The sequence below is a fragment of the Delphinapterus leucas genome, chromosome X (assembly GCF_059928025.1).
Source record: "Delphinapterus leucas isolate spDelLeu-1000000601 "Yukka" chromosome X, BTC_Dleu_Yukka2, whole genome shotgun sequence".
Classification (NCBI taxonomy): Eukaryota; Metazoa; Chordata; class Mammalia; order Artiodactyla; family Monodontidae; genus Delphinapterus; species Delphinapterus leucas.
This window is the reverse complement of record NC_143150.1, coordinates 88,694,745-88,766,833: the sequence shown is the minus strand read 5'-3', so window position 1 is coordinate 88,766,833 and position 72,089 is coordinate 88,694,745.

The window sequence follows — 72,089 nt, the reverse complement described above, 5'->3', positions numbered from 1 at the left end:
AAGAAATTAAAGATGATACAAACAGATGGAGAATTATAACATGTTCTGGGTTTGGAAGAATCAGTATTGTGAAAATGGCTATACTACCCAAGCAATCTACAGATTCAATGCAATCCCTATCAAATTACCAATGACATTTTTTACAGAACTAGAAAAAAATCTTAAAATTTGTATGGAGACAAAAAAGACACCGAATAGCCAAAGCAGTCTTGAGGGAAAAAAACGGAGCTGGAGGAATCAGACTCCCTGACTTCAGACTATACTACAAAGGTACAGTAATCAAGACAATGTGGTACTTGTACAAAAACAGACATATAGATCAATGGAACAGGATAGAAAGCCTAGAGATAAACCCATGCACCTATGGTCAACTAATCTATGACAAAGGAGGCAAGAATATACAATGGAGAAAAGACAGTCTCTTCAATAAGTGATGCTGGGAAAACTGGACAGCTACATGTAAAAGAATGAAATTAGAACACTCCCTAACACCATACACATAAATAAACTCAAAATGGATTAGAAACCTAAATGTAAGACTGGACACTGTAAAACTCTTAGAGGAATATATAGGAAGAACACTCCCTGACATAAATTACAGCAAGATCTTTTTTAATGGAAATTAAAACAAATATAAACAAATGGGACCTAATGAAACTTAAAAGCTTTTGCAAAGCAAAGGAAACTACAAAGAAGACTAAAAGATAACCCTCAGAATGGGAGAAAATATTTGCAAATGAATCAATGGAGAGAGGATTAATCTCCAAAATATATACACAGCTCATGCAGCTCAATATTAAACAAACGAGCAACCCAATCAAAAATGGGCAGAAGACCTAAATAGACATTTCTCCAAAGAAGACATACAGATGGTCACGAAGCACACGAAAATCTGCTCAATATCACTAATTATTAGAGAAATGAAAATCAAAACTACAATGCTGTATCACCTCACACCAGTTAGAATGGGCATCATCAGAAAATCTACAAACAACAAATGCTGGAGAGGGTGTGGAGAAAAGGGAACCCTCTTGCACTGTTGGTGGGAATGTAAATTGATACAGCCACTATTGATAACAGTATGGATGTTCCTTAAAATACTAAAAATAGAATTACCATATGACCCAGCACTCCCACTACTGGGCATATACCCAGAGAAAACCATAATTCAAAAAGACACATGCACCTCAATGTTCATTGAAGCACTATTTACAATACCCAGCTCATGGAAGCAACCTATATGCCCATCAACAGATGAATGGGTAAAGAAGATGTGGTACATATATACAATGGAATATTACTCAGCCATAAAAAGGAATGAAATTGGGTTATTTGTAGAGACATGCATGGATCTAGAGACTGTCATACAGAGTGAAGTAAGTCAGAAAGAGAAAAACTAATATCATATATTAATGCATATATGTGGAACCTAGAAAAATAGATCAACTGGTTTGCAGGGCAGAAATAGAGACACAGATATAAAGAACAAACGTATGGACACCAAGGGGGAAAATTGGCAGTGGGGGGTGGTGGTGTGATGAATTGGGAAGTTGGGATTGACATATATACACTAATATATATATAAAATGGATAACTAATAAGAACCTGCTGTATAAAATAAATAAATAAAAGTCTAAAATTCAAACAAAATTAGGCAATCCGAACAGAGAGAAAAAAGAGTGAAAAACAATTGAAGAGGGATTCAGATAAATATGGGACTTCATTAACTTATCAATATATGCATAGTGGGAATACCAGAAGGAAAGGAGAGAGATAAATGAACAGGAAAGTATTTACAGAAATATTGTCTGAAATTTTCACAGAATGATGAAAAATATTAATCTACACATGCAAGAAGATCAATAAACTCCAAGAAGAATAAATTCAATGAGAGCCACATACAGACATATCATAGTTAAAATGTTGAAAGGCAAAGAGAGAATCTTAAAATCAGTGAGAGAAAAATGGCTCATTATATGCAAGGACGACACTATGAGTGAATAGCTTCTCATGAGAAACAATGGAGGCCAGGAAGCAGTGACATGACATCTTAAAACAGGTTAAAAAAAATCCTGTCAAGCAATAATCTTATACAGTTGACCTTTCAACGGAATGATTTTGAACTGCACTGGTGCACCTATATGTAATTGTTTTCAGTAGTCAATACTGTAGTACTACACAATCCATGGTTGGTTGAACCCAAGGATCCAAATATATGGTTCCTCTGTATCCAAGGTTCCCCTGTATCCGCAGATACAGAAGAATCACATATACAGAAGGCTGACTTTACTTTATATGCAGATTTTTGACTGCAATGAGGGTTGGTGTCCCTAACTCCTGCATTGTTCAAGGATCAACTGTACTCAGTAAAACTATCTTTCAGAAAGGAAGGGGAAATAAAGACGTTCTAAGATCAGCAAAACCTGAGAGAATTTGTTGTTAGCAGATGTGATTTAGTGTTCATGTTGTTAGCAAGAATACTAAAGAAAATTCTTCAGGCTGAAAGAACGTGACAGCAGATAGTAATTAAAATCCACAAGAGAAACAATTAACACTGATAAAGGTAATTATGTAAGAAATTATAACAGTATAGCTGATTTAAAAAGCAATTTTTCCAATAGATATGCAAAGTCTTAAACATCAGCTTGCAACCACATATCCCACCCCAGAGCTCTGGTAAGATCATACACAAATCCAGTGGCAAATCAAGGACTAAATAAATTACAAGGAAGAGGCCTAAAGTGACCTAAAGCTCTCTCAATGACATGAGAAACATACAGACTGCATTCAAATCAGCTGTGGGACACTGCACATATGAAATTGTCATGGGCCCATGAGATTTCCAGGTAGTACTCCAGTGATTTTCTTTCACCATTAGAAGATACTTGAATGTCAAGGACTCTCCTTCCATCCTAAGCTCCTTTTCAGCAGGAGTCAAGACTGCCAGACCAAGGTAAGGCACTGTTCCAATACTTCTGTTCTACCTGGGGAACTGATGTTACCTAAAGCAAGTCCAAAGGGAGAACTGCCTGGCAGCAATGAAGCCTGGTGCTGACAACTTCCTGAACCTCCTACAGTCAGTAAGGTGTGCTGGAATGTCCTTGAGATACATTCTCCTCACTGTAAGTCAGTCCCACATGTGCAGGAGAGACCTGAGGACAGCAAGTCACAACCCCATCAAAAGTACCTCATAAAAAAGGGAATTTAATTCCTCCACAAACACAGGCACCACTTATGATGATAAAAATAAGCAGATATTCTCCATCTTTACCTTAGAGAAGATAGTAGTAACCCTATGGTATCCACAGCAGGTTGAATGTAGGGTTTTTTTTTTAATGAATTCTGGAAGAATTACATGGAGAAGGAGGTCAAATAACCGCAGGACCAAGAAATAGCTGAGCTCACACTCATTGTAGGATCCTTGAGACTATTACTTTGCTTAACTTTGTACTTTGCTCACCACAAAGACCTTTCTTTTTGAACAGTCTTTTGTAGTGAAGTGGACAGTGTCTTTTGTTCCTTGTGGATATTGTTCCTCATTAATCTCCACTGCCATCTAATATTTATGTACACATAGCCTGAGAATCTTCCCTGAAATCCCTCTCACTGTAGATCTGCTGCTTTTTGGGTGTAAGACATAAGACATATGATCTTACAGGAATTTTTCTTATCCCAGCATTTTTTAGTACACAGGAATTGTCCAATAAAGCTTATGTGCTGGTTAGTTGATATTAAAACAAGCAATCATATAATCATATTTTAGGCCTATGACATATAGAATGTGATCCATTTGATAATAAAAGGACAAAGGATGCAGGTAGGAAAAAAGGTGGTTCAGAGTGAGAAAATGACACCAGATGGTAACTTGAATACACAGGAAGAAACAAAGAGAAAAAAATGGTTAATTAAGAAGGCTATTATAATAAACTGTATAAAATATACTTGCTGTTCTTTCTTCCCTCAGCTTCTTTCAAATATATAAATTTATATAATGTAATAATTAAAACAATCTATATTGGTTTTTATTTTATATATATATATATAACATATATAACAATAATAGCACAAAACAGGGGAAGATATAGTTTTATAGGAATAGAGTTTCTACAGCATACTGGAATTATACTAATTCTAATATAGATTCTGACAAGTTAAGTTGTATATGGAAATCCCTAGAGAAACCAGTAAGAATATAACTAAGAACATATAGTGAAAAAATAATTAATGGTACTAAAATGTTTCACTAAGAATATTCACTTAATGCAAATAAAGCATTAAAGGAGGAACAGCAAACACACGAGACATAGAAAACCAAAAGAAAAATGATAGACACAAATCCAGTCTCTCAATAATAATATTCAACGTTAATGGATTTAAAAATTCAATCAAAAAAGAGAGATTATCAAATTGTATAAAAACACAAGCCCACTTAAAGAATGACATCGAATCATATATTTTCCTTCCCCTCACACCTAACCACAACATCAACAGTGTTCCTTTATAATAACAGTGGAATACAGCTGAAAGAACAGTGGACTACCTAGGAAGGAGCTTCTAGGCAAACTCAAAGACAACAGGGGAGACAAAAATGAGGACACTACAGGAAATTGAAGTTTTCTGCAGAAAACATTAAAGGCAGCATAACTCCTAGCCAGATAAACATAAAATCTCACACTAAAGGCATATTTACCTCAGTTCCTATTACCTGATACATCATGTCTAGTTTTCAACAAAAATTTACAAGGAGTGGTAAAAGGCAAAACAAAACCAAACTAAAACAATATGAGGAGACACAGCAAGCATCAGAATGAGACTCATATATGGCAGAACGTGTCTCAATAGAAACTTCCAAAACTGAAATGCAAAGAGAAAAAAGAATGAACAAGACATAATAGAATATCTAAAAGCTAGGGACAATTAGAAAATGGGTAACATTTGTGTAATGGGAATACCAGAAGGAAAATAGAAAAAGGAGCAGAAGAAATATATACAGTAATAATGGCTGAGAATTTTCCAAAATTAATGACAGACACCAAACCACAGATCACAGAAGCTCAGAGAACACGATGATGGATAAATATCAAACAATCTGCACCAAGGCAATTCATATTCAAACTGCAGAAAATCAAAGACAGAGAGGAAATTTTGAAAGAATCCAGAGAAAAATAAAACAATCAATCTTCTCTTCAGAAATAATACAAGCACAAAAAGAGTAGAGAGAAATATTTAAAGTTTAGAAAGAGAAAACCTTCCTACCCACCTAGAGTTCTTTGTCCTTCAAAAATGAAGTAGGTCGTTTCCTCTATGTCCACATTGTGGAGAGTTTTTATCATAAATGGGTATTGAATTTTGTCAAAAGCTTTTTCTGCATCTATTGAGATGATCATATGGTTTTTATTCTTTAATTTATTAATATGGTGTATCACATTGATTGATTTGCATATATTGAAGAATCCTTGCATCCCTGGGATAAATCCCACTTGATCATGGTGTGTGATCTTTTTAATGTGTTGTTGGATTCTGTTTGCTAGTATTTTGTTGAGGAGTTTTACATATATATTCATCAGTGATATTGGTCTGTAATTTTCATTTTTTGTGATATCTTTGTCTGGTTTTGGTATCAGGGTGATAGTGGTCTCGTAGAATGAGTTTGGGAGTGTTCCTCCCTCTGTAATTTTTTGGAAGAGTTAGAGAAAGATAGGTGTTAACTCTTCTCTAAATGTTTGATAGAATTCAGCTGTGAAGCCATCTGGTCCTGGACTGTTGTTTGTTGGAAGATTTTTAATTGCAGTTTCAATTTCATTACTTGTGATTGGTCTGTTTATATTTTCTAATTCTTCCTGGTTCATTCTTGGAAAGTTGTCCCTTTCCAAGAATTTGTCCATTTCTTCCAGGTTGTCCATTTAATTGGCATATAATTGCTTGTAGGATACTTTTATGATCCTTTGTATTTCTTCAGTGCCATTTGTAATTTCTCTTTTTTCATTTCTAAATTTATTGATTTGAGTGCTCTCCCTTTTTTCCTTGATGAGTCTGGTTAAAGGTTTATCAATTTTGTTTATCTTCTTAAAGAACAAAATTTTTAGTTTTACTGATCTTTGCTATTATTTTATTTGTTTCAATTTCATTTATTTCTACTCTGATATTTATGATTTCTTTCCTTCTACTAACTTGGGGTTTTCTTTGTTCTTCTTTTTCTAGTTCCTTTAGGTGTAAGATTAGATTTTTTTATTTTAGATTTTTCTTGTTTCTTGAGGTGAGCTTGAATTGCTATAAACTACTCTCTTAGAACTGCTTTTGCTGTGTCCCATAGGTTTTAGATTGTCATGTTTTAATTGTCATTTGTTTCTAGGTGTTTTTCACTTCTTCATTGATTTCTTCAGTGATCTCTTGGTTATTTAGCATTGCACTGTTTAGCCTCCAAGTGTTTGTGGTTTTTTACAGTTTTTCTTTCCTGTAATTGATTTCGAATCTCATAGCATTGTGGTCAGAAAAGATGCTTGATACAATCTCAGTTTTCTTAAATTTTCCAAGGCTTGATTTGTGACCCAAGATGTGATCTATCCTGGAGAACTTTCTGTGTTCACTTGAGAATAAAGTATATTCTTCTTCTTTTGGGTGGAATGTCCTATAAATATCAATTAAGTCAATCTGCTCCATTGTGTCATTTAAAGCTTTTTTTACTTATTTATTATCTGTCTGGATGATTCATCCATTGGTGTAAGTGAGGGTGTTAAAGTCTCCCGCTATTATTGTGTTACTGTTGATTTCCCCTTTCATGGCTGTTAGCATTTGTCTTATGTATTGATGTGCTCCTATGTTGGGTGCATAAATATCTATAATTGTTATGTTTTCTTCTTGGTGAAAACTGAAAGCATTTCCTCTAAGATCAGGAACAAGACAAGGATGTCCACACTTGCCACTATTGTTCAACAGAGTATTAGAAGTCCTGGTCATGACAATCAGAGAAGAAAAAGAAATAAAAGGAATACAAATTGGAAAAGAACAAGTAAAACTGTCACTGTTTGCAGGTGACATGATACTATACACAGAAAATCCTAAAGATGCCACCAGAAAACTACTAGAACTAACCAATGAATTTGGTAGGGTTGCAGGGTACAAAATTAATACACAGAAATCTCTTGCATTCCTAGGCAGTAACAACAAAAGATCAGAAAGAGAAATTAAAGCAACAATCCCATTCACCATTGCAAAAGAATAATTAAAAACCTAGGAATAAACCTACCTGAGGAAGCAAAACACCTGTACTCAGAAAACTAAAAAACACTGATGAAAGAAATCAAATATAACACAAACAGATGAAGAGATATACCATGCTCCTGGATTGGAAGAATCAGTATTATGAAAATGACTATACTACCCAAAGCAATCTACAGGTTCAGTGCAATCCCTATCAAATTACCAATGACATTTTGCACAGAATTAGAAAAAAACTGTTACAATTTGTATGAAAACACAAAAGACCCCAAATAGCCAAAGAAATCTTGGGAAAGAAAAATGGAGCTGGAGGAATCAGACTCCCTGACTTCACACTATACTACAAAGCTACAGTAATCAAGACAGTATGGTACTGGCACAAAAACAGAAATATAGATCAATGGAACAAGATAGAAAGCCCAGCAATAAACCCACACACTTATGGTCAACTAATCTATGACAAAGGAGGCAAGGATATACAATGGTAAAAAGACACCCTCTTCAATAAATGGTGCTAAGAAAACTGGACAACTGCATGTAAAAGTATGAAATTAGAACACTCCCTAACACCAAACAAAAAAATAAACTCAAAATGAATTAAAGACCTAAATGTAAGATCAGACACTATAAAACTCTTAGAGGAAAACATAGGAAAAACGCTCTTTGATATAAATCACAGCAAGACCTTTTATGACCCACCTCCTAGAGTAATGAAAATAAAAACAAAAATAAGCAAATGGGACCTAATTAAACTTAAAAATCTTTTGCACAGCAAAGGAAACCATAAACAATACAAAAATACAACACAGAATAGGAGAAAATATTTGCAAATGAATCAAAAGACAAAGGATTATCTCTAAAATATACAAACACCTCATGCAGCTAGATATAAAAAAAAAACAATCAAAAAATGGGTGGAAGTACTAAATAGACATTTTACCAAAAAAGACATACAGATGGTGTAGAGGCACATGATTCTCAACATCACTAATTATTAGAGAAATGCAAATCAAAACCACAATGAGGTATCCCCTCACACCAGTCAGAATGGCCATCCTCAAAAAGTCTACAAACTATAAATGCTGGAGATAGTGCAGAGGAAAGGGAACCCTCTTGCATTGTGGGTGGAAATGTAAAGTGATACAGCCACTGTGCAGAACAGTACAGAGGTTCCTTAAAAACAAAAAATAGAACTACCATATGACCCAGCAATCCCACGACTGGGCATATACCCTTAGAAAACCATATTTCAAAAAATGTATGTACCCCAATGTTCATTGCAGCACTATTTACAATAGACAGGACATGGAAACAACCTAAATGGACATAGACAGATGAATGGATAAAGAAGATGTGGTACAGACCTACTGGAGAATGGACTTGAGGATATGGGGAGGGGGAAGGGGAAGCTGTGACAAAGTGAGAGAGTGGAATGGACATATATACACTACCAAACATAAAATAGATAGCTAGTGGAAAGCAGCCACATAGCACAGGGAGCTCAGCTCGGTGCTCTGTGATGACCTAGATGGGTGGGATGAGGGGGGAGGGAGGTCCAAGTGAGAGGGGATATGTGTATACATATAGCTGATTCACTTCACAGCAAAGACTAACACAACATTGTAAAGCAGTTATACTCCATTAAAAACAAAAGAAAACAAACAAACAAACAAAAGTGAAGGAGAGGTAAAAGTTGTTCCTCAGACCAACTGAAAGTGTAGCAATTTGTCACTAGTAAACCTTCCTTGCGAGAAAGGTTAAAAGAAGTTCTTAAGAGAGAAGGAAAATGACATAGGTCAGAAACTCAGATTTAGATAATGGAAGAATGTTAGAAAAGCAACATATGAAAGTAAAATAAAATATTGAATATTTCTTATTCCTAGTTGATCTGACAGATAACAGTTTATTTAAAATAATAATAGTAACAATGTATTTAGTGATTGTAGCTTGTGGATAAATGAAATGAATGATTGCTATGTTATGAGGTATTGAGAGGGAGGAATTGGGAATACTTTGTTATAAAGTGTCCATACTTCTTGTGAATCAATAGTATTTTATTTTACAATATTTTAAAGGGACTTATATTAATTGTAAATGTATATTGTAAACTCTAGGGAAACTACTAAAATATAAAAGAAGTATTATTGATATGCTAAGAAAGCAAAGAAAATGAAATCATACAAAATGCTCAATTAAAATCAGAGAAAGTAGAAAAAAGAAGATAAAATAAGAAACAAAGAACAAGTTCAATAAATGTCAAAGCATTAGAGACATGGTAAAGATGAATCTAACTATATCAATAATCACTTTAAGTGTGTATAATATAACTACATCAATTAAGAGACAAGCACTGTCAGAGGAGATAAAAAATAAGACCCAACTATATGTTGTCTAAAAGTAATATAAATATAAAGAAACAAATATATTAAAAGTAAAGAATGGAGAAAGATATACCAAGATTCTAATCAAAAGAAAGCTGGAGTAGCTATATTAATTTCAGACAAAACAGGCTTCAGAGCAAGGAAATTTATCAGGGATAAAGAAGGGCATTACATAATGATAAAGGGGTCAATCGTCTAAGAAGATATAACAATCATGAAAAAGTATGCACTAATACACAGTGCATCAATATATGTGAGGCAAAAAGTGATAGACCTACAAGGAGAAATAGAGAAATTCATTATTAAGTTGGAGACTTCAACACCCTTCTATTGACAGATCCAGCTGGCAGAAAATCTGTAAAGATATATGTGAACTCAACAGCAACATCAATCAACTAGATCTAATTGACATTTACAGAATATTTCATCCAACAACAGCAGAATACACATTATTCTCAATCTCACATGGAATAACACCAAGATAGACCACATTCTGGGCCATAAATACATCTTAAAAATTTTAAAGAATATAAATCATACAAAATATGCTTTCAGACTAAATTGGAATCAAACTAGAAGTCAATAATAGAAAGATAACTGGAAAATTCCAAAATATTTAGAGATTGAGTAACACACTTCTAAATAACAAATGGGTCAAAGAAGAAATACTACAAGAAATCTTAAAATCTTTTGAACTAAATGAAGATGAAATACAACATCAAAATGTGTGAGATGCAGCAAAATCAGTGTTTAGAGGGAACTTTATAGCATTGAATTAATATTTTAGAAAAGATAAATATAAAAACAATAATCATAGTTTCCACTTTAGGAAACTAGAAAAAGAAAAGCAATATAAGCCAAAAAGAAGCAGAAAAAAAAAGAAATAATAAAAACTAAATTAGGGGCTTCCCTGGTGGCGCAGTGGTTGAGAGTCCTCCTGTCGATGCAGGGGACACGGGTTCGTGCCCCAGTCCGGGAGGATCCCACATGCTGCGGAGCAGCTGGGCCTGTGAGCCATGGCCGCTGAGCCTGCGCGTCTGGAGCCTGTGCTCCGCAACGGGAGAGGACACAGCAGTGAGAGGCCGCGTACCGCAAAAAAAAAAACTAAATTAGGACCTTGTTGTTTGCCTATGTTCTATATAGTAGTATGTATCTGTTCTTCCCAAGTTCCTAAATTATCCCTCCCCCCTTTCCATTTTGGTTAACATATAGCACAGGGAACTGTATTCAATGTTTTTTTTAAGTTTGTTTCTTTGTTTTTTTCATCTTTATTGGAGTACAATTGCTTTACAATGGTGTGTTAGTTTCTGATTTATAACAAAGTGAATCAGTTATACATATACATATGTTTCCATATCTCTTCCCTCTTGCGTCTCCCTCCCTCCCACCCTCCCTATACCACCCCTCTAGGTGGTCACAAAGCACCGAGCTGATCTCCCTGTGCTATGCAGCTGCTTCCCACTAGCGATCTATTTTAAGGTTGGTAGTGTATATATGTCCATGCCATTCTCTCACTTTGTCACAGCTTCCCCTTCCCCCTCCCCATATCCTCAAATCCATTCCCTAGTAGGTCTGTGTCTTTATTCCTGTCTTACCCCTAGGTTCTTCATGACATTTTTTCCCCTTAGATTCCATATATATGTGTTAGCATACTGTATTTGTCTGTCTCTTTCCGACTTACTTCACTCTGTATGACAGACTCTAGGTCCATCCACCTCACTACAAATAACTCAATTTCGTTTCTTTTTATGGCTGAGTAATATTCCATTGTATATTTGTGCTGCACCTTCTTTATCCATTCACCTGATGATGGGCACTTAGGTTGCTTCCATCACCTGGCTACTGTAAATAGAGCTGCAATGAACATTTTGGTACATGACACTTTTTGAATTATGGTTTTCTCAGGGTATAAGTCCAGTAGTGGGATTGCTGAGTCATATGGTAGTTCTATTTGTAGTTTTTTAATGAACCCCCATACTGTTCTCCACAGTGGCTGTACCAATTCACATTCCCACCAGCAGAGCAACAGTGTTCCCTTTTCTCCACACCCTCTCCAGCATTTATTCTTTCTAGATTTTTTGACGATGGCCATTCTGACTAGTGTGAGATGATATCTCATTGGAGTTTTCATTTGCATTTCTCTAATGATTAATGACGTTGAGCATTCTTTCATGTGTTTGTTGGCAGTCTTTATATCTTCTCTGGAGAAGTGTCTATTTAGGTCTTCTGCCCATTTTTGGATTGGGTTGTTTGTTTTTTTGTTATTTAGCTACATGAGGTGCTTGTAAATTTTGAAGATTAATCCTTTGTCAGTGGCTTCATTTGAAAATATTTTCTCCCATTCTGAGGGTTGTCTTTTGGTCTTCTTTATGGTTTCCTTTGCTGTGAAAAAGCTTTTAAGTTTCATTAGGTCCGATTTGTTTGTTTTTATTTCCATTTCTCTAGGAGGTGGGTCAAAAAGGATCTAAAGGATCTTGCTGTGATTTATGTCATAGAGTGCTCTGCCTATCTTTTCCTCTAAGACTTTGATAGTTTCTGGCCTTACATTAAGTCTTTAATCCATTTTGAGCTTATTTTTGAGTATTGTGTTAGGGAGTGATCTAATCTCATACTTTTACATGTACCTGTCCAGATTTCCCCAGCACCATTTGTTGAAGAGGCTGTCTTTTACCACTGTACATTCCTGCCCCCTTTATCAAAGATAAGGTGACCATATGTGCGTGGGATTATCTCTGGGCTTTCTATCCGGTTCCATTGATCTATCTTTCTGTTTCTGTGCCAGTACCATGCTGTCTTGATTACTGTAGCTTTGTCGTATAGTCTGAAGTCAGGGAGTCTGATTCCTCCAGCTCCGTTTTTCGTTCTCAAGATTGCTTTGGCTATTTGGGGTCTTTTGTGTTTACATACAAATTGTGAAATTTTTTGTTCTAGTTCTGTGAAAAATGCCAGTGGTAGTTTGATAGGGATTGCATTGAATCTGTACATTGCTTTGGGTAGTAGAGTCATTTTCACAATGTTGATTCTTCTAATCCAAGAACAAGGTATATCTCTCCATCTATTTGTACCATCTTTAATTTCTTTCATCAGTATCTTATAATTTTCTGCATACAGGTCTTTTGTCTCCTTAGGTAGGTTTATTCCTAGATATTTTATTCTTTTTGTTGCAGTGGTAAATGGGAGTGGTTTCTTGATTTCAATTTCAGATTTTTCATCATTAGTGTATAGGAATGCCAGAGATTTCTGTGCATTAATTTTGTATCCTGCTACTTTACCAAATTCATTGATTAGCTCTAGTAGTTTTCTGGTAGCATCTTTAGGATTCTCTATGTATAGTATCATGTCACCTGCAAACAGTGACAGCTTTTCTTCTTCTTTTCTGATTTGGATTCCTTTTATTTCCTTTACTTCTTTTATTGTTGTGGCTAAAACTTCCAAAACTATGTTGAATAAGAGTGGTTAGAGTGGGCAACCTTGTCTTGTTCCTGATCTTAGTGGAAATGCTTTCAGTTTTTCACCATTGTGGAAGATGTTGGCTGTGTGTTTATCATATATGGCCTTTATTATGTTGAGGAAAGTTCCTTCTATGCCTACTTTCTGCAGGGTTTGTATCATAAATGGGTGTTGAATTTTGTCAAAAGCTTTCCCTGCATCTATTGAGATGATCATATGGTTTTTCTCCTTCAATTTGTTAATATGGTGTATCACGTTGTTTGACTTGCATATATTGAAGAATCCTTGCATTCCTGGAATGAACCCCACTTGATCATGGGGTATGATCCTTTTAATGTGCTGTTGGATTCTGTTTGCTAGTATTTTGTTTAGGATTTTTGCATCCGAGTTCAGCAGTGATATTGCCCTGTAGTTTTCTTTCTTTGTGACATCCTTGTCTGGTTTTGGTGTCAGGGTGATGGTGGCCTCATAGAATGAGTTTGGGAGTGTTCCTCCCTCTGCTATATTTTGGAAGATTTTGAGAAGGATAGGTGTTAGCTCTTCTCCAAATGTTTGATAGAATTCACCTGTGAAGCCATCTGGTCCTGGGCTTTTGTTTGTTGGAAGATTTTTAATCACAGTTTCAATTTCAGTGCTTGTGATTGGTCTGTTAATATTTTCTGTTCCTTCCTGATTCGGTCTTGGCAGGTTGTGTATTTGTAAGAAATTGTCCATTTCTTTCAGGTTGTCCATTTTATTGGCATAGAGTTGCTTGTAGTAATCTCTCATGATCCTTTGTATTTCTACAGTGTCAGTTGTTACTTCTCCTTTTTCATTTCTAATTCTATTGATTTGAGTCTCTCCCTTTTCTTCTTGGTGAGTCTGGCTAATGGTTTATCAACACTGTTTATCTTCTCAAAGAACCAGCTTTTAATTTTATCGATCTTTGCTATCATTTCCTTCATTTATTTTTCATTTATTTCTGATCTGATCTTTATGATTTCTGTCCTTCTGCTAACTTTGGGGTTTTTTTCTTCTTCTTTCTCTAATTGCTTTAGGTGTAAGGTTACGTTGTTTATTCGAGATGTTTCTGTTTCTTAAGTTAGGATTGTATAGCTATAATCTTCACTCTTAGAACTGCTTTTGCTATATCCCATAGGTTTTGGGTCGTCGTGTCTCCATTGTCATTTGTTTCTAGGTGTTTTGATTTCCTCTTTGATTTCTTCAGTGATCACTTCATTATTCAGTAGTGTATTTTTAGCCTCCATGTGTTTGTATTTTTTACAGATCTTTTCCTGTAATTGATATCGAGTCTCATAGCACTGTGGTCGGAAAAGATACTTGATACAATTTCAATTTTCTTAAATTTTTTGACCCAAGATATGATCTATCCTGGAGGATGTTCCATGAGCACTTGAGAAAAATTTGTATTCTGTTATTTTTGGATGGAATGTCCTATAAATATCAATTAAGTCCATCTTGTTTAATGTATCATTTAAAGCTTGTGTTTCCTTATGTATTTTTATTTTGGATGCTCTGTCCATTTGTGAAAGTGGGGTGTTAATGTCCCCTACTATGAGTGTGTTACTGTCGATTTCCCCTTTTATGGCTGTTAGTATTTGCCTTATGCTCCTATGTTGGGTTCATAAATATTTACAATTGTTGTATCTTCTTCTTGGATTGATCCAAGGAGATGGTCATTATGTAGTGTCCTTCTTTGTCTCTTGTAATAGTCTTTATTTTAAAGTCTGTTTTGTCTGATATGAGAATTGCTACTCTAGCTTTCTTTTGGTTTCCATTTGCATGGAATATCATTTTCCATCCCCTCACTTTCAGTCTGTATGTGTCCCGAGGTCTGAAGTGGGTCTCTGGTAGACAGCACATATATGGGTCCTGTTTTTGTATCCATTCCGCCAGTTTGTGTGTTTTGGTGGGAGCATTTAATCCATTTACATTTAAGATAATTATCGATATGTATGCTCCTATTCCCATTTTCTTAATTGTTTTGGGTTTGTTATTATAGGTTTTTTTCCTTCTCTTGTGTTTCTTGCCTAGAGAAGTTTCTTTAGCATTTGTTGTAAAGCTGGTTTGGTGGTGCTGAACTCTCTCAGCTTTTGCTTGTCTGTAAAGGTTTTAATTTCTCCATCAATTCTTAATGAGATGCTTGTTGGATAGAGTAATCTTGGTTGTAGGTTTTTCTCCTTCATCATTTTAAATATGTCCTGCCAGTCCCTTCTGGCTTGCAGTGTTTCTGCTTAACGATCAGCTGTTAACCGTATGGGGATTACCTTATGTGTTATTTGTTGTTTTTCCCTTACTGCTTTTTCTATTTTTTCTTTCTTTTTTTTGCTGTATGCGGGCCTCTCACTGTTGTGGCCTCTCCTGTTGTGGAGCACAGGCTCATCGGCCATAGGTCATGGGCCCAGCTGCTCCGAGGCATGTGGGATCTTCTGGGACTGGGGCATGAACCCGTGTCCCCTGCATTGGCAGGCAGACTCTCAACCACTGCGCCACCAGAGAAGCCCCCTTGTTGCTTTTAATATGTTTTCTTTGTATTTAATTTTTCATAGTTTGATTAATATGTGTCTTGGTGTGTTTCTCCTTGGATTTGTCTTGTATGGGACTTTCTGTGCTTCCTGGACTTGGTTAACTATTTCCTTTCCCATATTAGGGAAGTTTTCAACTATAATCTCTTCAAATATTTTCTCAGTCCCTTTCTTTTTCTCTTCTTCTCTTGTAACCCCTATAATTCGAATGTTGTTGCGTTTAATATTGTCCCAGAGGTCTCTGAGACTGTCCTCAGCTCTTTTCATTCTTTTTCCTTATTCTGTTCTGCAGAAGTTATTTCCACTATTTTATCTTCCAGGTCACTTACCCGTTCTTCTACCTCGGTTATTCTGCTATTGATCCCTTCTAGAGTATTTTTAATTTCATTTATTGTGTTGTTCATCATTACTTGTTTGCTCTTTTGTTCTTCTAGGTCCTTGTTAAATGTTTCTTGAATTTTCTCTATTCTATTTCCAAGATTTTGGATCATGTTAACTATCATTATTCTGAATTCTTTTTCAGTTAGACTGCCTATTTCCTCCTCATTTGTTAGGTCTGGTGGGTTTTTATCTTGCTCCTTCATCTGCTGTGTGTTTTTCTGTCTTCTCATTTTGCTTATCCTACTGTGTTTGGGCTCTCCTTTTTGAAGGCTGCAGGTTCATAGCTCCCTTTGTTTTTGGTGTCTGTCCCCAGTGGCTAAATTTGGTTCAGTGGGTTGTGTAGGCTTCCTGGTGGAGGGGACTGGTGCCTGTGTTCTGGTGGATGAGGCTGGATCTTGTTTTTCTAGTGGGCAGGTCCACGTCTGGTGGTGTGTTTTGGGGTATCTGTGACCTTATTATTATTTTAAGCAGCCTCTCTGCTAATGGGTGGGATTGTGCTCCTATCTTGCTAGTTGTTTGGCATAGGGTGTCAAGCACTGTAGCTTGCTTGTTGTTGAGTGAAGCTGGGTGTTGGTGTTGAGATGGAGATCTCTGGGAGATTTTCGCCATTTGATATAATGTGGAGCTGGGAGGTCTCTTGTGGACCAGTGTCCTGAAGTTGGCTCTCCCACCTCAGAGGCACAGCACTGACCCCTGGCTGTAGAACCAAGAGCCTATTATCCACACGGCTCAGAATAAAAGGGAGAAAATGTAGAAAGTAAGAAAGAAAGAAAGATGATAAAATAAAATAAAATAAGGTAAAATAAAATAAAGTTATTAAAATAAAAAAATAATTATTAAGAAAAAAATTTTTAATGTAAAAAGAAAAAAAAAAGGACGGACAGAACCCTAGGACAAATGGTGAAAGCAAAGCTATACAGACAAAATGTCACACAGAAACATACATATACAGACTCACAAAAAGAGGAAAAGGGGAAAAAATAATAAATTTTGCTCTCAAAGTCCACCTCCTCAATTTGGGATGATTCGTTGTCTATTCAGGTATTCCACAGATGCAGGGTACATCAAGTTGATTATGGACATTTAATCCGCTGCTCCTGAGGCTGCTGGGGAAAATTTCCCTTTCTCTTCGTTGTCTGCACAGAACCCTGGGCTCAGCTTTGGATTTGGCCTGGCCGCTGCGTGTAGTTTGCGGGAGGGCGTCTGTTCTTCGCTCAGACAGGACAGGGTTAAAGGAGCCGCTGATTCGGGGTCTCTGGCTCACTCAGGCCGGGGGGAAGGAGGGATACGGAGGGCAGCAAGAGACTGTGGTGGCAGAGGCCGGCGTGACGTTGCTGTGCGTTCTCCCAGGGAAGTTGTCTCTGGATCCTGGGACCCTGGCAATGGCGGGCTGCACAGGCTCCCAGGAGGGGAGGTGTGCTTGCCCACAGGCTTCTTGGTGGCTGCAGCACCAGCCGTAGCATCTCATGCCCATCTCTCTGGTCTGCACTGATAGCCGCGGCTCGCGCCCGTCTCTGGTGCTCCTTTAAGCAGCGTTCTTAATCACCTCTCCTCGTGCACCAGAAAACAAAGAGGGAAGAAAAAGTCTCTTGCCTCTTTGGCAGGTCCAGACTTTTTCCCGGACTCCGTCCTGGCTAGCCGTGGTGCACTAATCCCTTCAGTCTGTATTCATGCCACCAGTCCTCTCCCTGCGATCCGACCGAAGCCTGAGCCTCAGCTCCCAGCCCCCACCGACCCCAGCAGGTGAGCAGACAAGCCTCTCGGCTGGTGAGTGTTGGTCAGCACCGATCCTCTGTTCAGGAATCTCTCCACTTTGCCCTCCACACCCCTGCTGCTGCGCTTTCATCCATGGCTCCGAAGCTTCCCCTCTCCACCACCCACAGTCTCCGCCCACGAAGGGGCTTCCTAGTGTGTGGAAACCTTTCCTCCTTCACAGCTCCCTCCCAATGGTGCAGGTCCCGTCCCTATTCTTTGTCTCTGTTTATTCTTTTTACTTTTGCCCTTCCCAGGTACGTGGGGAGTTTCTTGCCTTTTGGGAAGTCTGAGGTCTTCTGCCAGCATTCAGTGGGTGTTCTGTAGGAGTTGTTCCACGTGTAGATCTGTATTCAGTATCTTCTGATAACATATAATGGAAAAGAGTCTGAAAAAGAAAAAAAATATATATATATATCTGAATCACTTTGTTATACACCAGAAAGTAACAAAATTTTATAAATCAACTGTACTTCAATTTTTAAAAAGAACTAGATTAGAAATCAGTGAAAATGAAAACAAAATCCACAGAAAAAATTAACAAAATTAAAAGTTGATTATTTGAAAAATTGACAAAATTAATGAACTAGTAACCAGGCTAACCATGAAAAAAAGAGAGAAGACATGAATTACTAATATCAGAAATGAAAGAGAGGTTATCACTGCTGATCTCATGGGCATTAAAAGGGTAATAAAGGAATATGAACAACTCTATGTCTACAACTTTGATAACCTAGATAAGAGGGACCAATCCTTGAAAGACAGAAACTACAAAAACTCACACAATATGAGAAACAGATAATCTGAATAGGCATATATCCATTACATAAATTGAGTCAATAATTAACAACTTTCCAAAACAGAAAGCACTAGGCCCAGGTGGTTTCACTGGAGAATCTACCAAACATTACAGAAAGAAATGATATCAATTCCCCATAATCTCTTCTAGAAAATAGAAGCGGAAGTGAGAATTTCCTAACTGATTCTATGAAGACAGCATTAGCCTAGTACCAAAACCATATAAAGACATTAACATAAAGGAAAACTTCAGACCAATATCTCTTATGAATATATATGCAAAAAATCTTCAACAAGATGTTGACAAATCAAATTCAACACTATATAAAGAGAATTACATGCCATGACAAAATGCGATTTATTCAAAGTATGCAAGATTGCTTCAATGTTCAAAAATCAACTAATGTAACTATTGCATGGGCAAGCTAAAAAATAAAAAGCATATGATTATATCGATAGGTGCAAAAACAGCATTTGACAAAATCTGACGCCAATTCATGATAAAAACTCTCAGCAAACTAGAAATAGAGAGGAACTCCCTCATCTTGATTTTTAAAAATCTACAAAAACCTTCAGCTAACATCATACTTAAAGATGAGAAACTGTATCCTTTCCTTCTAAGACTGGTAGAAAGGCAAGGATGCCCCGCTCATCACTCCTAATGAGCATTGTACTGGAGGTCCTACTTAATGCATTAAGAAAAGAAAAACATGTACAAGGTATACAAATTGGGAAGAATGAAATAAAACTCTCTTTGTGTGCAGATAGACATGGTTTTCTACATGAATAATCCCAAAGAATAGCCAAATATTCTAGGAACTAATAAATAATTATAGGAAAGCCACAGGATAGAAAGTTAACATACAAAAGTCAATATCTTGCCTATATAACAGCAATGAACTATTGAATCTGAAATTGAAAAAAAACAGTCCCGTTTACATCAGTACCCCAAAAAAGAAACTTTAGGCATAAAGACAACAAAATATACACAGGATTATATAGGAGGAAAACTATAAAATTCTGATGCAGGAAATCAAAGAAGAGGAGGAGCTTCAAGATGGCAGAAGAGTAAGACGCGGAGATCAGCTTCCTCCCCACAAATACATCAGAAATACATCTACATGTGGAACAACTCCTACAGAACATCTACTGAATGCTGGCAGAAGACCTCAGAACTCCCAAAAGGCAAGAAACTCCCCACGTACCTGGGTAGGGCAAAAGAAAAAACAGAGACAAAAGAATAGGGACGGGACCTGCACCATTGGGAGGGTGCTGTGAAGGAGGAAAGGTTTCCACACACTAGGAAGGCCCTTCACAGGTGGAGACTGTGGGTGGTGGAGCGGGGAAGCTTCGGAGCCACGGAGGAGAGCGCAGCAACAGGGGTGCGGAGGGCAAAGCAGAGAGATTCCTGCGCAGAGGATCAGTGCCGACCAGCACTCAGCAGCCAGAGGGGCTTGTCTGCTCACCCGCTGGGTCAGGCGGGGCTGGGAGCTGAGGCTCAGGCTTCGGTCCGAGCGCAGGGAGAGGACTGTGGTTGGCTGCGTGAACACAGCCTGAAGGGGGCTAGTGCACCACAGCTAGCCATGAGGGAGTCCGGGGAAAAGTCTGGACCTGCCTAAGAGGCAAGAGACAATTTCTTTCCTCTGTTTCCTGGTGCGTGAGGAGAGGGGATTAAGAACGCTGCTTAAAGGAGCTCCAGAGACGGGCGCGAGCCGCGGCTATCAGCATGGACCACAGAGACGGGCATGAGACGCTAAGCCTGGTGCTGCTGCCACCAAGAAGCCTGTGTGCGAGCACAGGTCACTGTCCACACCTCCCTTCCGGGGAGCCTGTGCAGCACGCCACTGCCAGGGTCCCAGGATCCAGGGACAACTTCCCCGGGAGAACGTACGGTGCGCCTCAGGCTGGTGCAACGTCACGCTGGCCTCTGCTGCGGCAGGCTTGCCCTGCATCCATACCCCTCCCTACCCCCGACCTGAGTGAGCCAGAGCCCCGAATCAGCTGCTCCTTGAACCCTGTCCTGAGTGAAGAACAGATGCCCTCAGGTGACCTACACGCAGAGGCAGGTCCAAATCCAAAGCTGAACTCTGGGAGCTTTGCAAACAAAGAAGAGAAAGGGAAATTTATCCCAGCAAAGGAAATTTGTCCCAGTAGCCTCAGGACCAGAGGATTAAATCTCCACAATCAACTTGATGTACCCTGCATCTGTGGAATACCTGAATAGACAACGAATCATCCCAAATTGAGGAGGTGGACTTTGAGAGCAATGATATATATATATATATTTCCCCTTTTTCTCTTTTTGTGAGAGCGTATGTGTATGCTTCTGTGTGTGATTTTGTCTGTATAGCTTTGCTTTTACCATTTGTCCTAGGGTTCTGTCTGACCATTTTTTTTATTACTTAAAAAATATTTTTCTTAATAATTATTTTTTACTTTAATAACTTTATTTTATTTTATCTTCCTCTTTCTTTTTTTCCTTCTTCCTTTATTTTCTCCATTTTATACTGAGCTGTGTGGAGGACAGGCTCTTGGTACTCCAGCCAGGTGTCATGGCTGTGCCACTGAGTTGGGAGAGCCAAGTTCAGGTACACAAGAGACCTCCCAGCTCCATGTAATATCAAGCTGCAAAAATCACCCAGAGAACTCCATCTCAATGCCAAGGCCCAGCATCACCCCACGACCAGCAAGCTACAGTGCAGGACACCCTATGCCAAATAACTAGCAAGACAGGAACATAACCCCATCCATTAGAACAGAAGCTGCCTAAATCATAAGGCCACAGACACCCCAAAACACATCAGCAGACATGAACATGCCCACCAGAAAGACAAGATCCAGCCTCATCCACCAGAACACAGGCACAAGTCCCCTCCACCAGGAAGCCTAAACAAGTCACTAAACCAAACTTAGCCACTGGGGACAGATACCCAAAACAACGGAAACTACGAACCTGCAGCCTGCGAAAAGGAGACACCGAACACAGTAAGTTAAGCAAAATGAGAAGACAGAGAAGCACACAGCAGATGAAGGAGCAAGGAACAAACCCACAAGACCTAGCAAATGAAGAGGAAATAGGCAGTCTACCTGAAAAAGAATTCAGAATAATATAGTAAAGATGATCCAAACTCTTGGAAATAGAATGGAGAAAATACAAGAAATATTTTACAAAGACCTAGAAGAATTAAAGAGCAAACAAAGAGTGATGAGCAACCAATAAATGAAATTAAACATTCTATAGAAGGGATCAATAGCAGAATAACTGAGGCAGAAGAACGGATAAGTGACCTGGAAGATAAAAGAGTGGAAATAATTACTGCTGAGCAGAATAAAGAAAAAAAGAATGAAAAGATTTGAGGACAGTCTCAGAGACCTCTGGGAAAATATTAAATGCACCAACACTCGAATTATAGGGGTCCCAGAAGAAGAAGAGAAAAAGAAAGGGATTGAGAAAATATTTGAAGAGTTTATAGTTGAAAACTTCCCTAATATGGGAAAGGAAATAGTTTATCAAGTCCAAGAAGCACACAGAGTCCCATACATGATAAATCCCAGGAGAAACACGCCAAGACACATATTAATCAAGTTATCAAAAATTAAATACAAAGAACAAATATTAAAAGCAGCAAGAGAAAACAACAAATAACACATAAGGGAATCCCCATAGGTTAACAGCTGATCTTTCAGCAGAAACTCTGCAAGCCAGAAGGGAGTAGCAGGACACAGTTAAAGTGATGAAGGAGAAAAACCTACCACCAAGATAACTCTACCCAGCAAGGATCGCATTCATATTTGACCAAGAAATTAAAGGCTTTACAGACAAGCAAAATCTAAGAGAATTCAGCACCACGAAACCAGCTTTACAACAAATGCTAAAGGAACTTCTCTAGGCAGGAAACACAAGAGAAGGAAATGACCTACAATAATAAACCCAAAACAATTAAAAAATGGTAATAGGAACACGCATATCTATAATTACTTTAAATGTAAATGGATTAAATGCTCCAACAGAAAGAAATAGACTGGCTGAATAGATACAAAAACAAGACACGTACATATGCTGTCTACAAGAGACCCACTTCAGACCTAGGGACACATACAGACTGAAAGTGAGGGGATGGAAAAAGATATTCCATCCAAATGGAAATCAAAAGAAGGCTGGAGTAGCAATTCTCATATCAGACAAAATAGACCTTAAAATAAGGACTGTACCAAGAGACAAAGAAGGACACTATATAATGATCAAGGGATCTATCCAAGAAGGTATAGCAATTGTAAATATTTATGCACTCACATAGGAGCAACTCACTACATAAGGCAAACACAAACAGCCATAAAAGGGGAAATCGACAGTAACACAATCATAGTAGGGGACTTTAACAGCCCACTCTCACCAATGGACAGATCATCCAAAATGAATATAAAGAAGGAAACACAAGCTTTAAATGACACATCAAACAAGATGGATTTAATTGATATTTATAGAACATTCAATCCAAAAACAACAGAATACACATTCTTCTCAAGTGCTCATGGAACATTCTCCAGGATAGATCATATCTTGGGTCACAAATCAAGCCTTGGTAAATTTAAGAAAATTGAAATCATATCAAGTATCTTTTCTGACCACAATGCTATGAGACTAGATACCAATTACAGGAAAGAATCTGTAAAAATTATAAACACATGGAGGCTAAACAATACACTACGAAATAACCAATAGATCATGGAAGACATGAAAGAAGAAATCAAAAAATACCTAGAAACAAGTGACAATGAAAACGCGATGACCCCAAACCTATGGGATGCAGCAAAAGCAGTTCTGAGGGGGAAGTTTATACCAATAAAATCCTACCTCCAGAAACAAGGAACATCTGAAATAAACAACCTAACCACACACCTAAAGCAATTAGGGAAAGAAGAACAAAAAATCCCCAAAGTTAGCAGAAAGAAAGAAATCATAAAGATCAGATCAGAGATAAATGAAAAAGAAATGATAGCAAAGATCAATAAAACTAAAAGCTGGTTCTTTAAGAAGATAAACAAAATTGATAAACCACTGGCCAGACTCATCAAGATAAAAAGGGAGAAGACTCAAATCAATAGAATTAGAAATGAAAAAGGAGAAGTAACAACTGACACTGCAGAAATACAAAGGATCATGAAAGATTACTACAAGCAACTCTATGCCAATAAAATGGACAACCTGGAATAAATGGACAAATTTTTAGAAATGCACTACGTGCCAACTCTGAATCAGGAAGAAATAGAAAATATTAACAGACCAATCAAAAACACTGAAATTGAAACTGTGATTAAAAATCTTCCAACAAACAAAAGCCCAGGACCAGATGGCTTCACAGGCGAATTCTATCAAACATTTTGAGGAGAGCTAACACCTATCCTTCTCAAAGTTTCCAAAATATAGCAGAGGGAGGAAAACTTTCAAACTCATTCTACGAGGCCACCATCACCTTGATACCAAAACCAGACAAGGAGGTCACAAAGAAAGAAAACTACAGGCCGATATCACTGATGAACATGGATGCAAAATTCCTCAACAAAATACTAGCATACAGAGTCCAACAGCACATTAAAATGATCATACACCATCATCAAGTGGGGATTATTCCAGGAATGCAAGGATTCTTCAACATACACAAATCAAACAACGTGATACACCATATTAATAAATTGAAGGAGAAAAACCATATGATCATCTCAGTAGATGCAGACAAAGCTTTCGACAAAATTCGACACCCATTTATGATACAAACCCTGCAGAAAGTAGGCATAGAGGGAAGTTTCCTCAACATAATAAAGACCATATATGACAAACACACAGCCAACATCATCCTCAATGTTGAAAAACTGAAACCATTTACACTAAGATCAAGAGCAAGACAAGGTTGCCCACTCTCACCACTCTTATTCAACATAGTTTTGGAAGTCTTAGCCACAACAATCAGAGAAGAAAAGGAAATAAAAGGAATCCAAATCGGAAAAGAAGAAGTAAAGCTGTCACTGTTTGCAGGTGACATGATACTATACATAGAAAATCCTAAAGATGCTACCAGAAAACTACTAGAGCTAATCAATGAATTTGGTAAAGTAGCAGGATACAAAAATTATGCACAGAAATCTCTGGCATTCCTATACACTAATGATGAAAAATCTGAAAGTGAAATCAAGAAAACACTCCCATTTACCATTGCAACAAAAAGAATAAAATATCTAGGAATAAACCTACCTACAGAGAGAAAAGACCTGTATGCAGAAAATTATAAGACACTGATGAAAGAAATTAAAGATGATACAAATAGATGGAGAGATATACCATGTTCTTGGATGGGAAGAATCAACATTGTGAAAATGACTCTACTACCCAAAGCAATCTACAGATTCAATGCAATCCCTATCAAACTACCACTGGCATTTTTCACAGAGCTAGAACCAATAATTTCACAATTTGTATGTAAACACAAAAGACCCAGAATAGCCAAAGCAATCTTGAGAACGAAAAACGGAGCTGGAGGAATCAGGCTCCCTGACTTCAGACTATACGACAAAGCTACAGTAATCAAGACAGTATGGTACTGGCACAGAAACAGAAATATAAATCAATGGAACAGAATAGAAAGCCCAGAGTTAAACCCACGCACATATGGTCACCTTATCTTTGATAAATGAGGCAGGAATATACATTGGAGAAAGGACAGCCTCTTCAATAAGTGGTGCTGGGAAAACTGGACAGGTAAATGTAAAAGCATGAGATTAGATCACTCCCTAACACCATACACAAAAATAAGCTCAAAATGGATTAAAGACCTAAATGTAAGGCCAGAAACTATCAAAGTCTTAGAGGAAAAGATATGCAGAACATTCTATGACATAATTCACAGCAAGATCCTTTTTGACCCACCTCCTAGAGAAATGGAAATAAAAACATAAATAAACAAATGGGACCTAATGAAACTTAAAAGATTTTGCACAGCAAAGGAATCCATAAACAAGACCAAAAGACAACTCTCAGAATGGGAGAAAATATTTTCAAATGAGGCAACTGACAAGGGATTAATCTTCAAAATTTACAAGCAGCTCATGCAGCTGAATAACAGAAAAACAAACAACCCAATCCATAAATGGGCATAAGACCTAAATAGACATCTCTCCAGAGAAGATATAAAGACTGCCAACAAACACATGAAAGAATGCTCAACATCATTAATCATCAGAGAAATGCAAATCAAAACTACAATGAGATATCATCTCACACCAGTCAAGATGGCCATCAATAAAATTCTAGAAAGAATAAATGCTGGAGAGGGTGTGGAGAAAAGGGAACACTCTTGCACTGCTGGTGGGAATGTGAATTGGTACAGCCACTATGGAGAACAGTATGGAGGTTCCTTAAAAAACTACAAATAGATCTACCATATGACCCAGCAATCCCACTACTGGGCCATACCCTGAGAAAACCATAATTCAAAAAGAGTCATGTACCAAAATGTTCATTGCAGCTCTATTTACAATAGCCAGGAGATGGAAACAACCTAAGTGTCCATCATCGGATGAATGGATAAAGAAGATGTGGCACATATATACAATGGAATATTACTCAACCATAAAAAGAAACGAAATTGAGCTATTTGAAATGAGGTGGATGGACATAGAGTCTGTCATACAGAGTGAAGTAAGGCAGAAAGAGAAAGACAAATACCATATGCCAACACATATATATGGAATTTAAGAAAAAAAATGTCATGAAGGACCTAGGGGTAAGACAGGAATTAAGACCCAGACCTACTAGAGAATGGACTTGAGGATATGGGGAGTGGGAAGGGTAAGCTGTGACAAAGTGAGAGAGTGCATGGACATGTATACAGTGGCAAACGTAAAATAGATAGCTAGTGGGAAGCAGCTGCATAGCACAGGGAGATTAGCTTGGTGCTTTGTGACCACCTAGAGGGGTGGGATAGGGAGGGTGGGAAAGAGGGAGATGCAAGAGGGAAGAGATACGGGAACATATGTATATGTATAACTGATTCACTTTGTTATAAAGCAGAAACTAACACACCACTGTAAAGCAATTATACTCCAATGAAGATATAAAGAAAGAAAGAAGATGTGACACATGTATTCAATGGAATATTGCTCAGCCATAAAAAGAAACGAAATTGAGTTATTTTCAGTGAGGTGGATGGACTTAGAGACTGTCATACAGAGTGAAGCAAGTCAGAAAGAGACAAACAAATACCATATGTTAACACATATATATGGAATCCAAAAAATTAAATAAATAAAAATGTTCTGAAGAACCTAGGAGCAGGACAGGAATAAAGATGCAGACAGAGAGAATGGACTTGAGGACACGGGGAGGGGGAAGGGTAAGCTGTGGCAAAGTGAGAGAGTGGCATTGACATATATACACTACCAAACGTAAAATAGATAGCTAGTGGGAAGCAGCAGCATAGTACAGGGAGATCTACTCCGTGGTCTGTGACCACCTAGAGACGTGGGATAGGGAAAGTGGGAGGGAGGTACAAGAGGGAGGGTATATGGAGATATATATATATATATACATATTACTGACTCACTTTATTATACAGCAGAAACTAATACAACATTGTAAAGCAATTATACTGCAATAGAGATGTTAAAAAAAAATAAGTGCAGACTTCCCTGGTGCCACAGTGGTTAAGAATCCGCCTGCAAATGCAGAGGACATGGGTTTGAGCCCTGGTCTGGGAAGATCCCACATGCAGTGGAGCACCTAATTCCGTGTGCCACAACCACTGAGCCTGCACTCTAGAACTTGCGAGCCAGAACTACTGAGCCCATGTGCCAAAACTACTGAAGCCTGTGCACCTAGAACTTGTGCTCTGCAATAAGAAAAGCTACCACAATGAGAAGCCCGCACACCACCACGAAGAATAATCCCCACTCGCTGCAAACTAGAGAAAGCCCATGTGCAGCAACGAAGACCCAACACAGCCAAAAATAAATAAATAAGTTAATTAATTAATTAATTAATTTAAAACTGGGGGGAAAACTTGAAAAAATACTTCACCAAAGTGGATATGAGGATGTCAAATAAGCACATAAAAAGATTTTCAATATCTTTAGCTATTAGGAAAATGAGAGTTAAAAACCATAATGAGATACCACTACACACCTACTAGAGTGGCTGAAATAAAAATTACCAGCAATGCCAATTGTTGGTGAAAGTAGCAATCAACTGAAGCTCTCATACAATTCTTATGGCAATGCAAAATGATATAGCCACCATGGAAAAAGGTATGGCAGTTTTTCATAAAATTAAACATAGATTTACCACATGACTTTGCAATCCCATTCCTGGAGAAATGAAAAAACAACAACAACTATACATCTATACATGAGTGTTTATAGCAGCTCTATTCATAATCTCCAAAAAAAGGGAAGCAATTCAGATAGCCTTCCACAGGTGAATAGATAAACTCTTGTACATCCAAACAATAGAATATTACTCAGCAATGAAATATAATTAACTATTTTTTTATTTCTTTCTTTTTTAAATTGGGGTATAGTTGTTTTACAATGTTGTGTTAGTTTCTACTGTACAGCGAGGTGAAGTAGAGTTCCCTGTGCTATACAGCAGGTTCTCATTAGTTATCTATTTTATACATATTAGTGTATATATTTCAATGCCAATCTCCCAATTCATCCCTCACCCCCCTTATCCCTTTGGTGTTCTTACTCTCTATGTCTGTGTCTCTATTTCTGCCTTGCAAACTTGTTCATATGTACCATTTTTCTAAATTCCTCATATATGCATTAATATATATTTGTTTTTCTCTTTCTGACTTACTTCACTCTGTATGACAGTCTCTAGGTCCATCCACGTCTCTACAAATGACCCAATTTTGTTCCTTTTTATGGCTAAGTAATATTCCATTGTATATATGTAACACATCTTCTTTATCCATTCATCTGTCAAAGGGCATTTAGGTTGCTTCCATGACCTGGCTATTTTAAATAGTGCTGCAATGTACATGTGTCTTTTTGAATTCTGGTTTTCTCGGGGTATATGCCCAGTAGTGGGATTGCTGGGTCATATGGTAATTAGATTTTTAGTTTTTTACGGAACCTCCATACTATTCTCCACAGTGGCTGTATCAATTTATATTGCCACCAACAGTGCAAGAGGGTTCCCTTTTCTCCATACCCTCTCCAGCATTTATTGTTTGTAGATTTTTTGGTGATGGCCATTCTGACTGGAGTGAAGGTATACCTCATTATGGTTTTGATTTACATTTCTCTAATAATTAGTTATGTTGAGAATCTTTTCATGTACCTCTTGGCCATCTGTTTGCCTTCATTGGTGAAATGTCTGTTTAGGTCTTCCGTCCATTTTTTGATTGGGTTGTTTATTTTTTTGATATTCAGCTGCATGAGCTGTTTATATATTTTGGAGATTAATCCTTTGTCCATTGATTCGTTTTCAAATAGTTTCTCCCATTTTGAGGGTTGTCTTTTCATCTTGTTTATGGTTTCCTTTGCTGTGCAAAATCTTTTCAGTTTCATTAGGTCCCATTTGTTTATTTTTATTTCCATTATGCTAGGAGGTGGGTCAAAAAAGATCTTGCTGTGATTTATGTCAAAGAGTGTCTTTCCTATGTTTTCCTCTAAGAGTTTGATAGTATCTTGCCTTACATTTAGGTCTTTAATCCATTTTGAGTTTATTTTTGTGTATGGTGTAAGGGGGTGTTCTAATTTCATTCTTTTACATGCAGTTGTCCAGTTTTCACAGAGCCATTTATTGAAGAGACTGTCTTTTCTCCATTGTATATCCTTGCCTCCTTTGTCATAGTTTAGGTGACCATAGGTGCATTGGTTTATCTCTGAGCTTTCTATCCTTTTCCACTGATCTATATTTCTCTTTTTGTACCAGTACCATATTGTCTTGAATACTGTAGCTTTGCAGTATTGTCTGAAGTCTGGGAGTCTGATTACTCCAGCTCCATTTTTTGTTTTGTTTTGTTTTTTGTTTTTCTCAAGATTGCTTTGACTCTTGGGGGTCTTTTGTGTCTCCATGCAAATTTTAAGATTTTTTGTTCTAGTTCTGTGAAAAATGCCATTGGTGATTTGATAGGGATTGCACTGAACCTGTAGATTGCTTTGGGTAGTATACTCATTTTCACAATATTGATTCTTCCAATCCAGGAACATGGTATATCTCTCCATCTGTTTGTGTCATCTTTGATTTCTTTCATCAGTGTCTTATAGTTTTCTGAGTAAAGGTCTTTTACCTCCTTAGGCAGGTTTATTCCTAGGTATTTTATGCTTTATTTTGCAGTGGTGAATGGGATTGTTTCCTTAATTTCTCTTTCTGATATTTTGGTGTTAGTGTATAGGAATACAAGAGATTTCTATGCATTAATTTTGTATCCTGCAACCCTACAAAATTCATTGATTAGTTCTAATAGTTTTCTGGTGCCATTTTCAGGATTTTCTATGTATAGTATCATGTCATCTGCAAACAGTGACAGTTTTACTTCTTCTTTTCCAATTTGCATTCCTTTTATTTCTTTTTCTTCTCTGATTGCCATGGCTAGGACTTCCAAAACTATGTTGAATACTAGTGGTGAGAGTGGGCAACCTTGTCTTGTTCCTGATCTTAGAGGAAATGCTTTCAAGTATTCACCATTGAGATTGAAGTTTGCTGTCGGTTTGTCATATATGGCCTTTATTATGTTGAGGTAGGTTCCCTCTATGCCCACTTTCTGGAGAGTTTTTAACATAAATGGGTGCTGAGTTTTGTCCAAAGCTTTTTCTGCATTATTGATATATGCAACAACTTGGACAAATCTCAGACATTGTGCTGAGTGAAGGAATCCAAGTCTCAAAAGGTTACATATTGTATGATTCCATTTATATGACATTCTTGAAAAGATAAAACTAGAGTAATAAAGAATATATCAATGGTTTCCAGGGGAGTGTGTGTGTGCGTGCACATAAAGGCAGAGCCTGAATTTAATTTTTGGTGGTAATGGAACCATTTAATATCCTGATTGTGGCGGTGATAGGTGGAGAACTTTTCAAAAAGTAAAAGAACAAAGATGGTAATTGATTTGTTAAAAAATTAAATGAAAATCCCTCAAAAACAAAAAAACAAGATTCCTCTGCCTGCTGTTTAAAGGTTTGATTGTAGCCGTCAAGTATAGAAGCAGGGAGAGCAGCTGGGAAGCTTCTAAAATAGTCTTGTCTAAAAATGTTAAGTTTTACTAGGGTAGTAGCAGTGGAGGACTAAGTTAAATTTGATTGGATTTGAGATATATTTTGGAGGTGGAGCCATTAGGACAGGATGATAGATTGGATGGAGTGATGAGGGGAAAAAAAGTACATTTCCTTTTATTACCCTCCTGGGAACTGCATTACAGAGATTGATTGACTTCATTATTTTATTCAGCATTTATCCATTGGGCAAACTTTCTTTATCAAGCTCTGTCCAGGGTGTTGAAGGCCCAGAAATTACCAATACGGAGATCATTCAGACAAAGTTCTTGTCTTCAAGGATCTCACAGTTTAGTGGGAGACAGACATACAAAGGGAGATTTATAGTTTAGTGTGGAAAGATATATATGATGGAGTTAAACCCTGGGGGCTGTGGAGGCACTGAGCAGGAGCACTCATCCCATGCCTGAATTATTTGGGGCCTCTAAAAGAAGGCTTCCTCTTTACTTGTCGGGGGAAGATAATAGCATCAGCTGTACAGTATTTTTTATTTAATAAACTTTACTGTAGCCATACATTCATTCATTTTAGAAACATTTCAGTATCAACTACAACGCTTACATGTTAGGCAATGCAAAACATCCGAATGTGAATAAGACATGATTCCTTTATTCAAGAAGTTTGAAACCTAGTAGAGATAATTATATAAATACACAAATATCTGTAATGTAGGGCAGAAAGTGAAGAACACTATAAAAGAGACAAGTGGAAATCCCAGTTTCCTCACTTCTTATTTGTTTGACTTTGGATCAGTCACTTAACCTCATAGAACCATAGTTTCCTCAACTTTAAAATGGTGATAACTTACCATGCAGGATCTTTGGGATGATTGAATGTGACCATACCTATCATAATGTCTGTTATAATGCTAAGGTTGGCACTCAGCAAATGCCATGGAGAAAAGTTTTGTGGATGGGATGACATAAAAGTTGTGACATTGGGGCTAGTCATTGACAAATAGAGTATTGGGATGCAGAAACAGAGGCTGTGCCTTCCTTAACATCTACTCTAGAATAAACTAAACTGCATCATTTATGCCTCTGGCTACTGAACAGCTTCCTCACTTCTTTTTATTTTTGTTTTGTTTTCCACTTTTTATAGAGATATCATTTACATACCACAAAAATCATGCTTTGAAAGTCTACAATGTTTAGTACATGCAGAGTTATGAAATTTTCACCACCCCAAAAAGAAATGCCTCGTATGTATACTTCAGGAAAGATAGACATACGTTTCCATATTCCTCCAACTAAGTACAGATAAAATCATGGACATTATATGTAAAATAAAAATTAGATGTATTGAAAAGGTGGAATAAAGAAGGTAGAACAGTTACGGGCCCTTGGGACCCAAGGAATGACATTGTGCCACTGAACTCTCACCTCCACCCAGAAGTAACAAGTAGTCCCTTCCTACCAGGTGTCAACAGAAACCAAGTGGGGAACCTGGACTTCCACACCCACCTGGCAGTAATGAGGTGGCACAAAAACAGTGGTGTCAGAGGAGGCTTTCTAAAACATAAGATTTAAATAAGATCCCAACTTTCATAACAGAATACCCCAAATGTCCATGTTTCAATTGAAAATCATCAACATAAAAAAACCAAGAAGATTTCAACTTGATTGACAAAAATCAATCAACAGATGCTAACAAGATGACACAGATGTTAGAATTATTTATCAAACATTTTAAAACAACTGTAATAAAAATGCTTCAATGAGCAATCACGAACATACTCGAAAAAAATGCAAACAAAAGAAAATTAACTTCATTCTTGGGTATTTATTCCAGAGAAATGAAAACATATCCACACAAAAACCTGTACACAATTGCTCATAGTAGATTTATTTGTAATAACCAAAAAACAGAAAAGGAAATAAATGCCCAAATGGGTGAAAGGTTAAACAAACTCTGGTACATCAATAGTATGAATACTATGTGGTAATAAAAAGTAATGAACTACTAATGTATGTAACAACTTGGATGGATCTCATGGGTATTTCACTGAGTAAAAAAAATAGTTTCAGAAGATAGTATACTGCATCATTCCAGTCATGCAACAGTCTATAGAGATGGAAAACAGACTAGTGGTTACCAGAGAATAAAGATTTAGGGGATAGAGTTGGTGGATGTAATCATAAAGGGGTAACATGAGGGAGATAGTTGTAGTGATGGAATAGCTTTTTTTTTTTTGCGGTATGCGGGCCTCTCACTGCTGCGGCCTCTCCTGCTGCGGAGCACAGGCTTCGGACGCACAGGCCCAGCGGCCGTGGCTCACGGGCCCAGCCGCTCCGCGGCATGTGGGATCCTCCCGGACCAGGGCACGCACCTGTGTCCCCTGAATCGGCAGGCGGACTCTCAACCACTGCGCCACGAGGGAGGCCCCAGAATAGCTTTTTTATCTTGATTGTGGTGGTGTTTACAGGGATCTACACATGTGATAAAATGACAGAACTACAGTTGACCCTTGAACAACATGAGTTTGAACCATGCAGGTCCACATATATGTGGATTTTTTTTTCAGTAGTAAATACTGCAGTACTATATGATCAGCACTTGGTTGAATCCAAGGATGCAGAACCATGGATATTAAGGAAACACGGATGCAGTGGGACAGCATATATTGAGGGTCAACTACAAGTTATTCATGGATTTTTGACTGCATGGAGGGTCAGCTCTCCTAACCTCCATGTTGTTCAAGGGTCAAGTGTATAAACACACTTTGTAGCAATGTTAACTTCCTGGTTTTGATATTGCACTATAATTATGTAAGTTATAAACATTAGAGAAAACTGGGTGAAGAGTAAATGGAATATCTTTGTACTATCTTTGCAACTTCCTGTGAATCTTTACTTTCTTAAAGTTTCATATGTAAAAAATAACCCCCATTACACATTAGCAATCACTCCCCATCTGCCAATCCTCCCTCCCTCCAGCCCTAACCTACCACAAGTTTGTTTGTATAGATTTGGCTATTTGGGACACTTCATATGAACAGAATCCTAAAATATGTGGTCTTCTGTGACTATCTTCTTTCAATATATGAAAGAATATGTGCATAATGTTTTTAAGGTTCATCCACATTGTACCATATACCAATAGTTCATTTCCTTTTATTGCCAACTCTTCTATCATGGAAGCATACCATTTTCTTTTCATTCACCAGTTGATCGAAGTTTGGGTATTATGAATAATGCTGCTATGAACATTCATATACAAGTTTTTGAGTGGACTTTTTCCAACTCTCTTAGGTAAATATCTAGAAGTGGGTTTGCTCGATCATATGGTAACTCTATGTTTAACACTTTGAGGAACTGTCAAATGTTTTTCAAAGTGTCTGAACCATTTTACATCCCCACTAGTAATGTAATTGGAGGTTTCCAATTTCTCCATATCCTCACCAATACTTATTATTTTTTGTCTTTTTGATTATAAGTGACTCATGCGTGTGAAGTGTTATCTCATTGTGGTTTTGATTTACATTTACCTAATAACTAATAATGCTGAACATCTTTTTATATGCTTATTGTCATTTGTATATCTTCTTTGGAGAAATGCCTATTCAAATACTTTGCCCATTTTATTTTATTTTTAAAGTAACAAAGCCACCATTTATTACATTACAGCAAGGGAAAGCACATTCCAATGTTCAAATAATTGATTTACACATTACTATTTAGAAGGCAACACACTCATAAGTAGGAGGCTTCTATTTAAATGAACTATTTTGGAACAAAAACTGCAGTTACTTTCTTTTCCTAAACAGACATATTTTGACTTTCACTCTGAGTCAATTCACATGAAAATAACTTAATGTCCCAAATACCTTCTCATATATTTTCTCACTGAGTCAATATTTTGACATTTGCGTGTGATGTTCAAAGAGATGTATGTAAAAATTTCTATTGAAATTAAGATTCAGTAATATTGTGCAAGTCTTTGTAAACAATATTTTAAAATTATATTTTCAGTTTTTAACTTATTTTAATAAGATTGAGTTACTGAGATGGTAATAACGAAAACATGACATACTAACTTAAGATATTACCACTAACCTTGTTATCCATTGTCCTTTCCTTGTGCTAATATTAAATTTTCTTATTTCTAGCATATATTTGATTGTAAGTTCACTTTATTTATTTTTTTACTCCAAATTTTTGCTTTTTATTAAGATTCACTGTCTATTATTTTCTTTTTCTCTCATCAACATAGAGGATTGGTCACATCTATTCCCCAACTAATAGCGTCAAAGGAAGCTTAAAGTTCCACCTTAGAGCTTCTGTTGTTTGGGTCTTCTTCATATTGTTTACTAATTTCTTCTTCTTCTTTTTTTTTTTTTTTTTGGCGGTACGCAGACCTCTCACTGCTGTGGCCTCTCCCATTGCGGAGCACAGGCTCTGGACGCACAGGCTCGGCAGCCATGGCTCAGGGGCCTAGCTGCTCTGCGGCATGTGGGATCTTCCTGGACCAGGGCACAAACCCGTGTCCCTTGCATGGGCAGGCGGACTCTCAACCACTGTGCCACCAGGGAAGCCCTCTTCTTCATTTTTTGATTTTTCTTTTTATATAGGTTTTTCTTTATTAATAATTGCTTTAGTATTTTTTTGAGTTTACAAATATACTCTGTACTTATGCTTAAGTTAGTTGTGATTCCAGATTTTTTTTTCCTTTTTTTTTTCAACATCTTTATTGGGGTATAATTGCTTTACAATGGTGTGTTAGTTTCTGCTTTATAACAAAGTGAATCAGCTATACATAAACATATATCCCCATATCTCCTCCCTCTTGCATCTCCCTCCCACCCTCCCTATCCCACCCCCTAGGTGGTTACAAAGCACTGAGCTGATCTCCCTGTGCTATGTGGTTGCTTCCCACTAGCTATCTATTTTACACTTGGTAGTGTATATATGTCCATGCCACTCTCTTACTTTGTCCCAGCTTACCCTTCCCACTCTCTGTGTGCTCAAGTCCATTCTCTATGTCTGTGTCTTTATTCCTGTTCTGTCCCTAGGTTCTTCAGAACCTTTAAAAATATTCTTTTAGATTCCATATATATGTGTTAACGTACGGTATTTGTTTTTCTCTTTCTGACTTACTTCACTCTGTATGACAGACTCTAGGTCCATCCATCTTACTACAAAGGACTCAGTTTCATTTCTTTTTATGGCTGAGTAATATGCCATTGTATATATGTGCCACATCTTCTTTATCCATTCTTCTGTCGATGGACACTTAGGCTGCTTCCATGTCTTGGCTATTGTAAATAGAGCTGCAATGAACATTGTGGTACATGACTCTTTTTGAATTATGGTTTTCTCAGGGTATATGCCCCATAGTGGGATTGCTGGGTCATATGGTAGTTCTATTTGTAGTTTTTTAAGGAACCTCCATACTGTTCTCCATAGTGGCTGTATCCATTTACATTCCCACCAACAGTGCAAGAGGGTTCTCTTTTCTCTACATCCTCTCCAGCATTTATTGTTTGTAGATTTTTTGATGATGGCCATTCTGACTGGTGTGAAGTGATACCTCATTGTAGTTTTAATTTGCATTTCTCTAATGATTAGTGATGTTGAGCATTCTTTCATGTGTTTGTTGGCAATCTGTATATCTTCTTTGGAGAAATACCTATTCAAATTCTTTGCCCATTCTAAAATTAGGTTATTTGTCTTCTTAGTGTTGAGTTCTAAAAATTTATTTTGTAATCTCCATACAAGTCTTTTCACAGGTATATAATTTGCAAATGCTTTCTCCCATTCCATGGATTGTCTTTTCACTTTATTGATGATGCCCTTTCGTGTAGGTAAACTATTCACATTTAAAGTGATTATTGACATAGTTAGATTAATATCTACCATATTTGTAACTCTTTTGTATTTGTTGCACTTGTTCTTTGTTTCTTTTTCTCAGTTGAGTTGTTTCTTTATTGTCATTGAGTAATGGAAATAAAAACAAAAATAAACAATTGGGACCTAATGAAACTTAAATGCTTTTGCACAGCAAAGGAAACTATAAACAAGACAAAAAGACAACCCTCAGAATGGGAGAAAATATTTGCAAATGAATCAATGGAAAAAAGATTAATCTGCAAAACATATAAACAGCTCATGCAGCTCAATATTAAAAAAAAAGCTGTCAAAAAATGGGCAGAAGACCTAAATAGACATTTCTCCAGAGAAGACATACAGATGGCAATGAGGCACATGAAATGCTGCTCAATGTCACTAAATTATTAGAGAAATGCAAATCAAAACTACAATGAGGTATCACCTCACACTAGTTAGAATGGGCATCATCAGAAAATATACAAACAACAAATGCTGGAGAGGGTGTGGAGAAACGGGAACCCTCTTGCCCTGTTGGTGGGAATGTAAATGGATACAGCCACTATGGAGAACAGTATGGATGTTCTTTAAAAAACTAAAAATAGAACTACCATACAACCCAGCAATCCCACCCCTAGGCATATACTCAGAGAAAACCATAATTCAAAATGACACATGCACCCCAATATTCATTGCAGCTCTATTTACAATATCCAGGTCATGGAAGCAATGTAAATGCCCATCGACAGATGAATGGATAAAGAAGATGTGGTACATATATAAAATGGAATATTACTCAGCCATTAAAAGGAATGAAATTGGGTCATTTGTAGAAATATGGATGGACCTAGAGACTGTCATACAGAGTGAAGTAAGTCAGAAAAGGAAAAACAAATATCGTATACTAATGCATATATGTGGAATCTAGAAAAATGGTACAGATGAACTGGTTTGCAAGGCAGAAATAGAGACACAGATGTAGAGAACAAATATGTGGACACCAAAGGGGGAAAGTGGTGGGGGGTTGTGGTGGGATGAATTGGGAGATTGGAATTGACATATATACACTAATTTGTATAAAATACATAACTAACAAGAACCTGCCATAAAAAAAGAATCCCTGACCCAATGCCCAAGGCTTTTGATCTTCTGACCTCATTACTAACTTCTGCAAAGTTTTCATTTAAAACAAAGTGGCATATTTCACCAGCCTCTTATTATGAATTCAATTTTTCTGCCCTCATACCATCTTTCATGCTCCCTCTAGAGCCCCCCTTTCACTGCAATATACACAATATACCATGCCTCATTTTTCCATTTATTTAAATAATAACTAACCTTGAAGGCATTGCCCAGCATATACCTAATGTATATTTATTTATACTAGATCTCAATAATAACAGCTATCATGTATTAAGAGTTTATTACATGCCAGACTCTATGCTTAATACTTTGCAAGCATTATATAATCTTTAGCCTGTGCTCTTAAACACTAATTCTAATGTTGCATTTCATAAATAGTCTCTGAGTGCTTAAAATGTTATGGTTAAATAAGTCAAGGCATCCACAAGTCAAAGTGGGAATGACAGAAAAGTCAGGGTGAGTGCTAGCAGATAAAAAATTAGCAATAAATATTTGTTGAATGAATGAGGTTCTCACAAGTGTTATCTCCTCCATGAGGCTTTCTAAGACCACTCCAGGTCACAGGGCTCTGTATCTTGTGAAACTTTTCATAGAATTATGTCTGAGCTCACTTGTTCAGCAGATAGCTAGCTATTTCTCCTTGGGAAAGCTCTTATCTCATTTCTGTGACTTTAGTTTTACTATATTTGTTTCTCTCTTCCTCCTTCTACTTGAAATCAGATGGTGTATCATATGAACAGCAAGAATTCGTCTTTTTGTTGATTGGGGTTGATATTGATATACATAAAATGAAATTTCTGTTTGTTTCTACATTGCATCTTGGGAAACCAGCTGGATATATTGTCACTACATTTTAGAAGTATGTGTTTCAAATTTATTGTAAGTGTGATGGATTGAGAGTAGGGGAATGACATAATCTGATTCATGCTTCAAAATTTTTCCTCAAGGAATTCTGATTCCAGGTAGGATTGAGTAAATATATGCCAGCCTTTCTCTCCAATTGAATATAACTATAAAACCTGGAAAGAATTCATATGCAGTTATTTGAGAACTATGAAAAGTAAATATCAGCAGAGGAAGACTGCCAGAAATCAAAGTAACATTGAACTAGTTGCAAATTTACCATTTTTCCTCCTCTGGAATCCTCTGGCCTTAAGTCAATGCAACTTAAAACCTAAAAGTGAGCACTGTAGTACAGAGAGAGACATAGGAAAAAACACTCTACTCCTGGATCAACGAAAGAAAATGGGAGCTTTTTGAACTCAGAAAGAAGAAGAAATCCCCTGGTTCTTTTTTTCTTTCCTTTTTCTCCATTTCATCATGTCCCTGCTCACAAGTGGCTCCTCGGTGGCGGAGAAGGTAGCAGTGAATGCGAATGGCAACAGGAAACCGTAGGATCCAAATCTATGAGAAAACAAAAGTCTGTGCTTTGTTCAGTGGAGCTGTGATGCCAAGAAAGCCAGGGCAAATTCCATTGATTATTCTACATGCTCTCGATTCTCCTGTTGGTTGGACCTGGGTGCGTCACAATCACAGAATTGGGCAGTTTGAGGATGGGAGACAGAAAAGGGGAGACCCAGGGAACCAGAAGCACTAGGGAGATAGCAGAGAAGAAGTATGTGAAAATGATCCCATAAAAAGGTTTTTGAACTCCTGGGCTCAATCCTGACTTGCCCATGCATGTGTTTTATTTCCATTAGCATAATAAAATTTTGAGAACTGAGATAATGAACAGACAACAGTCCAGGTTCTAGACTGACCACTGGGTGGTGCACACATAGGACAGGTACAAATAGCACTGCAAAGCCTTTGAAAACTAAACTGACATTGCAACCGCAGCCTACAGAAAGTGAGTTGGAAATTGTGGCTTGAACTAAACAAGGTCAAGTGTCTGCTTAAATAAAATGTCAATCTTTTCCATAGGATGTAAACAAGATCCAGAGTCCCACAACTGAGTATTTAAAATGTCCAGATTGTAATCCCAAATTACTAATATACAAAGAACAATGAAAATCTCAACTCACGTGGGAAAAGAAGCAAACAAGATGGCACAGACATTGGATTATGTAACAAAGCATATATTATAAAAATGCTTGAACAGAGGACTTCTGGTTTCAGTTCCAACATGTAAAGAGCTTAGAAATGGTCACTCCCACCCTCACAATAAGAGTTGAACAAACTGAAAATCAATGACTTTTCTTAGATCTATCAGAGAGTTGAGGTGACAGGACAAATTGCTATCCCCAAATCTGTAGAGATAGGGACCTATCACAGCTTACCAGGAGCAGATCACAGCTTACCAGGAGCAGAAGCTGCTTGAGCAAGGAAATGGGAGGAACACTTAAATGGTAATTTCAATGAATTGCTAGAGGTTCAGTGTGGACTATCCTGAGAGTTAAAAAATCCTGAGAGATACCCAAAACATACAAAGAACTCTTAAAACTCACCAATAAGAAAATAAACAACTGGACTAAAATATGGGGTTAAGACCTTAACAGACACCTCTCCAAAGAATAAAAACATATGTCAAGTAAGCATATAAAAAGATACCCCCAGAAAAATACATATTAAAACAACGAGAAACCACTATACACATATTATAATGGCCCAAATCCAGAACACTGACAACACCAAATGCTGGAGAAAATGTGTAGCATCAGGAATTCTCATTCATTGCTGATGGAAATGCAGAATAGTACAGCCAGTTTGGAAGATAGCTTGGTGGTTCTCACAAAACTAAATATACTCTTAACATATGCTCCATCAATCTTCCCTCTTGGTATTTATTCAAAGGAGTTGAAAATTTATGTCCCCACCAAAACCCACATGTGGATGTTTATAGCAGCTTTATTCATAACTTCCAAAACTTGGAAACAACCAAGATGTCTTTCAGTAGGTGAATGAATAAATAAACTGTAGTGCATCAAGACAATGGAATATACTCAAGGTATATATTATTACTCCCAATTTACAGATGAGAAAACTGAGGATTGATGAAATGACATGTCCAAGGTTACACAATTATCTGGAAGAGTTGGTATTCTAACTCAGGTCTGTCAGATGCCAAAAGCCTGTGCTCATTCTATTGTACCTAGCTCAGAAAAGGAGTGGTACAATCAGATTCATGTAAAGATTTATTGACTCCAGAATTTTATAATTTTCTAAACTTTTTAATTAAATTATAATGTATATACAGAAAAGGACATGGGTAATAAGGTAATAAATAATCACATACTGAGCCTACCCATGTAACCAAAACACATCAAGAAGCAGAACTTTATCTTCCCCCTATTCCCCAGCCCCAAAAGGCCTCCTGTGCTCTTTCCAGCCACTGTTACTGACCAACAAAAACCACTATCCTATTTTGATCACCATATATTAATTTTGCCCATTACTGAACTTTATAGAAGTGGAATTATCAATATATAACATATTATTCTATGTCTTGTAGCTTTTGATCAACATTTTTTGTGGTCCATCCATTTATTGCTTGCAGGTATAGGTCATTCATTTTCATAAGCAGTGCATTATTACATTGTATGGCTATAGAACAATATATGTGTCGATTCTCCTATTGATATACGGAGTTTGGAGCTATTACAAATGCACTGCTGTAAACATTCTTGTGCATGTCATATGGAAATGTGATTACATTTTTGTTTGAGTAATCTTCATTGGGTAGTTGGAACTGGTGACAGGACAGAGAGGGATGGAGGTAGAGAGAACTGTTGCAAAAGATCAAGCATAAGCTATTCAAGCTAAAGAAAAATATGATAATGGTGGGACTGGAGAGAAAGAAGTGGAACAGAAAGAGATAAAAATGCTTAGATATAAATATGAATTGGTGCTAGGGAATAAAAGTGACAGAAAAGTTTTAATCCATTTAAAGAGGAAAGAAAGTTGGGTGGGAATATTTATCAGCACAGGGAGTTTACATTTGTTTCAGTATTACTGAGATATAATTAGCATATAGCACTGTATAAGTTTAAGGTGTATAGCAGAGTAATTTGATTTACATATATAGTAGTCCCCCTTATCTGCAGATTTGCTTTCCATGGTTTCAGTTACCTGTGGTCAACTGTGGTCAGAAAATATTAAATAGAAAATTCCAGAAATAAATAACTCACACGTTTTAAATTGCATGCCATTCTGAGTAGTGTGATGAAAATTTTTAAATTCAAGTATAGCTGATTTACAATATTATGTTAGTTTCAGGTGTACAGCAGTGATTCAGTATTTTTACATATTATACTCCATTAAAAGTTATTATAAAATAATGGCTACATTTCCCTGTGTTATACAATATACTATATATAGTTGCTTATCTATTTTATACATAGTAGTTTGTATCTCTTAATCCCATACCCCTGTCTTGTCCCTCCACCCTTCCTTCTCCCCAGTGGTAACCACTAGCTTGTCTGCTATATCTCTGAGTCTGTTTCTGTTTTGCTATATACATTTGTTTGTTTTATTTTTTAGATTCCACAATAGGTGATAACATACAGTATTTGTCTTTCTCTGTCTGACTTATTTCACTAAGCATAATATACTCTAGGTCCATCCTCATTGTTGCAAATGGCAGAATTTCATTTTTTATGGCTGAGTAACATTCCTTATATACCATATCTTCTTTATTCATTTGTCTGATGCACCATCCAGCTTCCTTCTGCCTGGGATGTGGCTCATCATCCCTTTGTCCAGTGTGTTCTGTCTGTTGGTCACTTAATAGCCATCTCAGTTATCAGATCAACTGTTGAGGTAATCACAGTGCTTGCATTCAAGTAACCTTTATTGTATTTAGTAATGGCCTCAAAGGACAAGAATAGTGATGCTAGCAATTTGGATATGCCAAAGAGAAGCCATAAAGTGCTTCCTTTAAGTGAAAAGGTGAAAGTTCTTGATTTAATAAGGAAAAAAGAATCATATATTGAGGTTGCTAAGATCTACTGTAAGAACAAATCTTCTATCCATGAAATTGTGAAGAAGAAAAAAGAAATTCATGCTAGTTTTGCTGTTGTACATCAAACTGCAAAATGTATGGTGATAGTGCATGATAAGTGCATAGTTAAGATGGAAAAGACATTACATTTATACAACAAGATGTTTTCAGAGAGAAAAAGAGACAGTGAGACAAGTCACATAACTTTTATTACATTATGCTGTTATAATTGTTCTATTTTATAATTAGTTATTTTTGCTAATCTCTTACTGGGCCTAATTTGTAAATTAAGCTTTATCATGTGTGTGTATAGCAAAAAACACAGCATATATAGGTTTCAGTACGATCCACGGTTTTAGGCATCAACTGGGGATCTTGGAACAGTATCCCCCACAGATAAGGAGGGACTACTGTATTGTGAAATAACTGTCACAATAAGTTTAGTTAACATCCATCATCACATATAGATTTTAAAAAAATAACAATGAAACAAAACAAAACAAAATTTTTCCCTGTGATGAGAACTTTCAGAATTTACACTCTAAATAACTTTCATATATACCATACAGCAGTGTTATACATTGTACAAAATGTTGTACATTACATCCAAGTACCTATTTCACTTATAACTTGAAGTTTGTACCTTTTGACCATCTTCCTCCAATTCGACATCCCTGTCCCCTGCCTATGGTAACTACAAATCTGATCTCTTTTTCTATGAGGTTTTCTTTTTCTTTTGGTTCTGCATATAAGTAAGATCATACAGTATTTGTCCTTCTCAGTCTGACTTAGCATAATGCTCTCAAAGTCCATCCATATTGTCACAAATGACAGGATTTCCTCCTTTCTGTGGATGAATAATCCATTGTGTGTGCGTGTGTGTGTGTGTGTGTGTGTGTGTATGTGTGTGTGCGTGCGCATAACAACTTCTTTATCCATTCATCTGTCGATGGACACTTAGGATGTTTCCATGTCTTGGCTATTGTAAATAATGCTGCTATAAACACAAGAGTGCGTATATTTGGATACAGTGTTTTCATTTTCTTTGGATATACATCCAGAAGTGGAATTACTGGACCATGTGGTGTTCTATTTCTAATTTTTTGAGAAACCTCTATATTGTTTCCCAAAGTGGCTGTAACACTTTACAATCCCATCAACAGTGTACTAGGGTTTCCTTTTCTCCACATCCTTACCAGATTTGATAACTCTATTTCTTTTTTGATGCTAGCCATTCTAACAGGCATGTAGTGATATCTCACTGTAGTTTTGATTAGCACTTCCCAATGATTAGTGATGTTGAGCATCTTTACATGTACTTGTTGGCCATTTGTATGTCTTTAGGAAAATGTGTATTCAGGTCCTTTGCCCATTTTTAATTGGATTATTAGGTTTTTTTTTTTTTTGCTGTTGAGTTGTATGAGTTCTTTATATATTTTGGATATTAACCCCTTATCAAATATATGGTCTACAAATAAGCTTTTCCCATTCTGTAGGTTGTCTTTTCATGTTGTTTATCATTTCTTTTGCTGTGCATAAGTGCTAGTTAGTTAGTAAGTGTTAGCATGGTATATTTTTCTCCATCCATTTATTTTTAATCTTCATGTATCTTTATGTTTAAAGTGGATCTCTTGTAGACAACATATAGCTGAGTTGTGTTCTTTAATCTACTCTGATAATCTGTCTTTTAACTGGTGAATTTAGATCATTGATATTCAAAGTGATTATTGAGAGGTGTGGCCAAACTTTTGGAGTAGGAAGATACTGAGCTTACCTCCTTACAACAGGCATACTATAACTATTTACAGAGCAACTATCTATGAGAACAAACTGAAGACTGGTTGGAAAGATCTTCCACACTTAAAGATATAAAGAAGGAACCACAACAAGATGGGAGGAAGGGGTAGAGATGCACTATAGTCAAGACCCACACCCTTGGGTAGGTGTCCCACAAAAAGGGAGGATAATCACAACTGCAGAAATTCTACCCAAGGAGCAAGGGGGTTCAAGCCCCACATCGGGATCCCCAGCCTGGGGATACTGCACCAGGAAGACAAGCCCCCAGAATGTCTGGCTTTGAAGGCTGGCAGTGTTTGTGTACAGGAGAGCTGGAAGGCTGTAGGAAACAGAGACTCTGTTCTTAAAGGGCACATGTAAACTCTCACACATTCCAAGTCCCAGTGCAGCAGCAGTAATTTGAAAGGGATCTGAGTTACACCCACTTGCTGATTTTGGTGAGCCTCCTGAAGGGCTGGAGGTAAATGGGACTCACCCTGGGGACACAGACATTGTGGAAGCCATTTTGGGGAGCTCATACTACCACAAGGACACTGGTGCTGACAAACATAGTCTTGGAGTCTGTCCTCTAGCCTGTTAATGCTGGGGGCTTACCTGCCACTAGCAAACTGGCACCAGTCCTGGGCCCTCTTGGACCTGTAGCCACCTACCTCCAGACCTACTTGGCTGCACAACCAGATGCACCAGTACCTGACCCTGCCCACCAATGGGCAGGCAGACCAGCATGAGGCAGGGCCTGAAAGCCAACTGGGCCAGGGGCCAGCCACACCCATCTGTGCACCCACAATAGATGGCCCCACTAAAACATAAGGGCCCACATAGCCCACATAGGGAGCACCCTTAGAGCATACAGCTCTGGTGACCAGAGGGGAGTGTGCTGCTGAGTGCAGTAGAACATATCCTACATAAGTCCACTTCTCTAAGATCAGCAAATGTAACCAACCTATGTAACACATAGAAATAAACACAGGAACTTAGGTAAACTGAGAAAACAGAAAAATAGGTTCAAAACAAAGGAATAAGACAAAATCTCAGAAGAACTAAGCAAGGTGGGGATAAGCAATCAACTCAATAAAGAGTTCAAAGTAATGTTCATAAAGATGATTAATGAATTCAGAAGAAGAGTGGATGAACACAGTGAGAAATTTAACACAGAGTTAAAAATATAAAGAAGAACCAAACAGAGCTGAAGACTACAATAACTGAAATTAAAAATACTCTAGAAGGAATCAAAAGTAGATTAGATGACACGCATAGAGGAACAGATCAGCGAACTGGAAGACAGAACAGTGGAAACACCCAGCTGAACAGAAAAAACAAAAAGAATTGAAAAAAATGAAGATAGTTTAAGAGACTTCTGGGACAACATGAAGCTTACTAACATTTGCATTATAGGCATAGCAGAAGGAAAAGAGACAGAGAAAGGGGCAGATAACTTACTTAAAGAAATAATAGATGAGCAGAAACTAACACACAATTGTAAAGCAATTATACCCCAATAAAGATGTTTAAAAAAATAAAAAAAATAAATAAATAAAATAAAAAAATAAAAAAAAATTAAAAAAAGAAATAATAGATGAAAATTTCCCTAACCTGTAGAAGGAAACAGACATCCAGGTTGAGGAAGCACAAAGAGTCCCAAACAGGATGAACCCAAAAAGGTCCACACCAAGACACATAACTAAAATGGCAAAAATTAAAGATAAAGAGAGAACCTTAAAAGTAGTAAGAGAAAAGCAACTAGTTATGTAGAAGGGAACTCCTATTAGACAACAGCTGACTTTTCAGTGGAAATTTTGTAGGCCAGGAGGGAGTGGCATGATATATTTAAAGTGATGAAAGGGAAAAACCTACAACAAAAATACTCTACCCGGCAAGGCTATCATTCAGATCTGAAGGAAAAATCAAGAGTTTTACAGACAAGCAAAAGCTAAAAGTGTTCATCACAACAAAACCAGCTTTACTATAAATGTTAAAACCACTCCTCTAAGCAGAAAAAGAAAAGAACACAACTAGAAATATGGAAATTATGAAAGGAAAAAAATCACATTGGTAAAGGCAAACATACAGCAAAGATAGTAAATCAACCACTCATAAAGCTAGTAGGAAGGTTAAAAGACAAAAGTAGTAAAATCATCTATGTCTATAATAAGTAGTTACAGGATACACACATGCAAAAAGATGTAAAGTATGATATTAAATACATTAAACATGGATGGGGGAGTAAAACTGCAGGGTTGCTAGAATGTGTTCAAACATAAGAGGTCATCAACTTAAAATAATCATGTATATATAAATATAGGTTGTTATGTATGAACCTCATGGTACCCACAAACCAGAAACCTACAGTAGATACATACACAAAGGAGAAAGGAATCTGAACATATACTAAAGGTAGTTATCAAGTCATAAGGGAAGAGAGTAACAAAAAAGAACTACAAAACCAACAGAAAACAGTTTAAAAAATGACAAGAAGAACATGCCTATCAAGAATTACTTTACATATAAATGGACAAAATTCTTCAATCAAAAGACATAGAATGGGGCTTCCTTGGTGGCGCAGTGGTTGAGAGTCCACCTGCCAATGCAGGGGACACGGCTTCGTGCCCCAGTCCGGGAAGATCCCACATGCCGTGGAGTGGCTAGGCCTGTGAGCCATGGCCACTGAGCCTGTGCATCCGGAGGCTGTGCTCTGCAATGGGGAGACCAGAACAGTGAGAGGCCCGTGTACTGCAAAAAAAAAAAAAGACATAGAATGGCTGAATGGATAAAAAAACAAGACCCATATATATGCTGCCTACAAGAGACTCACTTCAGATCTAAGGACACACACATGCTGAAAGTGAGGGGATGGAAAAAGGTATTTCATGCAAATGGAAACAAAAAGAAAGCTGAGGTAGCAATACTTATATCAGCTAAAATGGACTTTATGACAAAAACTGTAACAAGAGACAAATACGGACATTACATAATGATAAATAGATCAATCCAACAAGAAGATATAACATTTGTAAATATATATACAACCAAAATAGGAACACCTAAATGCATATACCAAATATTAACAGATATAAAAGGGGAAATTGACAGTAACACGATAATAGTAGGGGAAATTAACATTTCATTTATATCATGGACAGATCATCCAGAGAGAAAATCAATAAGGGAACACTGGTCTTAAATGACATGTTAGACCAGATGCACTTAATACATATATATAGAACATTCCATCCCCAAGCAGCAGAATATACATTCTTTTCTAGTGCACATGGATCATTCTCTAGGATAGATAACATGCTAGGCTCAAAACAAGTCTCAATAAAGCTAATAAAATTGAAATTATTCAAGCATTTTTTCAACCACAACAGAATGAGACTAGAAAGCAACTAAAAGAAAAAAACTGCAAATAATCCAAACATGTGAAGACTAAACAATATACTACTAAACAACCAATGCACCACTGAAGAAATCAAAGAGGAACTCAAAAAATATCTGGTGACAATTATAAAGAGAAACACAGGGCTTCCCTGGTGGTGCAGTGGTTGAGAGTCCGCCTGCCGATGCAGGGGACGCGGGTTTGTGCCCCGGTCTGGGAAGATCCCACATGCCGCGGATCGGCTGGGCCCGTGAGGCATGGCCACTGAGCCTGCATGTCTGGAGCCTGTGCTCCGCAACGGGAGAGGCCACAACAGTGAGAGGCCCAGGTACCGCAAAAAAAAAAAAAGAAAAAAAAAGAAACACAATAATCCAAAAACCTGTGGAATGCAACAAGAGCAGCTTTAAGAGGGAAGTTACAGTGACACAAGCCACCTCAAGAAATAAGAGAAATCTCAAATAAACAATCTAACCTTACACCTAAAGGAACTAGAAAAAGAACAACAAACAAGACCTAGTAGAAGGAAAAGAAATAATAAATATCAGAGCAGAAATAAATGAAATAGAGACTAAAAAAACATAGAAAAGATCAATGAAACTAAAATCTGGTTCTCTGAAAAGATAGACAAAATTGATAAACCTTTAGCCAGACTCATCAAGAAAAAAGAGAGAAGACCCATATAAATAAAATCAGAAAGAAGTTACAACCAACATCACAGAACTACAAAGGATCGTAAGAGATTCCTAAGAACAATTATATGCCAATAAAAATGGGCAACCTAGAAGAAATGGAACAATTCTTAGAAATGTACAATCTCCCAAGACTGAAGAAATAGAAAATATCAACAATTACCAGTAATGAAATTGAATCTGTAATTTAAAATATTCCCAGTAAACAAAAGTCCTGAACCAGACTACTTCATGTTTGAATTCTACCAAACATTTAAAGAAGAGTTAACACAAATCCTTCTGTAATTATTCCAAAAAACTGAATAGGAAGGAACACTTCTGAACTCATTCTACAAGGCCAATGTCACCCTGATACCAAAACCAGACAAAGACACCACAAAAATATAAAATTACAGGCCAGTATCACTGATTAATATAGATGTAAAAATCCTCAACAAAATATTAGCAGTCCAAATTCAACAGTACTTTAAAAGGATAATACACCATGATCAAGTGGGATTTATTCCAATGATGCAAGGATGGTTCAATATCTGCAAATCAATCAATGTGATACACAACATTTACAATAGAAGAAAAATCGTATAGTCATCTCAATAGATGAACTTTTGACAAAATTCAACATCCATTTATGATAATAACTATCAACAAAGTGGTTATAGAGGGAACGTCCCTCAACATAATTAAAGCCACATATGACAAGCTCACAGCCAACATCATACTCAATGGTGAAAAGCTGACAGCATTTCCTCTAGGATCAGGAGCAAGAGAAGGTTGCCCACTCTAGCCACTTTTTCTCAACATAGTATTTGAAGTCCTATCGACAGCAATTGGACAGGAAAAAGAAATCCAAATATTAATGGAAGAAGTAAAATTATCACTGTTTACAGATGACATGATACTATATATGGAAAATCCTAAAGAGGCCACCAAAACACTGTTAGAACTAATAAATGAATTCAGTAATATTGTAGGATACAATTTAGTATACAGAAATCTGTTGTGTTTCTCTAGGCTAACAATAAATTATCAGAAAGAGAAATTAAGAAAACAATCCCATTTACGATCACATCAAAAATATAAAATATTAATACCTAGGAATAAATCTATGCAAAGAGGACTTGTACTTGGAAACCTATACAACACATGAAAGAAAATGAAGATCACACAAACAAATAGATAGATACATGCTCATGGATTGAAAGAATTAATATTGTTAAAATGACCATACTACCCAAGGCAATCTATAGATTTAATGTAATCTCTATCAAAATACCAAAGACATTTTTCACAGAACTGGAACAAGTCATCATAAAATTTGTATAGAAACATGAAGGACCCTCAATAACCAAAAAATAATCTTGAGAAAGAAGAACAAACCTGAAGGTATCACACATCCTGATTTCAAACTATACTATGAAGCCACAGTAATCAAAACCGTATGGTATTGGCACAAAAACAGACACATAGATCAATGGAACAGAATAGGGAGCCCAAAAATAAACCCATACATCTATGGTCAATTAATCTATGACAAATTAGGCAGGACAGACTCATCAGTAAATGGTGTTGGGAAAACCAGACAGCTACATGTAAAAGAATCAAAACTACTTTCTAACACCATACACAAAAATAAACTCAAACTGGATTAACGACTTAAATATAAAACCTGAAACCATAAAACTCCTAAAAGGAAACATAGGCTGTATGCTCTTTGGCATCCATCTTAGCAATATTTTTTTGACTATGTTGCCTCAGACAAGGGAAACAAAAGCAAAAATAAACAAATGGGACCTAATAAAACTAAAAAACTTTTGCACAGTGAAGAAAACTATCAACAAGATGAAAATGCAGCCTACTGAATGGGAGAAGATATTTGCAAAATGTATATCTGATAAGGGGTTATTATCCAATATATAAAAAAAAATTTACACAACTCAACATAAGAAACCTAGTAAAAAATGGGTAGAGGACCTGAATAGACGTTATTCCAAAGAAGGCATACAGATGGCCAAGAGACGCATGAAAAATACTCAACATTACTAATCATCAGGGAAATGCAAATTAAAATGACAATGAGATACCACCTCACATCTATCTGTCAGAATTGCTATCATCAAAAAGACAACAAATACAAGGTTTTGCTAGGATGTGGAGAAAAGGGAGCCCTCATGCACTGTCGGGATTGTAAATTGGTGCAGCCACTATGGAAAATAGGATGGAGTTTCCTCAAGAAGTTAAAAATAGAATTACCATATGATGTAGCAATTCCATTTCTGGGTATTTACCCAAAGAAAACAAAAACAATGATTCCTAAAGTTATATGCTCTTCAATGTTCTTTTCAGTATTATTTACAATAGTCAGGATATGGAAGCAATACGTGTCCATCAATATATGAATGGACAAAGAAGATGTTATATATTATAATTGAACATTACTCAGTCATAAGAAATGAAATCTTGCCATTTGTGACAACATGGATGGTCCTAGAGGGTATTATACTAAGTGAAATAAGTCAGAGGGAGAAAGACAAATACCACAAGATCTCACTAATATGTGGAATCTAAAAAGCAAAACAAATGAACAAACAACAAAACAGAAACAGAGTCATAGATACAGAGAACAAACAGGTTGTTGCCATAGTGGAGGTGCTTGTGGAGGTTGGCAAAATATGTGTAGGGGAAATACAAACCTCCAATTATATAATGTGTTATGGGGATGTAATATACAGCATAAAATGTATTGTCATTAATATTGTAATAACTTTGTATATGGACAGATTGTTACCAGAATTATAGTCGTGATCATTTCATAATGACTGTCATTTCACATTTCATAATGTATGCAAATGTCAATCATTATGTACTACACCAGAAGCTAATATAATATTGTACATCAACAATATTAATTAAAAAATAAAAGTGATTATTGATATGGTATTACTATGTACTATATTAATTACTATTATTGATCTGTTGCCTTTGTTCTTTGTTCCTATTCTTGTCTTCCACTCTTTTTCTGCCTTTTGTTGTTTTAGTTGAGCATTTTATGCTTTCTTAGCATATCAGTTATACTTTTTTAGTGGTTGCCCTAGAGTTTGCAATATACATTTATAACTAATTTAAGTCTATTTTCAAATAACATTTGTATCTTATAATAACAAAATAATCCTTCTTCCTGTCTCTTGTATCATTCTTGTTATTCATTTTACATATAAGCATACATAAGCATATATATATAAGATATATACATTAGCATACATAATTGATACATTGTATCTATTTTTTATTTTGAATAAGCTGTTACCTGTTGGATCAATTAAGAAAAATAAAACTTTTAATTTTAGCTTTATTTATTCCTTCTTTGATGCTTTTTCTTTCTTTATGTAGATCCAAGATTTAGACCTATATTATTTACCTTCTCTCCATAGAACTTCTCTTAACATTTCTTGCAAGGTAGATCTACTAGTAACAAATTTCCTCAATTTTTTTTGTCTGAGAAAGTCTTTATTTCTCCTTCACTTTTGAAGAATAATTTTGCTGGGTACAGAATTCTAGGTTGGTAGTTATTTTTTCTCAACACTAAATATTTCACGCCACTCTCATCTCACTTGCATGGTTCTGAAGAGAAATTGGATGTAATTCTTATCTTTGTTCCTCTATAGGTAAGGTGTTTTTTCCCCTTTGACTTCTTTTAGGATTTTTCTTTATGGTTTACTTTCTGGAACTTGAAAATGATATGCCTAGGTATAGCTTTTTGGACATTTAACTTGCTCAGTGTTCTTTGAGCTTCCTGCATCTATGGTTTGGTGTCTGACATTAATTTGGGGAAATTCTCAGTCATTATTGTTTCAAATATTTCTTTTGTTCCTTTTTGTCTTTCTTCTCCTTCTGATATTCCACTTCAAAAGTTGTTCTATAGTCCTTGGATATCTGTTCTGTTTTTTTTCAGTATTTGTTTTCTCTTAGGTTTTTGAGGATTCTATTGGTATATCCTCTAGCACAGAGATCCTCTCTTTGGCCATATCCAGTCTACTAAGGGGCCCATCAAAGGAATTTTTCATTTTTGTTATAGAGTTTTCTTATATCTAGAATTTCTTTTTGATTCTTTCTAGGATTTCCAACCCTCTGTTTACATTGTCCATGTATTCTTGCATGTTGTCTACTTCATCCATTAAAGTCCTTAGCATATTAATTACAGTTGTTTTAAATTCCCTGTCTGGTAATTCCAACATCCTTGCCATGTCTGGTTCTATTGCTTGCTCTGTCTCTTCAAACTGTGTTTTTAATTTTTGACTTGCCTTGTAATTTTTTCTTGATAGCTGGACCTGATATACCAGGTTAAAAAATGTTGCAAAGGGCTTCCCTGGTGGCGCAGTGGTTGAGAGTCTGCCTGCCGATGCAGGGGACACGGGTTCGTGCCCCAGTCTGGGAAGATCCCACATGCTGCAGAGCAGCTGGGCCCGTGAGCCACGGCCGCTGGGCCTGTGCGTCGGGAGCCTGTGCTCCACAGCGGGAGAGGCCACAACAGTGAGAGGCCTGCGTACCTCAAAAAAAAATGTTGCAAATAGGCCTTTAGTAATGTGGTGGTGAAGTGGGGTGGGGAGGGGAAGCATTCTATAGTTCTGGGGAAGCATTCTATAGTTCTATGATTAGGTCCCAGTCTTTTAATGTGCCTATACCTCTGGACTTTGAACTTCACGAGTGTTTCTCAGTCTTTTTCTCCCTCCTTAGGTGGGAAAGGATGGCTAGCGACAGCTAGATTTGGATATTTCTCTTCCCCTGAGAAGTTCTGATAATACTCCTGCAGGTTAGGCTCTGGTTAATTAGGTTCTGCTGAGGGCAGGCCTTGTTAAGAACAGTTCTCTGGTGTATTTCAGAATGGTTCTTTTTCCCTTCCCTCTGCTAGAAGCCTGAGGGGATTTTCTCTGATAATATGGAAACTGGTTGAGATCCTGGAGGTAAATCCTACAATACTGTGGGACCCTACCACAACTGGGTCCCCATGGAGTGTTTAACTTTCGGAGTTTTCTGCACTCAGACTCCAGCAATTCGTCAATTACAGTTCAGAACTTCCTAGGCGGGCACTGGTTCCCTGGTGCTTTCTGCTGGTGAGTCTCTGCTGCAGTAATCTGTGAGAGCCTTTATTTGCCTGTCTCTCTAATGTTGGCGGCAAAAGTTTGCCTTGTGTCTTCATTTCTTTTATGGATCCAAGAAGATTTGTTGATGTTTTGGTCTGTTCAGCTTCTTACTTGTTTTAGGATTGAGTGGCAACTTCCCAGTTCCTTATGAGGAACCAGAAGCAGGAAGTCCAATTATTATATTTTTAAACTCCAGGATTTCCATTTTCTCAGAAACAATAGTTTCTGAGTTCAATGTTTGATATTTGTTCTGACCCTAAGAGGGCTCCTCACAGCTGTCTTATCCCCCAGTTCTGTCCTGCAAACTAGCCTGCCCACAGCCTAGACTGTATCTTTATTAAAATCCTTGAACCTCCTCCCAGTCCTCCCAATTGCTTTTCACTGCAACCTCCACTGCTCTTGAGTGTTTCCTTAGCCTTGTACATCTTCAAGCTCTGTTGCAAACAGAATCATTTCCTTTGGTAAGAGATCAGGATCTATCTTTTTTATGGTTTGCTTCTTCCCCCCACCCCCCAGGCAAAATCCCTGAGCCAATGCTCTGGAGCTAGTGAGGAAATGGCAAGCTTCTCTCTGAGTAACACTCCCACTCCAGGAGCTGATCTCTTGGTGGATGGGGTCAGTTAGTAACCTGAAGTCCTCTCAGCTTTCCTCTCCTGCCATGTAATTACCACTTAATGAGGCAGGGAAAGGATGATGAAGGCCGCAGTATTCTCAGCATGTCTCCTCAAGGCAGAGTCTCCACGCCACGAGTGGGGGCTGGGTGGAAAAAGTGAGACACCACTTTTTGACCACAGTCACCCAGGATCTATCCTTAGCAACAGGTACCTGAGGGCAGGATGAGAAACGCTGAAGTCTTGCTTCTCGTGGGAAGAAAGCCCTCTGATTGGGAGATGGGGTAGAGGGAGCCTTGTGTTATCAGCTGCAGAAGTCTAGAGTGCAGTTACTCACTTTGCTGTGCTGGGAGGGGGATGGAGGGTGTGATCTTGGTGCAAATACCACAGATTCTCACCTTTTTTACTGAATTTTTGCAGCTTTTCTTGAATAGATGTTTCTTCATTTGCTGTTTGCCCTTAGGACCATTTCCAGAGATTTAAATTATTGTTTTTAAAATACTTTTCACCAGTTTCACTGGGGAGTGGTCTGGAAGTCAATCTTCACTGAGGAGTTTTAAGCTTGATAATGACATGGTGAGGTTTGAATTTCCTTCTAGTCATTTAGTGTAGGATAGATTAGTAGGGAGAAAGGGTGGAAATTCAGGGAGACCAGTTAGGAGATTGCTGTCATGTTCTAGGCATGAGATGAAGAAGCCTAAACTAAGGCAAGAGCAGGGGGAGAGGGGCTAATAAGTTAGGATTGAAAAGGCTCAGGGATATTGAGTAGCTTAGAAAAAGAAGTCAAAGATGATTCCCAGGTTTCTGGCTTGGGTGACTGGTGACTAGTGGTGCTATTTTCTGAGACAGGGAAGACAAAGTGTAAAGCAGACTTCGGACAGTGGGAATTTATTGAGAATGTAATTGTTGAAATGTGTTAGAGGTGTCTGTTGAACATCCAAGTAGAGTTGAATTGTCGATTGTGTACATAGGTCTGGAATTGAGGAGAGCAATCTGGGCTGCAGATATATGTTTGGGAGACAGTCACATGGGAGCAGTGGTGGGCTGGAGCCAACTTGTAATGGCTCATGAGAAACTGCTAAATTTTCAGGGATTTAATGAGCTGGTTGTCAAACATAACAGTTATTTAAAATTAAATTATATAAACTTATAATTAAATAAATTTATTAAAAACAAAGGTAAATACTCAAAACTCACCACTTCCTATTTATTTTATTATTTTCTATGCTCTTGAGGTTATTTACATTTATTGATTTTTTTTTTTTTTTTTTTTTGCGGTACACGGGCCTCTCACTGTTGTGGCCTCTCCCGTTGCGGAGCACAGGCTCCGGACGCGCAGGCTCAGCGGCCATGGCTCACGGGCACAGCCGCTCCGCGGCATGTGGGATCTTCCCGGACCGGGGCACAAACCCGTATCCCCTGCATCGGCAGGCGGAATCTCAACCACTGCGCCCCCAGGGAAGCCCACATTTTTGGATTTGTATGGTAGAAATGTTATATGATAGTATGCTATCTTGTATCTCTTCCCATCTCTGTGTTCTGTTGGTAACTTGAAATCCACCATGGTGGAAGTATTTACACAAGGGAAATTAGCAAATACTACAAATCAAGAAGTTTTTTTTTTTCCCTCAGAAAACCAATGGTTAAATATTTACCAGCACAACACTGCATGGGAGCCATTAACAGAGAAGTGGTAATTAAAATTATGTGAATGGATGTGATCACCCAGGTAGAGTAAGTACAGAGTGGAATGAATTGGACTAGGAAGAGAAGCTCCAAAACCTCAAATCAGAATCCCCCATAATCCCCTCAAATCCTCAAACTGGTAAAAGAAAAAAGAAAAAAAAGAAGGAAAGATACACTTTTCTCACTATGTAGCTAAGGCACCCAGTCAGGAAGGCAAAGTGTTAGCAAGTTAGGTTAATCTGTCTCCTGGAGACCAGGCAGAGAGTAAGAAATGAGCAAGTTGCCTGGGCAAAAATATCCTACCCTGAAATCCAAGCCTTGTTAAACTAAACTATAAAAGAAGAGGAATGCCTGCATTGCTTAATTGGGCAGGAGGGGGGAGGGCAGCTGGGAAGAGTCTTCACAAAAGAAAACCAGCTAGCAACATGACTCCTTTATTCACACATTTATACATCTCCATAAGGACTTATTGAGTACCTTCTAGGTTCAAAGCATAGCCTAGGGACTGAGAACACAGAGTGGGTAATATGTCCAGATATGAAGTACTGGAAAGTTGTGATGGTCAGGGAAATCTTGGAGGATGTGGGGTTTGAGCTGAAGGTTAGTTAAGAAGTACCTGGAAAGAAGATCCTGGGAACTCTTCAAAGAAAATGTAACAGAAATAGGAAAGGCCTAGAGCCAGCAATAATACTACTTAATACTTAAAGAATTCTTACTCTGTGCCAAGCACCATTCTAAGAGCTTTACGTGCACAATCTCATTTTTTTTGCACTATCTCATTTAATCCTCAAAACAACCCAATGAAGTAGAGACTATTATTATTACAATTTTACAGATAAGGAACCTGAGGCCACACCACAGGAAAGTGGCTGAAATGGCATTAGGAATCCAGACAGTCTGGTTCTAGAGCCTACATCTTAACTAATACCCTATTTACCTCCTGGAGTGTGCAGGATATTTTCATGAGGGTGTGTGCTGATAGAGGCCCACATGGGGTAACCATGAGATAGGAGAGTTTGATAGGTAAGGAGGGAGCCAACATCAAAGGGTCTTGTATTCTAGAAACACTTACAACAATTGTAGAACAAGCATGGCCAACCCAGCTTTAAACCCTGAATCTGCCATTGATTAGTTATGTGACACAGGACAAAGTCAGTGGTGGCCTCCATTTCCTCACCTTTCAAATGGGTATGTCAATGCTAATTCTGTTAGGTTTCCGTGAAGATTAAATGAATAAAAGTTTATAATGTATCCAGCACAGAGTAGGTCACCATTAATAGAGGCTATGACTATTACTTTAGGACTTGTACAGTACACAGCAGAGCTTTCAAAATAATTATTTTAAAGTTTTTTAGTCAGTGAGTCCTCAAAGGCCCATCAAAGTGGAATTTCTAGTGAAAACATTCACTTAAAAAAAATCGTTTTCTTCTCCTGGTAGCTTGTGGCTCAGACTACTGAAAACCCTACAGCCTTGGGTTGGGGGTGCCTTCCAGTTGGCAAGTATGACCAAAGACTGGCTTAGGCTAGGGAAACTGCCCCACATGTGTACCCACCCTTCCTAGGGGTAGTGATCCCTCTGGGGGTATTACCACTGGGCTGAGGACAGCTAGAAAGGAAGGAGGCTATAGTTCAACTTCTCTTATTGATATTGATCCATATGTCACTGCTAGACTCTGGATATGTCTGCATTGCCCCATCCCTTTCATCTACACCAGTCCAGTTCTGGAAGATAGGAGTGAATAACTGTGGAAACGCATGGACCAGGGACCCTGGTGGTACTCTGATCTCCCTTTATTTCCTTGTACACCCTCTTTCCTCTCTAATGAAGTGTCATTTTATTTTTGGGGTCTGCTAAGGAAACTCTTAACTTGACAAATATCTTCCTGGAAATGCAGCTGTTAGAGGTGCATGCACGACTAGGATTAGCTGCTATTCTCAAGAACCTTGAAACTATAAATCCTGGTAGTCAGGACTCAAAAATCAGGGAGGAGAGGAGGAGCAAAACCTTTTACTTTTCATGTGTCTGCAAATATCTTAACGTACAGCTGTCACCTAAAATAGAAAACCAAAGAGTTTGCCCCATTCTGGATTCCAAATGTCTGCCATGGGATCTGAAGCACTTCTTAAAGATGACCTCTAACTGGAGTAGAGTGGATTCTTCCCCCTGGGGTTCTGTCTGCAGGCTGTCAAGTAGGCCTTTGCTGACCATCTGCAGGAGGGGTTGGGGGAGTTGCACCATTTCCTGTTCAGGCCATAATGACTGCCTTATCCAGCAGGCAAATGAGCACAAATGGTCTCAAATTTCAGAATATTCTCTTTTCTCACAGTGGTCCTGAGGCAGGTAATTCAGATCAGAATAGGGCACCTCAGACCAAGTTGCCTCACCTTTACTACAGTGGCTCAATAATTCTGCTGGCTTCGTCTCTTTCCCATGATTCCCTAAGAGGACAGTAGACTCTCCAGAGTATCCTAGGAGTTGGATTAAAACTAAGACAGGGGGCTTCCCTGGTGGCGCAGTGGTTGAGAATCTGCCTGCTAATGCAGGGGACACAGGTTCAAGCCCTGGTCTGGGAGGATCCCACATGCCACGGAGCAACTAGGCCCGTGAGCCACAACTACTGAGCCTGTGCGTCTGGAGCCTGTGCTCCGCAACAAAAGAGGCCGCGATAGTGAGAGGCCCGTGCACCGTGATGAAGAGTGGCCCTCGCTTGCCACAACTAGAGAAAGCCCTCGCACAGAAACGAAGACACAACACAGCAAAAATTAATTAATTAATTAATAAACTCCTACCCCCAACATCTTAAAATAGCAAGAGGAGTTAGAATGAGAAATTGCTTTAAAAAATAACAAAACTAAGACAGGAAGACAGGATGAAAACTAATGGCAGTTGCTTGGCTAAAGAAATCCTTGGGCCCAACAGGGAGTGTGATGGAGGAGTCTGAACCAGACATTCTTGACTTTTCTCTTTCTCTCACACTTCACAACTACTCTTCCCTTACAACTGGGTCTACTTTCAAATTTTCTCAAAAATTGGCCACATTTTTATCCTTTTCACCACTACCGTTTTGTTCTAAGCCACCATTCACTCACTATAGCTTCCATACTCACCTCCCTATTTTCCTTACAACAGCCAGAGGGATAGTTTCAATTCTCAAGTCAGATCATATCACTCCTCTACGCCAAATCCTCCAATGACTTATTAGCTCATTCAGAGTAACAGTCAAAGGTCTTTTAATGGCCTACAAATCCCTGCATGATTTGTCCCCTCTTCATCTCTATAATATTAGGTCCCACTACTTTGCCTCACGCTCACTCTGCTTCAGCTACACTTGCTTCCTTGCTGGTCCTTGACATAAGCAAGCTCTGCCTGAAAAAATCTTCTCCCAAATATGCAAATAATTCACTCCCTAACCTCCTTCAGATCTTAATTAAAATAATGTCTTTTTTCAGTGAGATCTTCCCTGACTTCTCTGTTTAAATTTTCAGTCACCCCTATACTCCTTTTGCCTCTTCCTTGTTTTATTTCTCATGTAGTATTTATCAACTTCTAATATACTACATTTATTTTGCTAGTTTGTTTATAGACTGTCTCTCCCCTACAATATCAGCTTCATTAGGGCAAGGATTTTTGTTTTTTTTAAAAACTCTGTATCTTTAGCACCCAGCACATGGCCTGGCATTAGGTGCTCAATAAGTATTCATTAAATGAATTTTCTTAAAATATGCCCGTGGTTCAGGAAAATGTTCCTTTCCCTAGTTGGTTCTCAGTTGCCCCCACTGATAACATAAGGGGGTTGGATTGGGAGATCTCTCAGGTCTTTTGCATCTCTAGGACTAAGTTCAGAAATCTGAGTAAAAGCACAGTCTCTAGAGCCAGATTTCTTGGGATCTCTCACCTGCTACCTTCAGACAAGCTACTTCACCTCTCTTGGGCCTCTTAGTTTTCTTATTTGAAAAATGAAGATGATAAAAATAGACCTTGTCTCCAAGGGTTGCTCTGGAGATTAAATAAGATCATCCTTATATAAGCACTTTGACACAGTGCATGACATTCAATAAACATTAACTATTGCCTTTAGGATGATCATTAGCATGTAGCCACGTTAGCAGCCTTCCCTAGGCTCAAAACCAGCTTCAGTCACTGATGGTATGGGGAAAAAAAGAAAAACACCCTCCATAACAGAAAACTCACATGAGTTTCATATGCAGCTCATATGCAACTCATATGCATACAGCTGGCCTCATCCCCTTCCCCCACCCCATTATTAAGATAGAAGAACAGCTTGTTCTCTTGTAACCTGATGTCCCTGGATAAGGTGGGGGGGAGAGAGGCAATGTGTGACTGCCATTGCTCTATCTCATTCTACAGAGAAGCAGGCCAGGGGGCTTGTTCACAATCACCCAGAAACCTGGTCATGGGTGGTTTCAATCAGGGTGTGTGGAATACGTGTGGTCCCAGGCACAGAGGTTGTGCTATGAAGGCAGAAGATGATGTTCAAAGCCATCATCAGAAAACATGATTCAGACAGCTGGCCTGGTCTTTGGGGCAGGAGATGTGTGGGCTTGTCAGAGTAAGGCATGTTGTGGATAGGCTACCAGAATGGAAACTAGAAAGGATAACCAAAGAATAAGCCTGTTAGTAATGATGATAACATTAATAATAGCTTACATTTCTCGTGTATTTACCATGTTCCAGGTGCTTTATAAATGCTTTCATTTAATTCTCCAATCAACTCAGTGATTCTCAACCTTAGCTGCACATTGGACAACTTGAAAAGCAGTATCAGGGCCCTAGCTCCACTGCACCAATTAAATTACAATTTCTGACAAAAAATATTTTTAAAAAATCTCCCCAGATAATTATAATGTACAGCCAGGATTGAGAACCATTGCATGAGGTATATATATAACATACATATTTTACAGGTGAGAAAATTTAAGTTCAGAAAATTTGCTCCAGGTCATCCAGTTAAGAATCAGCACTAGGCTATACTGTCTCATATTCAGTACTACACACTGTGTACCACTCGGGGAAGGCTTGAACTCACAACTTGGGGCCAGAACTCAATTTTAACAAAACAGGTGCATTGTGATGGGGCCAGGAATAGCTGGGCTTAACCCCTTGCACCACATGGACATCCCAGGGTCAAGTCTGGGTTGACATACTCCAGAGACTGGTCAAGCAGTGTCATGGGCAACTGCTGCTGTTTAGAGATTTCTTTCCTTAGTCAAGATCGTCTCAGTATTGACTCAGTCACCTGCCCTAGTTATATTAGCACAAGGGTATCCAGCTGCCATTTACCTCCCCAGCTTCCTCTGCCCATCAGATGCAGGCTGCATGCAACAGCAGCAGTGACATTAGGTGATTATTTCCTTAGCATGGTATGTATACCACTGGAGGGTCACAAGGTGATTTAAGAGGTAAAAGGATAAGCATTTTAAAAATTTCAATAGTCATCTTAATGTAACTGAAATATGTATTGGAGATATGTATATGTATATACATACATCCCATGATTCTATAGATACTGCTTAGAACAAGGCTAAGTTGATTAAAAATATTGAAAAGTGACTTGAGTTAAAGAAAAATATTAAGTAAATAATAACTGCAGAGGTGGTTTGCACAAGAATACGGTTCCAAAATTCAAAACAAGATAGATGAATGGCTAAAGAGGATAAAACACTGTTTAGAGTCATTTATCTGTTCACTCAATCATTTACTCATTGAACAAACATTTATTGGATAACAAGTATGTGCCAGGAATCATGTTAGACCAATATAGATGAATAAGAAATGGTTCTTGCCTTCAAGGAGCTCACATAGAAGTAAATACACAACAGCAATTCAATATAAATAAGCAAAGAGAATAGTGGGAGTATATGAGGGTGGGCAGGTTAAGGAGACAGGGACAATGGGGATTTGAGAAGATTTCCAAGAAGAGGTGACTCAGCCATGTAAATAGGAGAGGGACAGGATGCCAAGTTGAGGGCATTAGGAACAAAGCACAGAAGTGAGAAACAGCAGCATGTAAAGGTGTAATGGTTGGTTAAGGGGGTAAGGATGAGAGAGGAACTGATTATTCAGTTACTAGAGTGTAAAATATAAGGTGGAGAAGTGGAGAGAGAAGGCTGGGAAGATCTGCTGGGGCTGGATTATTGCACTCCATGAAAATGGGTTTGAGCCTTATTCTTTGGACAAGCTTGGCTTTGTAACTAGGCTAGAAGAGTAGATATTCAAATCCTGGTTCTGTTACTTTATTTTTAAACTTTGTGTCCATAGGGCTAGTTGCACTAATCTTTCTTTTTTTTAATTTAATTTTTTTATTGGAATATAATTGTTTTACAGTGTTGTGTTAGATTCAGGTGTACAGCAAAGTGAATCAGTTATACATATACATATATCCACTCTTTTTTAGATTCTTTTTCCATATAGGCCATTACAGAGTATTGAGTAGAGTTCCCTGTGCTATACAGTAGGTCTTTATTAGTTATCTGTTTTTTTTTTTGTTTTGTTTTGTTTTTTTTCAGTACGCTGGCCTCTCACTGCTGTGGCCCCTCCCGTTGCGGAGCACAGGCTCCAGACGCACAGGCTCAGCAGCCATGGCTCACGGGCCCAGCCGCTCTGCGGCATGTGGGATCCTCCCGGACTGGGACACGAACCCACGTCCCCTGCACTGGCAGGCGGACCTTCAACTACTGTGCCACCAGGGAAGCCCTATCTGTTTTATATATAGTACTGTGTATATGTCAATCCCAATCTTCCAATTTATCCGTCCCCCCTTTACCCCCAGTAATGATAAGTTTATTTTCAACATCTGTAACTTTATTTTGGTTTGTAGATAAGTTCATTTGTACCCTTTTTTTTTTAGATTCCACATATAAGTGATATCATATGATATTTGTCTTTCTCTCTTTGGCTTACTTCATTCAGTATGACAATCTCTAGGTCCATCCATGTTGCTACAAATGTATTTCGTTCTTTTTTATGGATGAGTAATATTCCACTGTATGTATGTACCATATCTTCTTTATCCATTCCTCTGTTGATGGACATTTAGGTTGCTTCCATGTCCTGGTTATTGTATATAGTGCTGCAATGAACATTGGGGTGCATGTATCTTTTTGAATTATGGTTTTCTCCAAAAGGCATACAAATAGCTAAAAAGCACATGAAAAAATGCCCAACATCACTGATTATTAGGGAAATGCAAATCAAAACTATTGATACAATGAGGTATCACCTCACACCCATCAGAATGGCTCTCATCAAAAAAATCTACAAACAATAAATGCTGGAGAGGGTGTGGAGTAAAGGGAACCCTCCTACACTGTTGGTGGGAATGTAAACTGGTCCAGCTACTGTGAAGAACAGTATGGAGGTTCCTTAAAAAACTAAAAATAGAGCTACCATAAGGTCCAGCAATCCTACTCCTGGGCATATATCTGGAGCAAACTATAATCCGAAAAGATATATGCCCTACTGAGCTTCAGTTTTTTCATTTGTCAAGTGGGAAAATGAATAGTTCTTTAGCATTAATTGTAGAGGGTTACATGGGATATTGTTTATAAATCATTATCCAAAAATGTTGTTTGGCACACAAAGTAAGTCCTACTTCTTGACTGTTCTTCCCTGGTTTTCCTCTTTAGAGATGTCCGCAGCATGTGTTTATGAGTCTGTATTACCCTCTCATTTGTCTCCATATTCAACAAACTTTTAAAGAACACCTGCCATGTAGAAGACCTTTCACCTATTTTATTTCACTTAATTTTCACAACAGTCCTGTTGACAGGATGACTGTGTGATGAAAAGTCAAGTGAAAACGGCAGGGCTGCTATACCACCCCGACTTCAGCTAGAGCAGCTGTGCTTTGCTTTTCCCACAACACTTAAGGTGCAACAGATGCCACATTTCTTTATTTTCTTTCATAGATGAAAACCATCAATAACTGTTTGACTGAATATGTAGGAGGAAAAGGAGCTGAAGACATACTAGGAATTTGCTCCAGTCACCTCTGCTAGGCTGTGAGTCTGGAGGCATTGTTGGTATTTTTCAGAAGTTAGGTGTTTTGTCTCCACAGATTCCTTTTTTTTTTAATTTGGTAAAAAACAATAACATAAAATTTACCACCTTAATCATTTTTAAGTGTACAGTTCAGTAGTGTTAAGTATGTTCACATTTTTGTGAAATAGATATCCACGTTATTTTTTAATCAAAAGTAATACTATATTAATGTGTTAATTTTGTGGTAATTTGCTGGTGTGTAAATTTAAAATTCGTTCACTTTTCTGTATTTGTGTTACACTTCAAGAAAAAGTTTTTCTAAGTGATAATATTGAATAAAACACCAGTGAATGTCTCAGTTAATTTATTGGTGAATAACCCAGTTGGCTGTAGAAATGAGAGATGAAGTTAAGTTTCTTAAACATAGAGCAAAACAATAATTTTTAAGTGCTCTATACAATTTATAAAAAGAAAGAGATTAGTTCAATACTCAGACATCTTAACTAGCATAAAAGAGAATAAAGAGGTCTTCTGGTCCAGATAAGATGGCATAGAATCATTGCTCTCTTCTCCTCCCCACTAGGTGTAACTCTAAATCCTGGAAATAAACTCCTTTGTTCTGTGGTCCTTGAGATTCCCTTCCCCACTGAGAGATACTGGATAGCCAGGGAGTCTTCTGCAAGCGGGATCCCTCTAGAACAAGTGATCCAGCCTGGAAGCTTCTTTGCATCCATGGTCCTGAGAATCCCCTCCCCAACACAGACTGGCCAGGATGCCCTGGGTGGAGGGATCCAGCAACAACAAGTGGCCCAAGTGCAGAAAGTGTTCTTCTTCATGGAGACGCCCTTTCCCCAATTAGAGACACCACACAATCTATCCTGAAGAAGCAACTTCTGCCTCCACAAGCCGAACCAGCACAGAACAATGGGGGCCCAAGAGATACCAGTTAATCCAAGCCAATCAAAGCACAGCAAAGGCTCTGAAGATTAAACTGTTACTGGAATCACGGAACACAAAAATCGGCTAGGACTTACATGCTAAAACTAAACAAGGAGACTGCCTGCTAAAGTGGAGGATTTATGCAGGACTAGACTTTCCTAACGCAATAGCCAAAATATCTAGGATACATTAAAAAATCACCTGTCATACCAAGAACCAGGAAAATAACTTTAAAAGGAAAAGACAATCGAATGACACCAACACAGAGATGAATCATATGTTGGAATTATCTGACAAAGATTTTAAAGAAGCCATTATAAAGATGCTTCAATGAGCGATTATGAGCATGCTAGAAACAAATGAAAAAATAGAAAATCTCAGCAAGGAAATAGAAGTTATAAAAAAGAACCAAATGCAAACTGAAAAATATATTAATAGAAAAAATATCTCTGGGTAATTATGCTGTATAAAAAAAGGCAATCCCCAAAAGTTATGTACAGTATGATTCCATTTATGGAAAAAAATTTAAATGACAAAATCATAGAAATTGTGAACAGTTTAGTAGTTGTCAGGACTTAGAGTTTTGGTTCTGGGGAGGGTTGAGAGAGGGAAGTGGATATGGTTATAAAACGGCAAAACAAGAGATTCTTGTGGTGATGGAACTATTCTGTATCTTGACTACAATGGTCGATACACAAACCTACACAAATGATAAATTGTATAGAACTAAATATATACTTAAATGAGTACAAGTAATACTGGAGAAATTTGAATGATATCAGTGGATCATATCAATGTCAATATCATTGTTGTGGTACTGTACTATAGTTACCATTGGGGGAAACTGAATGAAGGGTCGACAGGATCTCTCTGGATTATTTCTTACAACTCCATGTGGCTCTATAATTATCTCAAATTAAGAGTCTAATGAAAAATAAGATAACATGTTTTAAATGCTTAATTAAAATAAAATTGATTCTCTGATTTGTGAAATAGAGAAAAATAGAATTTTATTGTAACTGTAGTCTTGCTTCATTTTATGTTACTGTTGGTGTTGGGATAAACTTTGAATACAGAAGCTTTGTGATTATAAGTACAATTTTGAAAGTTTCATGTTTGAGCAACTTTGAGGTACACAAACCTAAAGATTTATTGCAGAACTAAGTGTAGCTTCAGAGTTGGTATTATATTTAGAAGCCAAAACAGTATTGGTTTTTAACTCATGTATTAGGCTTATTAGATGAACTGCCATATATATCCATTTTTTAAAGTGCAATAAAAATCTAAATGGATTAAATTAGAAAAAATTAACATGTCCTATTTGACTTCCCACTCAGCAGTGTTGGCCAGAAATCCAATATCAATTGCTTTGTGGGATCCTTTCACCTCCCTTCGATTATATCAGAATCTTGGGGCTTAGGCAGTCCAAGAGAGCCTGGTAATCAGGCTCTGGCAACAAAGATCTCATTGTTCCTCTTTCAGGCTAGTGTGTGCCCTCTCCATCTTGGCAACTCATCCCATCTCCATGATGAATTTAGATGAACGTTCAGTGTGTATCAGAATCAACTAGGAGCTTGTTAAATATGCTACAACCTTGGATTTGTTCCAAGCTTTCTGGTTCCATGTTTTGTTTATTAATACATTCTACTGAAAAGAGAAAGGTATTTGGACATTAGCTTAGTAGTATATTGCCCTGCCGTGCACATAAAAATTTTATTTGAATAAAAGGGGGGGGACTTCCCTGGTGGCACAGTGGTTAAGAATCCGCCTGCCAATGCAGGGGACACAGGTTCAAACCCTGGTCCAGGAAGATCCCACATGCCACAGAGCAACTAAGCCCATGCACCACAACTACTGAGACATAGTTCAGATACTCATTATTTGAACACAACTATTGAAGCCCACACACTACAACTACCGAAGCCCGCATGCCTAGAGGCTGTGCTCCACAACAAGAGAAGCCACCACAATGAGAAGCCCGTGCACCGCAACGAAGATTAGACCCCGCTCACCACAACTAGAGAAAGCCCCCGCACAGCAACAAAGACCCAAGGCAGCCAAATAAATAAATAAATTTATTTTTAAAAAAAAGAAAAAAGGGGGTGATCCAATGCCAGAGAAAGCTTGAAAAACATCAGCCCTGATAATGCTACATATCCGTTTGAATGTCGTGTACTCTTTCTAGTGGATGTTTGGTTGTCTGACTTAGGGTCTAAGCCTAGCAACCAGGGTCCCTAGGACCCTGAAACGTAAAGATTAGCTGAAAATATTGTGGGAGGAAGTGCTTCACAACTGAGGAAGTGTAATTTTAGAGGTAATCTTCAAAATATTTTAACAACTGGCTTAGCAGGGGCAATAATCAATCAGAAGAGACATTAGTGCTAGAGCAGGGTTCTGGGAGCCGCTGTTGGGCTGGATCGTGGAGAGGTCTGGGAGAATCTTAGGGAAGGGCCCAGAAGAGTGGTGGAAGGAGTTGGAGAGCCTCAGTACTAAATAGCTATTTAATGGCTAGTATGAAAATATTTCAATATTTTTTACAATCAGTATGACTGAAATACTGCATACTAGCTTCATATAAGACCTGGATATATTTATCATTTTCTTCCTCTCTGATGGGGCTACTTGCATATTCTTTGCCATTTTGAACAGTCCTAAGAGGATTTCTGAAAAAAAGCATTTACTATCCTGAGGTTAGTGTAGAGTTTGTCTTTGTTTGGGTCAATTCAGCCTGGGTTAACACTTGGTTAGGTGTTGAGAACACTGAGTATCAGCTCTTAAGAAGCTTATACTCAGAGGTGGGGGAATATAAACAAACAATGATCATAGAGTGTTACAAGTTACAAGTGCTATGATAGAGGAAGGGATTCCTAGACGAGCCTGGGGTTGAGGGTTAAGTTTCAGACTAAGCTTCCTGAATGAGATTGTTTGAACTGAGTTCTGAAGCAGAAATAGAAATTACCCAGATGAAAAGGGTTAAGGAATAGAAGGCTGGGGAGAGAACATTTCAGGCAGAGAAAAAAGCATGGTGTGAACAGGGAATTCTGAGCATAGGTCTGTATTGATAGAACATGAGATGAAGGACAGGAGACATTGTTGAGGCCTAGATCATGGAATGCTTGAATGGAATGCTAAGGAGCTTGGAATTTATCCTGTATTACTGGGGTGCCATTGAAGAGTTTTCAGAAGGGTACTAACATAATCACATTTGCATTTAAGAAAAATCAGTCTTGTTAGTAAGGCTACTATATTGTACAGTGTGAATGATGTTACCTGGAATTATGCAATGTGGCAGCCCTGCTTGGTAGCATTATGAAAGATGGGTTTGAAAGGGTAAGACTAGAAGTAGGACAAACTTTTAAAGAGGAGCATTGTAGTATTCTAGACAAAAGATAATGGCAGCAGTAATGAAAAGGAAAAGATGATTCAAGGAAAAGGTAGAAAGTTAAGGTGGCAGGTCCTGGCAGGATTGGATGTAGAGATGGAGTGACAAAGAGAAATGAAAGATGGTTCTCAGGTTTCTGCATTGGGTGACTGGATGTTAGCATCAACTGAAGATAGGATACCAGATAGAATATGAGAAAGGTTCAGATAGGAAAGGCATGAGTGCAGATTTTGACAGAGAGGTAGAGCTATACACTGGGCAGTTGAATATATGTCAGAAGCTTAGGCAGGACCAGCTAGATAATTTGCAAGTCCCATTGCAAAATTAAAATGCAGAGCCAATTGTTCAAAAATTATTAAGAATTACAAAGGAGGGTGTGGGTGTGGGTGTGATGAATTGGGCGATTGGGATTGACATGTATACACAGATGTGTATAAAATTGATGACTCCTTCCAGAGTGTAGGCATACAGGGAACTTTTCTCAACATAATAAAGGCCATATATGACAAACCCACAGCCAATATCATCCTCAATGGTGAAAAACTGAAACCATTTCCACTAAGATCAGGAACAAGACAAGGTTGCCCACTCTCACCACTCTTATTCAACATAGTTTTTGGAAGTTTTAGCCACAGCAATCAGAGAAGAATAAAGACATAAAAGTAATCCAAATCGGAAAAGAAGAAGTACAGCTGTCACTGTTTGCAGATGACATGATACTATACATAGAGAATCCTAAAGATGCTACCAGAAAACTACTAGAGCTAATCAATGAATTTGGTAAAGTAGCAGGATACAAAATTAATGCACAGAAATCTCTGGCATTCCTATACACTAATGATGAAAAATCTGAAAGTGAAATTAAGAAAACACTCCCATTTACCATTGCAACAAAAAGAATAATATATCTAGGAATAAACCTACCTAAGGAGACAAAAGACCTGTATGCAAAAAATTATAAGACACTGATGAAAGAAATTAAAGATGATACAAACAGATGGAGAGATATACCATGTTCTTGGATTGGAAGAATCAACATTGTGAAAATAACTCTACTACCCAAAGCAATCTACAGATTCAATGCAATCCTTATCAAACTACCACTGACATTTTTCACAGAACTAGAAGAAAAATATTTCACAATTTGTTTGGAAACAAAAAGGACCCCAAATAGCCAAAGCAATCTTGAGAACGAAAAACGGAGCTGGAGGAATCAGGCTCCCAGACTTCAGACTATACTACAAAGCTACAGTAATCAAGACAGTATGGTACTGGCACAAAAACAGAAATATAGATCAATGGGACAGGATAGAAAGCCCAGAGATAAACCCACGCACATATGGTCATCTTATCTTTGATAAAGGAGGCAAGAATATACAGTGGAGAGAAGACATCCTCTTCAATAAGTGGTGCTAGGAAAACTGGAAAGGTAGATGTAAAAGCATGAGATTAGATCACTCCCTAACACCATACACAAAAATAAGCTCAAAATGGATTAAAGACCTAAATGTAAGGCCAGAAACTATCAAAGTCTTAGAGGAAAAGATATGCAGAACATTCTATGACATAATTCACAGCAAGATCCTTTTTGACCCACCTCCTAGAGAAATGGAAATAAAAACATAAATAAACAAATGGGACCTAATGAAACTTAAAAGCTTTTGTACAGTAAAGGAAGCCATAAACAAGACGAAAAGATAATCCTCAGGATGGGAGAAAATATTTGCAAATGAAGCAACTGACAAAGGCTTAATCTCCAAAATTTACAAGCAGCTCAGTATCTAAAAAACAAACCACCCAATCCAAAAATGGGCAGAAGACCTAAATAGACATTTCTCCAAAGAAGATATACAGATTGCCAACAAAACACATGAAAGAATGTTCAACATCATGAAACATTAGAGAAATGCAAATCAAAACTACAATGAGGTATCACCTCACACCATTTAGAATGGCCATCATCAAAAAATCTAGAAACAATAAATTCTGGAGAGGGTGTGGAGAAAAGGGAAACCCTCTTGCACTGTTGGTGGGAATGTAAATTGATACAGCTACTATGGAGAGCAGTGTGGAGGTTCCTTAGAAAACTAAAAATAGAAGTACCATACGACCCAGCAATCGCACTACTGGGCATGTACCCTGAGAAAACCATAATTCAAAAAGAGTCATGTACCAAAATGTTCATTGCAGCTCCATTTACAATAGCCAGGACATGGAAGCAACCTAAGTGTCCATCAATAGATGAATGGGTAAAGATGTGGCACATTTATACAATGGAATATTACTCAGCCATAAAAAGAAACGAAATTGAGTTATTTGTAGTGAGGTGGTTGGACCTAGATTCTGTCATACAGAGTGAAGTAAGTCAGAAAGAGAAAAACAAATACCATATGCTAACACATATATATGGAATCTAAGACAAAAAAATATGGTCATGAAGAAACTAGGGGCAAGACGGGAATAAAGACACAAACCTACTAGAGCATGGGCTTGAGGATATGGGGAGGGGGAGGGTAAGCTGTGACAAAGTGAGAGAGTGGCATGGACATATATACACTACCAAATGTAAGGTAGATAGCTAGTGGGAAGCAGCCGCATAGCACAGGGAGATCAGCTCGGTGCTTTGTGACCACCTAGAGGGGTGGCATAGGGAGGGTGGGAGGGAAGGAGACACAAGATGGAAGAGATTTGGGAACATATGTATATGTATAACTGATTCACTTTGTTATAAAGCAGAAACTAACACACCATTGTAAAGCACTTATACTCCAATAAAGATGTTAAATAAATTTTTTTTAATTAAAAGAAAATGAACTTGATATACGCTTGAAAATTTCAGTTGGCTTAAAATCCTGAGTTGTCTTTTTCCTACATAGTAAATAATCTATAGGAGGATTGAACATTTATTGATGATCTCTAAAAGAATGTACTAAAATTTCTTTTCAAGAATGTCATAAGTATAAACTTTCCAAAATATAACTGTCTTTGCTCTCTCAACCCATGCCCTCTACCATCCTTGATATGATTGCAATGTTTAACTTACTTTTACATGTCTATGTCTGATCATTATAATGATATTTTTCTACCTGTCACTCCACCCCCACCCCCACCATGATGTGAGAATTGGCGTGAGTTATTTGGGGAAAGTGGGTAAATTTCCATAGAATAGTGGACACATAATACTACAAGTTTTTTCACCTTGAAATATTAAGCTATGAAATAAAAACAATTGACTGTGAATTCCAGTTTTCTGCTTCCTGTGCACATGTGTATATGGCCTTTATGTTTTATAGTTACTTGTATTATTTGGTGTAAAAATGATGTTTTGATTGTTATTAAACTAATGTAGCATTTATGTTCTTTTTAGAATGTAACACATCTGATACCAATTTTATTGGTGACAAGTATAATCACATCATAAAAATTTTATGCCTCTTTTGCTACATACTTATTTTGCTTCCATTTACTCGCTCTTATTGTGTATTTATCAAGATAATGGAGGAAAAAGAGGACATATGGCTGTTGGCAATCTCAGCAACTCCATGTTACTTACATTGTTCAATAAACCTGATAATCTTCATGGACTAAAAAAAAATCGATGACTAATAAGAACCTGCTGTATAAAAAAATAAATAAGATGAAATTCAAAAATTAAAAAAAAAAGAATTTCAAAGCAGTGACAATAGAGCATTAAACCAAGTGCAGGATCATTCTAAGCATGTGGCCCTATGACCTTCTGCAGGATGCATGAGGCCAGTCCTGAACTTAGCAGAGAAGTCAG